Here is a 71,536-nt window from a genome sequence, read left to right as displayed (position 1 = left end):
TCTTAAGTTAGGTAGCGGGTTCAAACTAGAAGGTGTTTCCTTTTGTTCGGACCCGAACTTGAACTTGAAGCCCGAACTTTTAATGCTAATTGATTAGGATTTTTCTTTATTCTTAGAGACCAATAAATAGAAAATCATAGTCGCTTTAGGATATCATTGAATAAAAATGAGATGAGCCTCGCCGAATAAAAAAAAAATACAAAATTGCGGGGCCCTCAATATATATATTTTCTTTTAAAAAAATACTTAGACTTAGGGACGGGCCATTTAGCGAATTTCACGGCCTTCCCCAAAAGATAATAACACGTAAGTCACTTCCGGCGCGCTTTAAATAATTTACTCTCTTAAACTCGGGTGCACATTTATGTGATCCAAATCGAAATCTCAACGAAGTCGAAATGTGTCGCTAATCACGGGTACATTGATTGTGACGTGGTTCGAGATGCATTTCCATGACGTTGCAAATTCCTTTTAAAAATAATGAATGAGACGAGCCTCGACAAACAAAAATACACAAGCTGCGGGGCCCTCTATACCTGTTGGTAAAATTACTTAGACTTCGGGATGGACCGTTCAGCAAAATTTCACGGCCCTACCCAAAATAATGACACGCTAGTCGTTTTAGGCGCGTATTTAATAATGTTATCTTCTTAAACTCGGGTGCACATTTATGTGACCCAAATCCAAATCTCAACAGAGTTGAAATGTGTCAATAACCACGGGTGCATTGATGTGACGTGGTTCGAGATGTATTTTCACGATGTTGCAATTCTCGGTAAAAATAACAATAATAAAAGGGGTACACAGTTAAAATTTGCACATAGGTTTAACATGTATTAAAATCAGATAAATAAGCCGAATATGACAGTTGAGCGACCGTGCTAGAACCACGGAACTCGGGAATGCCTAACACCTTCTCCCGGGTTAACAGAATTCCTTACTTGGATTTCTGGTTCGCGGACTGTAATACATAGTCAATCTTTTCCTCGATTCGGGATTCAACCGGTGACTTGGGACACCATAAATATCCTAAGTGGCGACTCTGAATTAAATAATAAATCCCGTTTTCGATTGTCCCTTAATTGAAAAAACTCCCTTTACGCCCCTGCGGGTGTAGGTAAAAAGGAGGTGTGACAAGGATACTTACGACCCTAACCGAGGAATTCCTGAGATATGATGTGTCACGCCCCAAACCTGGGGAGGCGTGACTGGCACTCGGTGTCGCACTGGCCCAAGCGAACCACTCTGAAACATTTTTTTTTCTTTGTAACTATCATGGGCCAACATGTCCACGACTCGTAATGTACAACTATAAGTGAGAAAACACCGTATTATTGAACCATTTTTCTTAAAACATGAATATATATGGACCGTTAAGGCCTATGACATACTATACATAATAAACATGTGTCTACAAAGGCTCTAAGTTATTTGACATAAAATGGGACAGGGTACCGGCCTACCCATAAGTTTGTAGCAAAACTCTGACACGATGACTCATAGACTCGGTTGCACTTTGAATGAGGTGAATTTTTCCCGATCCTTCGATGAATGCTAACCTCGTTTACTATGAGAGCTCGTCAAACTGATTGTCTATACCTGCAGGCATGAATGCAGCGTCCCCAAAAAAAGGATGTCAGTACGAATAATGTACCGAGTATGTAAGGTGGAATTGGAACATAACAGTAAGTCAATATTAATTAAGGACATGGAAGAAACATGGAGTAAAGAACTCAACCTGTAAGTCTAGATAGCTCTATGAATCATGAAATACTTATAATGTCATGCATATGTGTATGATTGTCATTTCTTGCATAGGTACATGTGTTCATAACATCATCAAGCTTCTGAGGGCATCCCATAATATCATCTTGGCCACTGTGGGCAAAATCATCAACGTATACCAGCTGATCAGGTGGTGGTGCGTATATAATGCGGTAACCTTTTCCCATATCCCATATACATATACATATATATATATATATATATATATATATATATATATATATATATATATATATATATATATATATATATATATATATATATATATATATATATATATATATATATATATATATATATATATATATATATATATATATATATATATATATATATATATATATATATATATATATATATATATATATATATATGGTCATGGGTCAATGTACATGTATAAATAAATGCAATGCATGAGAAGTACGTCAATAAAATCTCTCGGAATGTCATAAGACCAGTATACCTCTGATTGATATCATGAAATAAATTTTATCGACTTACTAATTTCCTAAGACCCATGAACAGACGATAGAATAATAAGACATGAGAATTCAAGAACATAGACATCTCTAATATTTCTATAAATAGAGTCATTTATGCAATTTGTGTGTTTGCTTGTTTCTTCTATATAATTTGGATCATGCCAAAAAAAAAAGATGATAGCCTTAGCATACTTGTAGTAGGAAAAAATACGTGTGATATTCTTGCGAAGTAGATGAATTTGAAACACTTTTTGAACTAAATCCTGAATGCACTTGAGGGTCACTTCAAATTTCCTGCGATGTAGATGCTTGGCTGTGACTGGGGGAGGGGCCAGCACTGCCACTTAGCAACAACTGACCCATATTTTCTTCAGTCAATGTTCTCAATCGATTAAGCTCGGGCAAGACGACTTTGCCAAGGTCTGGCCTTCCGCCTCAGTTCTGCACATTGGAGTGCTAGGTTTGCAAAATTGAGGGCATCTTCGATTGACCAATCTGGAACAGAAGGATCTAGTGCCTCTTTAAACTCTCCCGTCTCAATGCATTGTGAAACATAATGAGTTATGCCCATAGCTGGCTTGGCTGTTACCAATTGTAGAAGAAGAATTCCTAAGGAATAAACATCAGATTTAACCCCAAGCACGCCTGTTTGTTGATACTCTGGATCGCAGCACTAGACACATATTCTGTCACTACTTTTGTTACATCTGACTCTTCAAGTATAACATCTAAGCAACGAATGTCTTTACGTGTACAAAAACAATGGAAGGTAAGAAATAATTCTCTGTGAAAAACGACTTGCATCTACAAAAAGATCCCAAAATGTGACTCCACCGTATCACTCAAATGTATTAGTCACACTTTACTTAAATTGTCATTGTCCCACGTGGACAAGACACTTCTTACAATTATCAACTTAAATTAATAATTAATTAATTATCCACGTAATTAAGAATTATCTCAAATTACTTAAAATACTATTTACTTTTAACACACTTTATAAATATTACTATAATATACTTTATTGTCATGGTCATGTGGTACCATATAAAATTAATACATATACTATTTTATTAAAATATCCATGTAAAAATACATATATTTTCTTAACTGCTAATTTTCCTAATCGCATATAAAGAGTACAAATTTTCGTACGCTTAATTCCTAAAAATATAAAGAGATAGTCTTCTTTCCTTGTGCGAAAATAATTTCTATCTTTACAATAAAGAAAATCTCATAAACTTTCTTATATTATGAGTATAATTTAAAATATATATGAAATTAGTAATATTAATAACTATATAAATTATATATTCCAAATAATTTATTTCCCTGAACCAACATTGTTTCCATGTCTTCGAGTTATATAATAGATTGATCTAAAGTAAATTTCTCTATTACTTAATTTGTTTTATCATTAATTTTTGTAATGTAAAGATGAAAACATGCTAAAACATATGACAAAAGAAGTTGTTTGCAATTTTCCATAGGATGGTCCAATAATTTAGGGTGCCTGTAGTAAGTAGAAATTTATATTCAACTGTAATGGCTAATATTTTTGTGTGCCCCAAAAGGAGTTTCCTATGAAGATCTATGGAGTCATCAAAGTAATTAAGGTAGCAGTAATATTTAGAAAATGTGGTACTTGATAATTCCAATTGACAAAAAATTTGGTGCATCCCGAGATTATTAGGTATTAAAAGCCCACTTTATATAATAGAGCGTGGAACAAATTAAAGTTGTTATATAGTGCTAGGGTCGTTATTGATGAGGTGGTTGAGGCGAAAACGTTGATAAGGTGTAGAGAATGCAAAGAGTGGAACATTTTTTTGAGAAGGGATACGAAAAAGAATCTGTGGAACTTTAGAATGCCAAATTTCTAATATAAATATGCTTGTTGCTATTTCTTTTGCAGAATCTATCCTAACTGGAATTCCTTTTCAGGTCAGTTCACATTACGGGAAAAAGAGACGACATCACCCCAACATGTGGCATTAAACTCTGAAATTGGCCACCCCAACATTTGACCAAACTGGATCCAAGTTGACACTGCTCTTTTTGCTATTATGTATTATCTGGTTCTTCTGATCCTCCACATTCCCTTACATACACTTCAAGAATGAAATATTATATATAATGTGCCTCGAGAAACAAAGTTGTAAGTCGTAGGTGTAAGATTGGATATGTCATACAATGCCTATAAGCATTCTCTTAATCATTGATCAGAGATTTCTATATGAAAAATATGAATCTGAGTTTTAAGAAGGGGAGGGAGAAGGAGCCCTTTGTTACAGCCCATATTCATGTACGTTAGTTCATGCCGTAAGGTAGTCGACATAAATCCATAAAAAGATTATCTTTAAGATGATAAGAAGTTAATCCTATTGGTCTTAAATGATACGAGGGTGTATAAGGGTGGTTAGCAATTATTAGAAGCTAAACGAATCAAGGATGTTGTAACCCGTACTTTTGGGTAAACCTAGAGGTGCTTAATATACTCAAAAAGTCGTATTTTAAGGTATTGGAATCATATAATATCCGTATCATAAGTCTTGAAGTCAAACGAGTTATGAAACAAAAGTTGTCGCAACTTAGGTTCATAGTTTTATTTAAACTTTAAGTCAAATGTTACTAAGCTTTTCTCCGAATTACTTGGAATTACGGGGTGATCTACCCACAAAATTGAATATCTATGAGTCTAGTTTTCAACGCATTAAACCGTTTGTCGATACGATCTCGAAGTAGAGAGATATTTGTGTTTTCGAGAGACTGCGCCAAATAGCTTTCTATGGGGCCCACATAGGCGGTTTAAGACATATGGATATATATAAGATGCCTCAAACCCGTTTTAAGTCATTAACTTTCAGTTTATTCAAATCTTAGAACCCTAAAAACATTCTCTCAAGTTTCTCTCATGCTCCAAGACCCAAAGAAAGGTCAAACAACACAAATCAAGTGTCGGGGATCTCGTGGCGCTAGTAAGTTTCTTGTTCTTCTTGTTGTTGCTCATTTTTGTGTTGTTCCAGCTCGTGTGGGAGCTTATTTTAAGTGTTTTATGTTCTGTAAATACCCCCCTCAAGTTTTTAATATCAACCCTAGGTGTAATTGATTGCTAGTCTCGCTTCCTTGTTCTTGTGGCAGCATTTGAGGGATATTTCAGGGACAATTAAGGTCAAATTGGAGTTGTTCTTTCTAAGTCTAAAGGTAAGGAACCTCTTACTCTACATGTATTTAAGATTATCCAAGTTGCGGCTTAGTCATTGAAGCTAGAACTTGTGAAATATATATTGAAAGGCTTAGTAGTAATGTTGTTAGTTGGTGGACTGTTTTGAGAGGCTCAATATGATTATTATTGATGTTGTTTGGGCTGTTTGGTGATTGTTTTGACTTATGGGAAGTCATATAAATAAGGGAGGTGTTGTCCGTTTCATTGTAAAATAGGTTGTGGTTGATACATAATAGTTACGACGCTTAAATGGTAACGATGGTGTCATTTCTCCTATTGTAGACTAAGAAAGCGTGACATTTGCATAGCTTGAGGTTGAGCATTATATACAAGGTATGTGAGTCTATCCCTTTACTTCTTTTGCAGGACTCCGATTGTGCATAATGTAGTGAATGAGCTTCCAAAGATACTCTACTCTTAGAAGCTAGCAGTACTTACATTGTTTCCCTTCTTATGGAGCGATTGATATTGATGTTGCTTCTCTTATTCTTATGTTATCTATGTTGTCGGTACTCCTGATTCTTATAAGATTCATGATGAAGAGTTATTCCTAATAACGTGTACAGAGGATACTGACCTTACGTCATTCCGAAAGGTTTAGAATATTATTCCAACGAGTCCAGCATGCATTATATATATGTATCTATTTTACTCTACCAAGCCGCGTTATAGACGGCCGAGTACGGAATCTATTGTGAAACCATTGATCAGTTGGGTCTTACCAAACTCCATGTGACTGGGTACGATTCTACCGAGCCTTATGATGGCCGGGTATATTTTTACCGAGCCTATTATGGCCGGGTACGATATGATGATGATGATGCCCACAGAGGCGAATGTTTTAAAGGTTTATGTATTTATACATATGTATCATGCATTTCATGTCAGTAGCCCTCAGAGGTACTAAGATGTTACAGGTTGTATATTCTCTATCCTTGCTTACATTACTGATCGTATTTATGGTTCCCTACCTTACATACTCAGTACTTTATTCGTACTGACGTCCTTTTATTTGTGGACGCTGCATGTCGTGCTGCAGGTCCTGATAGACAGGCAGGTGCAGCTCCCCCACCACAGTAGGCTGTCCAGTTCAGCGGTGATTGGCGAGATCCCTTCTCCGGACTTGCCTTGGTCTTGGTATGCATTTTTGTTATAGACATTATGGGTATGTCGGGGCCCTGTTCCGGCTATGTTGCAGCACTTATGTTCCTTTAGAGGCTCATAGACAGGTGTCGACTCATGTATAGTTTGGTATGCCTTGTCGGCTAGTTTTTGTTGTATAGTCTTTCATGGTAGCGTGGTAGCTCATACCTTATATATAGTTTCTTGATTGTCTGGTCATCCCATATTATATATGTTCATGCCATCAGTTTTTATTGTTGGTTGTCCATGATCCATGTCTACCATTTATATTGATCTCGTCAGCCGTAAAAGATAATAAAGAAGGTTAGATAAAATGTACCTAGGTGCTCGGCAAGTATGGTCCGGGTGCTAGTCATGAACCTCTAGTTTGGGTCGTGAAAAACTTGGTATCATAGCGAGTGTGAGTAAATGATTTTTTCCCTTTTCGATTACTTTGCTAGGTATTTGGATTATAGTTCCTTTGTTTGGAAAGTTGATGGAATCAGTAGATAATCCTCCCAAACATATAAAAATATAGAGAATTCCTTGTTGTTTTGTATAATACTGATATGAGGTGAACCTGACTGGAGCAACTTAGCTAATGAAGGTTCAGATAGCCAACCTCAAGTTGCTTGGGTTTGAGTTGTTTTGGTTTTATTTTTCGTTTTGATGTACATAAATATTTTTATTTTTCCCAGAGGGCTTGGACCTGGGGCCTACGCTGCGTGAAATATGTGCTGCAAATAGACCAGGAAAGCAGGTAATGGATGTATTCTGTGAGGACACATGCAGTGTTGTCGAAGGCAAAAACCGTTGAAAAGCGCTTCAGGTCAATCGGGCACAATCCAACTGTGGGGCTTTGTTAAAATGCGTGAAAAAGGAAATTGAAATTATATTATTAATGCAAGAAAAAAGTTACAACTTCACCTTAACGGTTTCCCTAACAATAGAACATCTTTTTGCCGATCATATTCATTGTCTAGTATCACTCTATTCAATATAGAACTTACGGCTTATGACAATGAGGTGAATGCCTTAGTGCCTTGCCTACACTGAAGCGCAACCTAAGCGAGCTTTAGGGCTTAAGCGTGCCAAATGAGCCTTTGACAACACCTGTCACATGATGTACCAGTTCAGCAGCTAATGAGTAGTTTCTTGTAACCATAGTACTAAACTCTGTGTATGCAGCTAATAAAGGCACTTCTTCAGAGTGCTGGCACAGCTTTCTGCCCAAATTATTTGGACTGGTTTGGAGATGAAGTTTATGGTTTGCATTCAAGAAATGCTGATGGATCTGTAGTCTCAAATTTCTTAGAAGCACATCCTGCTGATCTTTCTACCAGAAAATTACAGGTCTGGACATATCTTAAGTGAATCAATTGAATATATCTCCTAATGAATTTCTTGCTCTTTTGTTAGTTATTTAATTCTTGATAGTCTCTTCTTACATATGTTATCACAATCAGACTATAGCATTACCGGTTTTCAGAACAAGAGATTGCTTGTAGTATTTGTATATGAGCTCTAGTTGGTCTTCCTTAACAATCAGCTTATCAGATTCTTTTCTTTATCAAGTAAAGAAATTTTCATAATGAAAAGGCCAAAAATATAAGCGGCCATGTACAAGTGGTTATACATAAACAAAAAGGACTGAGATCGAGCACAGATATAAATCAAAAGTCGCCCAGTCTTCAATACAACATGGTATTTCATGGGTACACCAAAAATAAATAAGAGACCTAATACCACATCTTAACTAGGCAATACTCATCTCTAACCCTTCAAACGCTCTTCTATTTCTTTTCTTTTTTTCAAATAACCCACTTAATAGCAAATGGAGCAGCACTCCAAGCCCTGCACCTTCTCCCCTACTCCCAGTCCTCCAGCTAACCATCAGTTCTTTCACAGTTCTTGGAATCACCCATGGAGTAGCAAACCAACTACATATGTCCCCCGAGTCTCATGGCTAAGCTGCAATGTAGAAGGAGATGATCCACATCTTCGCCTACCTCGTTACACATGAAACACCAACTTATACTGTGGATTACTCCTCTGGTTGCTAACCAAGTGAAGAAACACACCTTCCTCAGCACCTCTGATATGTAGATCGAGTTGTATGGAAAAACATCCTTTTCTCTAATCAACAACTTCTCGTAGGACTTAACTAAGAACACTGATATTCCCAACCCCCACCTCAACACGGCTTGACTATCCACTGACTACCTAGCTTATGAAGCAAAGTTAGCAATCTCTAATACTCATCCCCACCTCCCAATCATAGAAATCCCTTCTGAACCTAAGTCCTGCAAAATCTCTCCACCTTGTACCACCCAAATTTGTTGTATTCTCATCTTCTTTTGGTATGATACCGGGGTACATGCTCGGAAATTCATCTTTTAACAAATAATTTCCACACCACTTGTGCTTTCAAAAGCTCATCGCCATCCCATTTCCTACCCTATATGATATGTTTCCATTGAATTGATCGACAGCTCTGCTACAGAGAACCTAAGCAATGACGAGAGAGCTAACAAAGTCCAAAAGCTTGACGTGTGAGTCAACAGGGGATAAAGTATCCCAACTGCATAAAGTTAAAAGACAACTAGTCTTAAGGGAGAGGATTGGAGTTGATATTCCAACAAAACATTTTCTGTTCATTCATTCCAAACACAACAAAAATACAAGCAGGAATCATTCTCCAGACTTGTCTGATGGATTTATCAACTTTCCATAAAGTCCAACTGTTGTAGGCATCCTTTATACTAACTGGCATAACCGAGTTCAGAACGAATATTGTAATAGAAAGATATCAGCAGCTACTGAGCAATGTATGTGAAGGTGTCTGTTAGACTCCAAATTCTGTTGACACATATAGCACCTGTTGACAGTGGGAATGTTCCTTTTGCTAAGGTTGTCCTGAGTCAAGCAAGCCTCATGCAAAGATATCCAACTGAAGCTTTTTTTTTTTTTTTTTTTTTGGGGGGGGGGGGGGTTCGTTTGGTTTATAATTAAGTTTCCACCATGGCCAGCTCTCTACCAATTCATTCTAATCACATAAAGTCTAGTATCTTGCCTTCACTGTGTACTGTCCATCTACCTTCCATCATCTGATTCAATCTAAGGTTTGCTCTTTAATTAAATAGCCCCACAACCTGGTAAGCATGTGCATTAGCTCTTCCATTTTCCAATCCTGAAAGTTTCTTATGGATAGTGGTGCCCAAGGATTGTTGTCCCGGTTCTGAGATATGGTGGAGTTAGGATAGCTGGATATTGAAAGAGTGCAGGGTAATCGTTCTTGAATGTGGTGTTCCCTTACCACCCGTCTTCCCAGAATTTGATAAGAATACCACAGCCAGCCTGGTATTTGAACTGCTGATTAAACTCATCCCATAGTTTAGCAATGTTTTTCCATGGCCCTACTCCAAAAGAAGCTCTTGAGATTTTAGTGCACCAACGAGACTGGAGCCCATGTTTTTGTTGAGACCACATTTTTCCGTATAGTCTTTTCCTCCATGTTGAACCTCCATAGCCTTTTCATAAGCAAACAATTATTATGAACAACAAGTTTCTTATGCCTAAACCACCAAGATACATGGGTAGAATGAGCTTTGGCCGTTTAACTAGATGAAATTTTTGTGCCTCACTCTTCCTTTCCTACAAGAAGTATTTTCTAACTGTCTAAGCTTGTGAAGCTGTTGCTCCACCTTGTTTGGAATGGGGAAAAGGGACATGTAGTATGTAGGAATACTGTTAAGAACACTATGAATGAGAGTAAGCCTGCCCGAGAAAGATATTGCACCTGCCATGATGTCAGCTGCTTCTCAAATTTCTCTATGATACCATCCATACCTTTACTGATCTGTACTTGGCACCAAGGGAAAAGCCCAAATGTGGTGTTGGTAATGTACCACTGGAACAACAAAGGATGTCAGCCAAAGAATCCTGGTTTTGGGCATCATTAACTGGGTAAGTGATGGTCTTGGACATGTTGATGTGTAGCCCTGATAAGATTCAAACATAAGCAATGTTAGATTTTAAAATAGTACTTGAGACTCCTCAGCTCCACAGAAGATGAGTGTATCATTTGCATGTAGCAGATGTTTACAGTATTCCCAAGATCATTCCCCACATCAAACCTTTTAATCCACTGCATGCTCTTTGCTTTGGTAAGCATTCTGCTGAACCCTTCCATTGCGAGGATAAAAAGAAGGGGGAGAGGGGGTCCCGTTGTCTTATGCCTTTTTGGGGAGAAAAGAAGCCAACTGGACTCGAGTTGATTAGAATAGAATACTTGACTGTATAGATACTAACCTTATCCATTTGATCCACCTTTCCCCGAACCCCATTTGTCTTAACATTGAGATAAGATAGCACTGATTAATTTGATCTCAAAAGTCTTTTCAATGACAAGTTTGCATAAAGTTCCTGCTCCTCCCTCTTTAATCCTCCAGTAAAGAACTTTGTTTGCAATTTAGGAGGCATCTATAATCTGTCCGCTTTTAATAAATGCATTTTGGTGTCCAAATGCCAACTCCCCCACCACTTTCTTCGCCCTCTCGGCCAACATCTTTGCGACTATTTTATAAACACTGCCAATCTGAAATCCTTTAGTTTAGTGACTCCTTCCTTCTTTAGGTACCAGGCAATGAATGAAGCATTGCTAGATCTTACCATCAAAGTGAGTTGTAGGTCTCCATTGCTCATTCGCTGTGTAAAGTTTCTAATAGAAGTCTAGGATTTCCCCCCTTATCTGGTTTTTGTCTTCCACAATAGTATTACCAATCTGAAGTTTATCTATAGTGTTATATCTTCTATTAGATTTGCCATTTTCTAAAAGAATTTGGTATTCCTTTCTCCTCCCTTGAGCCATAAACATCTAGATTTCTGTCTCCAGATTATTTCTTCAGGCTTTGTTCCATTTTGTGATGTCTTTCTTAAGACACCTCAACTTTTGCAACAATATAAAATCATGGTTGCCATATATAGAGTAACTCTGCCACCAACACTCTTTAGCCTTAATCTAGAAACTCTTCATTTTGAAGCCACATATTCTCAAACTTGATATATGAAGAGTTAGCTTCCTATTCTCCATTTTCAAGAATAATTGGCTTGTGGTCTGAGATAACTCTAGGCAGAGCTGATTGTTTAATCGCCCTAAAATTGTCATTTCATTCCGGCGAGATCAAGAATCTGTCTATTCTTGAAGCTTGTGTTATTTGCTCACCTCTGGACTATGCGTAGAATGCCCCATGGAGTGGTAGATCAATAAATCCCAAGTCTTGGATAATGTCTGTGAAACCCCTTATTACTCTTGACCTCCAGATACAATTTAGTCTGTCACTTTCGAATATGCAAACATTAAATACTTATCACCCATTGTTCAGCCCATAACCTCTTCACTGCAGCTAGTTCAAGCCATAAATCTTCTCTGAATTAGAGTGTGAACCGTATATCACCGAGAAAACCCACCTAAAATCTTCTTGTAAGCTTTCAAATATGCATGAAAGTGAGTAGTACCCATTGTTCAGCCCATAACCCCCTCTTGTGTCACAAGCTTTTAGTTCTGCGCGATCACACCATCTATTCCACCAAATTTGTCGTACTAACCTTGGTGCCCGGTCCTCCATTTTCATTTCCCGTAGACATGCTATATTTATTTTCCACCTCTGAATTAGAGATTTCAGGGTGTTCCTTTTCTCCCTTTCATTCAGCCTCCTCACATTCCAGCTATAGTATTTTTAACTTCATTCGGAGAAGGCTTTTTGGTGCCTACCCCTCAAACGTTTCTTCCTCCCTTCGTAGTTAACCAGACAATTCTGATTTTCCATCTCTTTCTCCATTTTTGACCTTCCTTTTTCCAGGTAAGTGTGATGCTTTCTTCTGTCGTAATAGAAGTTGGTGATTTTGCTTCATTCTTAAAACAAAGTCCAGAAGTTTGTGATGAAAACCTTCGACATTGATACCAAATGCCTTGCATGCCTTACCCGTGGTCATCCCCGTCCAATTTGATGTCTCATCCCGGTTTTGTGCACTTCCTGAGATTTATTTCAAATCTTGACGCCACTACGAGCTTTTGGGTTTAGGGTGGAAATTTTTCACGGGGCCTCACAAATAACAGACCATGTTCTAAGAATGGACTGGTACTGGAAGAAACTCAGAATAAAGCTCCAATGGTGGTGTCCAACAGTGGGGACAATCCCAACAACTGAAAACGTAATACATGCATGGATCAGGATCGTAGGGCTTCCTCTCCACCTTTGGTCTCCAAAAGTGTTCGGAGAAATTGGAGAATTTTGCGGTGGTTGGGTGGAAACTGAAGAGGAAACGGAACTAAAAAACCACCTGAAATGGGCTAGGATAAAGGTTAAAGGAGATGGATCTACAATTCCTAGGACAGTGAAAATGGAATCGGATGGAGTGATCTTCGAAATGCAGATCTGGTGTGAATCACCGGCGAGATCCACTGTCGGTGAGAATGGAGAAGATAAAGTCTTGGACCAGCGGGTAATAAAGGGCTCTCTATATACAGAGGGAGGGGCTCGAGGCGATAAAACACGGAAGGGACACGTGGTTAATTCAACTCAGGCTAAACCTAGTACCTCACATGACTTGTCACGTGGCCACTTAAATTCCTATAACTCACAAAGGAAATGGGCCCTGATTCTTTGGCCCAAACCATCTCTGAAGAGAAGGCTTTTAATAAGCCCACTTTAAGGACCAGAACTGACCCCTTTAATGAAGAGTTAAAAGCCCTTCAATTCAAGTCTTTAAGGGGAGTCCATACAACAGCCTTGGGTGAGAATCATAGAGACTACATAAACAATAACAGAACAGAAGAAGAAGAGCAAGAAAAGAGGAATGAAGGCGATGAAGAAGGAAGGAAACAATTGATACTGATCGAAGACAACGCAATAGTAACTAAGACAGTTAACGAAAGAACAGGAGAAGATTTAGAGGTGGTCAATAGCATGCACATGCAAGCAGCAGTAACAGACAGGAGTGTTGATTGGGCAATTGAAGAAGCAGTTCCACTAAACCAACAAAACTTAGAATCAGAAGAAGACCTGGAGTTTGAAGCATCAATTTGGGTGCATCAGAACATCATCAAACTCAGCAAGGAATTTGGGTTGGCCTTTAATGGCTGCGAGAGAGAAGCTTAGGAATTGTTCATGAAGATTGACAATAGAAGACAAGCAAACAAAGGGAAAGAAGTGACACAAGTGAACCAGACTCCGAAGAAAAAGGGATTCAAAGAACTGAAAGGCCTGGAAATTGGAAGCAATTTCAAGAGCAATGGTACTAGAAGTAGTGGGGTTACATCGTTGTCAAAAGTTTGTTACTAAGGTGGAAAATAGATATAATCTGTTTTCAAGAATCTAAAATAGAGGGGGATATTAGGGAGATAGTTAGAAAGCTATGGGGTCACAGAGGGGTAAAATATACTTAACTGGAGGCTAGCGGGACTAGAGGGGGAATTGTAGTAATGTGGGATGGTAGAGCATGGAAGGAGGAAGTATGTGGTGTGGGTGCTCACACACTTGTAAATTTTCAGGTAAGACTCAGGATTATGTATGGCATTTATCAGTTGTGTATGCTCCGCATGACAGAAGAAGAAGGGAAGAAGTGTGGTGGGAGTTGGCAGGGGTAAGAGGTCTATTTACAGGACCATGGGTGGTGTGTGGGGACTTTAATACTGTGAGATTCCCATCTGAGAAGAAGAACTGCTCTAGAATCACAAGAGCAATGATGGACTTTTCAAATTTTATTGAAGATATGGAACTAGTAGATATCCAGTTAGCAGGGGGTGATTACACATGGAGAAAAGGGGATAGACATGTAACAACAGCTAGATTGAATAGATTTTTGATCTCAGCTGACCGGAATGAAGACTTTAGGAACATAAAGCAGTAAGTGATTCTGAAGGTAAAGTAATACCATTCCCCATTGATGCTCAAATGTGGGAGCTGGGAACCAGTTAAATCATACTTCAAGTTTGAAAACTGGTGGCTTCAGGCTGAGGGATTTAAACTGGAATCTCACATTCAGAAGGATGTTAAATGACGGGGAGATTGACAGAGTTGTGGAGTTCTACAGTTCTTTGTAGCAGTTCGGTGGTGTCAACTCAAACCAAGATCAATACCTAATCAAGTGGCAAGGCAATAGTCAAGGGAAGTTTTCTGTTAAGGATGCCTACAAGGAGTTTAATGCATCCAATAATCAGGTGGATTGCTGGTCATGGAAGATGATTTGGAAAGTTAAAATTCCATACAAAGGTGGTCTGCCACATGGTTACTGGCAAGAGAAGCAGTTCTAACACAGGACAATTTAACTAGAAGAGGATTCCAATTTATGTTCCAAATGCTACTTATGTGGAGAGAAGGCAAAGACAATTAACCATCTTTTTCTGCATTGCAAGTTCACCATCCAGATATGGAGAATTTTCATCAGTTTGAGGGGAATTCAATAGTCCTTAATATTCTAGCCAGCTGGAGTAAAGAGGGCACACTATCTAGAGAAGGAGAGATGGAAAATTGTCCCAACCTGCATATGGTGGACAGTTTGGGAAGAGAGGAATCGAAAATGTTTTGAAGATAAGTCTAGCAATATTCAGAAGATAAAGATGAAATGTTTAGCTCTTTTCTATTTTTGGTGTAAAGGTAAATTTTTGGAGGATCATGAATCCATTTTAGATATACAAGAGTCCTTATAGGATGACCAAGGACTAGAAGTGTCTTCCCCTTGTTTTTTGCTAGGGCACTTTCATTGTAATTATGGGTGACTTCACAATTTTAGTGAAGTTTTTATATTAATATACAATATGTTACCTTCTCAAAAAAAAAGATTCTAGTTATCTGTTTAGTCTCCTCCAGGAAATGGTTAACCATTATTTGGGATATAATGACTTCCTCCAGGAAATGGTTAGTTTGATGATGAAGAAGAAGGCCTTTCCTGCTGCTTTCAAGTGTTACTATAACTTCCATAAAATTAATGATTTATCAAGTGGCAACCTGCCTTTCAAAATGGTGATCCATGTACAAGAAGATTCAGGCTTCCAGCGTTACCAGAAAGAGATGAGGTCTATTTTTTACTATTTCAACTTAAATTTGTCACCACGCCCCTCTTTTCCTCATATTCCAGCAAAATAATGTATACCTTTTGTTGCTTATATCTCGTGTGATTTTCTTGATTAAAGAAATTCTTGTCATGTCAGGAAGGATCCAGCATTGTGGCCTTTATATCGAGGTAATGTTTGTTCTTTTGTTCTTCTCAGCCAAAACTATAACTGATCTGCTAGTTGCTATAGTTGCCAACATGTAAAGCCTTTAACTTTGGTAACCTGTAAAGCCTTAACCATTTGAAATGAGACACTGTTTTCTGTCTTAGTTTACTATAAGAGGACTTGTTAGGAATATGGCCAAAACTATTCATTCTTCAGAGCTACGAGGATGCTTCTTTCTCTTCTGGGAGTAAACGAGCAGTTTCATTGCCGGAGCTTGAGATGATGTGAAACTTTCTGTTAGTCCTATTTAAGAACAGAGTTGTGGTATTAGAAAGGCATATGGAATTTTGATGTTAAGGACAATTTTAAGGCTCTCCTCTAGGGGAACAAATAGTCATGTCATGTCTGAATGATCTATAGGACATCAACCAATTCACCAGTGTATCTGCATTTGGTTTTTGTGTTTCATTTCAAAACTAAATATATTTTATGACATGTTCTGCGAATTGGCGGTATCAAAAGTAGAAAAGCTAGCTGAATATTTGCTCTCAGAAAGTTCATGATTATTTCTGTGGAGATATAAAGATGTAGAAAGTTAAATTGCCAATGCTCATTCCTTTCTTGTCTTCTAGGTCATGAACCTCGTGATTTTCAGTTTGCAGAAAATTATCTGCTTTAGAGCTTTATTTTATCCCTCCTGCTCTCTTTGTTTCCTGCTTCATTCATTTTTTTCCCAATTCTTCACCACCTATCTTCTTTTATGTTCATTAGAAGGGTAGGGTAGGTTTTGTTGTTACTGTAGAAGGGTTGGGTAGTCTCCACTCTCCTCTTACTCATAACATCATCTTTCGCACTGTGAGTTGCTGATGTAGCTTTTCACAGGCTTTTTCATTGACCTGGATTTATTCAAGGCCAATGAGGAGGAAGCTTCTGAAATGGTACAATGTAGCAATATGGGAAAAAATGAAGAGGACAGTAGTTTAGCTGATGAAGATGCAAATCTGATGGTCAAGTTGAAATTTCTTCCTTACAAGGTAATGCAGTTAATTAACAGTGAGTTGATGTCACTGTTGCTGTTTGTGAGTTGAAACTGATCATTCTGCTGCTACTAAGGGCATATTTTTTCAAGTTGTGCTTATCTTTTAATTCACTTGTTATATCATAATGCATGGGAATAGAGCAGTGCATGGGTTTCCAATATTTTGTGATTACCAACTATAACCAAAACAATAAGCTTATATGATACTGGACCAAAGTTGGCCACTCTGAAAGATTTGCTGTTAGGTCAGGGTGGTGGTATTACAAAAGTCTCTGAAAAGAAAATGGAACAGCTTGCCAGCTTGTGTCTTTGGTCATGTGGGGAGAGGAATATCAGCTGTTTTGAAGGGAAATACAACCCGGTATAGTTGCAAAAGTTACAGATGTTTGTGGTTTAGGGCTTTGTAGTGCAGCATTCGAGATGTAAGTGATGAAGACAGCTGTTAGAGTTCATCAGCTCACTACGGGATTAGAGTTTCTTTTTGTGTACAGATGTGATCCCTTCTTTTCGTTCTTGTGGAAGGAATCCCAGAACTGGTAACTCACAAGCATTATCTTAGTGCTTGGCTGTTGTCATTTAAGAATTACTACATAACAGTTTCCAAAAAAAAGAAGAGGTGAAGTAAGAACGATGGAGAAGTAATGCCATATACTCGCGCATGCTTGTTTGACTTTCCAAAAGAGCAGCTGCTTGTGTACTGGGGTTCTGGTACCACGTATGCATTGTTGGACCTTCTGATCTAATTTCTGAACATAATGGGTTAGGCATGCTATGTTGCATTGAAAGTTTTCACATGTTGAGCAAAGAAATCTTGTTTTATCTTTGTTTCTTTACTGTGCAGTTGAGAACTTTTCTGATCCGTAATGGCTTGTCGACTCTGCGCAAAGGCCCCTCTGCTTACAGCACTTATTACCTGAGGTGAGGATCATCTTGTTGGTCCTTTGTTCTTCAATGGTCAACATCTGGTTTGGATTCCTTGGTGGCTTCATATGTGTTCTGTTTGCATTTCAATTTGTTTGATAAAGAGCTGTTGCTACATTGTAGTGACATAATTCAATAATTGTAAGTTGTTGGATAAAGAGCTGGTGCTGCTATATTGTAGCCGGCATACGTCAATAATTATGAGTTGTTCCATCCACATCTTAATTGGTCTCCTAAGGAGTGTTTATCATCACATAATTAAGTGCTACAGTTCTAATGATTTATCTATATTGTCTGAGATCACTTTATGATGTTCTACAGCCATATCTTTATTGAATCTACCAGGCTATTAAACTATTGTTGAATTTCTAGTTTTCAGATCTTATATGTAATCTGGCTAGTATAACTACTGTGAATCTAGGCTTCATAATTTTTGTAATAGTTGTGTTTGACCAAGTTTTGAGGGTTTCTAACAAATTATTCCATTTGTTCGTGTGTTGGGACAATCGGTCTGTATTTTTATGTTATCAAGCTTGTTTTTTTATGGCCGACTTGATTCAGTGCTGCAATGATGTGTTTCGAGTGCATTTCGTCTCAATGATAAATGATAATGTATAACTATATGGTCAATCTAGGCAAATGAAAATTTGGAATACTTCAGCAGCCAAGCAACAGGAACTCAGCAAGATGCTTGATGAATGGTAATACTGTATAAAGTTATGATTTTCTACGATGAGTCACTTTTTATTTTCCCAGTATAGCATCTTACAGGAACTACATTCTCCAGGGCAGTATATATATGCACACACTATCGGAAGAAGTCATTATCATCATGGACATACCTAAGTGAAGCTGAGCCCTTCCTTGAACAATATGCAAAACGTAGTCCACAAAATCAGGCTTTGATTGGATCTGCTGGAAATTTTGTCGAAGTTGAAGATATCATGGCCACTGTTGAAGGACAAGATGTAGATGGTGGTCTCAAGTCGGAGAAAGATATTGCACCTTCAAGCCCTAATATTTCCACCAAAGACATGGTTGCGGAGAATGATGGTCTCATTGTTTTCTTTCCAGGTATGATAGTACTTGTTTTGAATTTCCTACACAATTTCTGAATCTTTATGGTGGTTTTGTGTTGTCATGTTCTCTAGCAGTTGGCTAGTAGTTGCTGATATAACCCTGGAGTTTTTTATGTGTTTTGTACGTGATGCACCTCTTCTGTTTTTAGAATCTCCTGCTACCATTGAATAATGGATTTTTTTTGATATACAATGCTAATTGCAGGAATACCAGGTTGTGCTAAATCTGCTCTTTGTATGGAAATACTGAATGCTTCAGGAGGGCTTGGAGATGGACGACCAGTTCATAGTTTAATGGGTGATCGTGTTAAATGTATGAGCTGATTTTCAACATCTTTTGGGATGTTCCTTATTTAATTATAAATGAATATGATTTTGCATGTCCATGTATCTTGTGCTGTTAGGTTGTTTTTGGACAAGGCTATCTTAATGGATCATTATGTGGGAAACATAACTGACACGACTAGGTTTGAATATCCTTACATATTGAAGCCGTAATGGTGGAAGAATATCTTTAAAGTAATGGTTGAAGGTTAGTTGATAGAAAAAACCACATCAAATTTTAAAAAGTTTGAAAAGTTTAAGGTATTTGAATTCTTAAAAGCTGTATAAAGTAGAAGTGTGTTAAAATATTTTGGGAAATCCCATAATGGAATGGGTTTTGCATAAATTGGGACAGAGGGAATATCTGTTAGTCATTCTGGCAAGCATTTATTTTAATACAGGTGGGAACTAATTGGAAAAAGTTGTACTTAGAACTGAATGCATAGTGATCTGGCTCTTTCTTGCCACAAACATCTGATCCTTAAATCTTCCATTTATAATTTCCCTCTTTTTCTTAATCTCTGTCCGTCCATCATATTAATAGGCAAATATTGGCAAAATGTTGTTGGTGAACGCCGAAGAAAACCTCACTCAGTTATGCTTGCTGACAAGAATGCACCAAATGAGGAAGCATGGAGACAGGTAAATTATTGTATTTGCTAAACTGTTCCCGGGTAGTACAAATCCTCTGACACGATTTTTAATCTAAGGCACATCTTGAGGTTATTTTCAGTTACAAATTAACATAAAATGCAGTGGACTGGTAGTGCTTCAAGTCATGATATCACACGAGATTACAAAGTCTAGTTTTATCAGATCTCTTGTACTTTGCGGACAGCTTTTTATAATGCCACGGAATGCATATAAAGAATTTGAGTTTTAAGGTCATTTCAGTTCCGAAATAACACTAAGGGTTCGTTTGGTAGGATTCATTCGATAAAATAATGCATGATTAGCGTTGTGTATTAACAATACCTTGTTTGGTACATTTTTTGAACCTAGTGCATTAGTTATGCAAGCATTAGTTATACACCTTATTTGATGTACTCTATTGATATTATCCTATGCATAACTAATGCATAGGAAACCATAGTATTAACAATGCAATGAGTTTTAATGCATGCATTAGCTTAGTTAAAGACAAAATTGCGCTTCATATGCTTGATTAAAATATGCTATTATATTAATGCAAGTTCGATGTAAAGTTTGATACTGAAATTGCTCCCGCTATTTATATCTATACTCCGCCAATTTCTTTATTGTAAATTTATAAAGCTGTACTCTATTACTACGCACTGGAATGCACTTGTAATCAACTCATTTTCCTTTTAATTTTATAATTCAAACTTTTTTTGCCTAATAATCCAAGAAAGTGGGAAATAAAATTATATCCCTAGTAGATAAATAAATACTTACCATATTTCCTTTTTTATAAAGAAATATTCAGTTCTATACTGCAATATAGGTGGACAAATCAACTAAGTTTTTAAAACCTTTTTCATATAAAAGCATTCCTCAACATATGTTCCTTTTAAAAGGATAGAGTGATGGACTGGTTATGAAGGTATTTTTGTAAACAAACAATTCTTTTAGAAATTGTGCAACCAAACAATGGATGAGAAATATGCAGCATAACTAATACCAGCATTACTAATACACCCTATTCAACATTATTCTTATGCACCCTACCACGACCCCTAGATGTAGTGGTAGTTCTTCAAATCTTGATATCCAGCTTTGTCTCACAGGATTTTGTTCTCATCTTTGCAGATTGAGAACGTGTGCCTAAGCACCAATGCATCTGCTATTCCAGTTATACCTGATTCAGAAGGTCTTGAGAGATGGTTCTTTTGTAGTTTCTGTTGCATAAATTTTCGATAACCTGTTATGCTGCTTCTCATGCAAGTTTGCTTTAATTTATGAAAAGCTGGGTCAATTGATTTGGTAATTCACCCAGTTGAGTGGCTTGATTTGCATTTCTTACTATGTTGCTTCAGATTTGTGTTATTGACAATTCTTGTTTGTTGGTGACTGAAAAATTATGTCTGATTCAGGTGGAAGCATGGCAAATGCTTCCCAACGTCTTAACTTTGCCGTTCTCTTTTCTGTTTAACTTAGATTGATGAACTCTGTATCATCTTGTTATATGCTTTTGTTTCTTGGAGATGAGGCAGATACTTCCCACCTACACTCCTGGCCTTGCAGTTGTGTTATCTTTAACTTAGACTGGTGAAGCTCTGTATCGTCATGCTATATGCTTTTGTTTCTTGGGAACAATTATTTGGTAAATGCTTCATGATGCTTGCACAAAATGATGTTTTACATTACCTTTCTTCACAGTTAGGGATATTGCTAGTGGTAGTAAGAGAATTGCATGTGGGAAGTTCATTTGTTTTTTCTTGGGTCATACTAATCTATGTGTATTCAGTATGGATTCTTAGTTACTGCCTGGATATCATGCAGGAACTGAAATCAATCCATTCTCTGTTGATGCACTTGCGGTTTTTATATTCCGAGTACTTCACCGAGCTAATCACCCGGTACTTAACTCTTCATTACTCCGTACTTGTAAACTGCTCTCACCCATTTATTCCATTCAACTTGGATATTGATGCCTTATATCTCTCTTTTCTGCTTGATCCTGAAGGGGAATCTTGGCAAGTCATCTCCAAATGCTGGATATGTGCTGCTAATGTTTTATCACTTTTATGAGGGAAAGGTACAGATTCTTGTTCAGCTGACAAGATTATCTGAGATCTTTCTATGATATGAACTGTTAGTTAATAAAGCAAATAAATAAATAAACAAGGCATCTGTATCTGATTCTGTTGGTACACTTTTCACTCAGAGTCGTCAGGAGTTCGAGAGTGAGCTTATTGAACGTTTTGGCTCTCTTGTCAGAATGCCTCTATTGAAACCTGAAAGGTTAGTAAGATTTCTTTCTTTTGAACCTCCTTAATGATGTTGGCCTCTTCATCTTGATTAGATGGAAAAGGGAAGCTTGAAAAATTGATTAAGCTATAACATTGGATTTGAAATTATAAGTGAATCCTCTTCATAAGCGTTTTTGGTTGCGCTCAAGCACGTGTGGTATTTGTAATGCAATTTAGAACAGGAGAGTTTGTGTTATTTCTAATGCTAGGGGAAGCGTGCATAATGCTGCTGAACTTGAGAGGAAGTACATGTAATTTACTTCGAATTTTTCTCTCCATAGTTTATCTTAGTAGTATGATACCTATCAAATAAAAGACTTGAAAGGTTAATTCCTCATATTCCTTGACAAACAACAAACTAAAGTCATTCAACACAATGATGAACATTTGTAAAGTATCTAAAGTGGTTCTAAGTTCTAACGGGTAATTAATATAACCCCAAACGTTGAATGTCTACATCTATTGGTGAAGTCCTTTCCAAGTCAGGGCTAGGTTGTTCGATACCCATTTTTGAAGAAAATGGAATTTGTTATTTAAAAACTATTTTCCAGCCAGATGGAAAGGGCAACCATTGTTGTTGTCTAAGGCATGGTGACTCAAAGGTCCTGCATAGTATCATCATATATTGGTGTTTGACATGCGTCTGAGTTCTGACTGGCATTCAATGATCAAGTATGATTTTGGTATGTAACCAAACTGGTTGTCTGTGCTTTCACCTAGTTACTAACTTTCATTTAACTATAGTGAATATAGCTCCAACTTAGTTAAGCTTAAATTCTGACTTGTACCGTAAGTCAAACAACCTTCCAAAATTTTGAAGGAGACTGCTAGCTTTGAAGACAAACTCCAATGTTGTCGCCGTATTTTCTTCACGACCAAAAAGAAAAAAGTAAAAAAAAAAAAGATGGAAGTAGGTGTTGTTTATGGGTCCAGTTGTTTTATACAAAGCTGGGGTTTTGATTACGTATATGCCGATTACATCGAGTTGTGTGCTCCACAATGTTCAACCCTAAAGGATATTATACAAACTAGAAGTCTCAGTGATATAGCTTATTGATAAAGTTGTGTGACCAACTGACCATCTCATTGAATAGCTTAAGCTGTTAGAGGGAGCATAGTTTTATTTTAATTATGTCTTTGCTCCTTCACGTGCGGCCTTTTTCACGGGCCAAGCACGTGGAAATTCTTGTTGATAATGGGTGGCAGTTACATTAGAGCAGGACCTGTGGCTCTTATACCATGTTTGAATTTTTAACCATCTCATCTAAAAGGTTATACTATTAAAGAGAAAACTTTTATTTTCTTAATTATGTCTTCAACACCTATTTATAGCAATTCAACCAACAAGATGCCACAGGTAATGGAGTTTGATAATATTCTACTATCACGTCAGATGACTTCCTTAATGTCGTTAATCTGTGTTGACAGCAAATGCATTGCTGTCAGCGGTATTTGGTATTTGTCCTGTATAGTGTGAAACTGTCTCAATTCTAGGACATGTTGGTCTTCCCTTGCTCATTTTCTGTACTTGCTGTTGATATTGTTTTATGATCATATGAAGGCCCCCTCTTCCGGATTCTGTGAGGTCTATTATTGAGGAGGGAATCTATCTGTACAAGCTTCACACGAACAAACATAGAAGGTAAGTGTTACATTGAATGTGTAGTTAATGAGTTCCTCCACACCCTCTCCCCTTTGTTGCATTGAGTTATAGTGTTCTTGATGAGACATAGTCGTATGTTGTCACGTCCCAAACCGTTCCCTAGACGTGGTTGGCACCCCGCTACCATTATCTACCCAACGAACCAGTTTCACATACATTTAACCACTTACATAAGCACTGAGAGAATAAGAGCAGGTCCAAATGCAATAACAATAATAATAAATATGAAATAATTATCCAACTAAAACCATTAGCTTATGAAATCCAACGATTGCTCAAATAATAAATGTCTAGCCCAAATCCTATGCTGAGCCATCAAATAGAGTAACATGAGTTTAATTGTTGGACATGCAAACCCCGAAAACAAATAAAATAGTTGACATATACAAGATAAAGCTGAAATGAAGGCCTTGACAAACGATGTTGTGGCTCAACTCAGCGATAAGATCCACTCGAATGAACTCGTCAGCTACTAGTCTCGTTCTCCAAGATTCTCAACCTACCGCTTTAAATGCCCCTGAAACAAGTATTAGAAAATACAACTCACAACGAGCAGAAAAATAATATGTACAGGAATTATATCATAATATGATATCCAATAAGGTCCAAACAAATGTTCAACTAGAATACTAATATATCTCAACACAATTTACACTAGACACTTGTCATAAATGACAATTAAAGAAATTAATCTACACCTCTACGAGTCCATGGTTGCGTCCACAATGTCCCATGAAGCATACACAATGCCCCAATGATGTCAAGAAGTATGCACAATACCCGAGTGAAATAAAGAAGCATACAAAATGTCTCAACCTCATGGCGACATCCGTATCACACCACGAAACAATATATAAAGAGAGTTTTTTGTGTATTTGAAAATAAAATACGTTCAGAAGGTCTCAAACACTACCGATTCTGTGAAGCACACGCTTTTCCCAACACATGGACAAAGCAGACAAAACCAACTTTTAAAACAGATTTGAAAAGCAACCACCGAAGCTTATAGTCTCACTTACCTTGCTAACGGGAAGTTCCCCAACATTGCGACGTCTAGAACACCAACCAAACAGCCTCCAATGGCCTCAATCTATCCAAGATATTGAATAATATATCCTAATTAGTGTAGGTGAACAATTTCAATAATTTTAGGATAAGTCAAAATCAAAGTCAACCTTCAGTCCAATTAATAGAACTCTATACACAAATAAATGCAAACGAGGCAATTTAGCGGTGAAAAAAAATGCCGAAACAGTGGCTTTACACATACCACCAGGCCGTTGTTACTTTAATCATGGCATCATGATGATTCCTATATTTTATTCTAATGTACTTGGTAATAGAAATTCATAAATGTAGCAGTGTAAAATAAGAGAGATTTCGTTTTCAAATTCTCAATCTAGTATCTTATCATTACAAGCTATAAATCATCACCTCATCATTAGAATCCAATCATTAGTTAATCGTTACTCCCCGCATTGTTACCCATATCAGTGGGTAATCATTATTTCTCCTCAATTAAAAGAACAAAAATGAAACTGCAGTTTTCCTATAGCAGATTAGCTTTAATATTTTATGTCAAATTCCGCTAACTCATTATCATTGCTGATATATTTCCCCACAAGCATTGGCCTAATCATTATGTTTCCTGCTCATCATCATATCATTGATTCATTATTGGCATCATTGGACGTCGATAATTAATATATATATATATATATATATATATATATATATATAGAAATTTCAGTACCTGAAGCTATGAAATCTTCACTGCCCTAGCTCCCTAACGTCACCAACGAACTCCCCAAAACTCCTATATGAGTTGGCTTCTTTTCTTCCAAAATACAAAGAAATCAATTAACCTAATTTTCTGCTCCCTAACCCACTATAACGTGGCAGCAACTAGAACAAGAGAATGGGCATGGCCCACGATTTTTCGTATAATGGCTCTAACAAACAACAACAACATACCCAGTAAAATCCTACTAGTGGGGTCTGGGGAGAGTAGATTGTACGCAGACCTTACCCCTACCTCGAAAAAGGTAGAGAGACTGTTTCCGGGAGACTCTCGGCTCAATCAAGAGAGACAATAATATCAGAATAGAAACAAAAGAAGTGGCTCTAACCAAAGTCAACCATATAAGTAAAGTTGATAAATTAGCTACTAGATATATAATATTTCAATTCACATCCTTTATATCTCTTAATTCCTAAATATTATTTCCAAAGTAATATATACATTTATGCACCCACATGACAATTAAATTATTATTATTATTATTATCCCTACAAGATATTTTAATAAGAAATTATAATAAAAAAGTAACTTAAAAGTTCACTCTTAAAATTTTGGGGTATTACGTTCCTTCCTATATGTTGCACCACATGAAGCTCTCTCTCTTACATCCTCAACTTAAATATTTTCAAAGTAGAAGTTTATGTTGAAGCAAATTTGAATGCTCCACTTATTTCTCAAGATTGCTTATTAAAAGTAGGGATATTATGTGTGATAACTTTCTTCCAACTTCATATGGGAGGCGTCGACTCTGACTTTGTGATGACTGAGTTCTGTTATGATGCATAGAGGTCTTGATAGTTAATGGTAAGCTGAATAATTCTGGTCGGTGGAGAAGATTAAAAAACATTACACCTTAAAACAGTTATTCTGCCAGTCCAAATATTTGACCTTAATCCCTCTTTCTCTGAGGGCAATTCTTTTCTTATTCCTTTATTCTATTGAATATAGTGAGCCCTTCCATTTGTTGTTTGTATGTTGCATAATGCTTTGCTATAAACTTTGGGATGGGTTGTATGATTCAAATTAGCACAGATTTGGGGTCGATCAGGGTAACAGAATTTTAGGGCTTAAGGATTCTATGATTCTTAATGGCATTGGGAAGTTTCCAGTGTCATTTGGCGAGGAAAAAGATGGATATCACTGGGCTTATAGGCTGGAAAAGCATTAATGAAAATCTGATATGCTCGATTTCCGGTGTCCTGACTCTATTGAGTAATCTGAGCATCATCCGGAGCTATGAAACTCCTTTTTACAATTCTGCTTTTGTTGTATTGCTTTTTTCTAGTGATAACGTTATATATCAACATTTATGTGTATATACACTCACCACGCACACATGTATATACATATATAGTGCATTAAATTAACTGCAACGCGAATATAACTAAAATATGTCGATGGTTAACTAATTGACGGGATGCGGGAAGTGTTGAAGCCATACCCAATCGAAAAAGGATGTTATCCAAACACATGTCAAGTAATTGTAGTAAAATTTGACCTATTGACCCCTTGGCCTCTCTGGCAACACGAACGTATTTAAGTAATTGTCGTTATGTAATACCATAATGAAAATGCAATTTTCGTTTTTCTTCTAGATGAATATAATATTTGCATGTTTCAGTAGGTTTAAGACCACTTATATGCCTTTTCTTTTGGGTTTATAAGATGTCTTTTCTCAACCATGTAGAATCCTTGAACCCCCCCCCCCCCCCCCCGAAAAACCAAAATAAAATAAAGTTGTGTTAAATAACTTGTTAGGTTTATGATATTAATTGTTGGAGACCAAGAAAGTTGTGTTTGGTTATACATTGATATAGTTCAATTTTGTGTATTGGAGTGATGTGTAAGGGGTATTCAAAACTGAACCGGAAAAGTGGCTTAATGGCTCACTAGTATCGGTTATCGGATTAATGGTTGGTGAATTGATTGTAATTTTATAATTAACGGTTTATTGGCTTGGGGGTGGATTACTCAAATTCCTTATTTGATAAATCGTTAACCAGTTAAAAATTATTATATTTATATTTTTACCCATTATGAAGCAACTTCTTAGCAGCTTGAGCTTCAACGTCATCATAACTTGTTTTTGGGGTAGGACTAGGCAAATCTAGATAGTTCTAACTTGTTTTTGGGGTAGGACTAGGCAAATCTAGATAGTTCTTGATATCTTTCTGCCCAGATGAATCATTTAACTTGGTAACTGAAGCAAAACTATATTTAGAATTTATGATAAATGAACTTCGAGTATTAGTTAAGCATCCTCAATTTGTATTTTATCTTGCTTATTGTAAAAGAATTAAAGAAGAAGAAGAAACTGCCATTAACGATGAGAGCTTCATTAGTATAATGGAGTGTGATTGTGGTTTGATCATCTATCTATCGTTTACTGTCTTGCGAACTTATGTAATTTTTATTGTCTATTTAATTTAGCCGGTAAACTGCCTGGTAATCGCTATACGGATCCGCTCAATATCTTATCGGGTGACTAGCGAATTAGTACATTTACAAGTCGATAATGGCTAAGTGCAAATATCCGCCCGATAAGCAGCCCTAGTGATGGGTTCATGACAAAAATAAGTTCACACACCATCCTATGTATACAAGTTTTCACTCTATTAAAAATGTTACTGATTGATTGTTACTTGTGAGTTTTTCTCGTTGTGTAATTTTGTACATACAATCTTGTAGATTGGGGTCTAGAAAAGGGACATATGCTAAAGATTGGGTTAAATGGGAGAAGCAATTGAGGGATATTCTACTTGGAAATGCCGACTACCTCAATTCAATACAGGTAAGTTTCTGCAAGCTTAGTTTAGTGCTGTTAGATCTCTCAAGGCAGGTAATTCTCTGATCTTATCTTCCACTACAAATAAATTGATAGCTATAACATTATTCAAGCCCTTCACTTCAGGTGTTACTTATGGCATGTAGTTGTACTACATACATACTTTATTTGAATTGATGTACCTGCATAGGATTTGTGTGGTAAATATTGAAGTACTTATGTGGGCTCTTCCAATACGCCAATCAACAACAAATTTGGCGTGCCCATACCAGATACTTGGACTCAGCTGTATAGGATATATATACCCGTAAATGAGTCCATATAACATGGGGAATGACGAAGCTCAAAATATTCTTTACGTACATTGTTTGCACGGATGTGTTTTTCCTCTACGTAACTCTTCTTTGATACAGGGAGGGTGCAAAGATTTGGGGGAAAGAGTGTCTTAGGTAGGAAGCCACGTCTGTGGTAAAAAAAAAAAAGAATAAAAAATGAATTTCTTGCCTTTACATACTGCATGAGCAATGTCTTTGTAGTTGGAGGGGTTAGTTGGACAATTCAATATTCCATGGTCAGCAACCCTCCTCCCTTCAGAGTAGTGACTTGTTTAGAAGAAACTCACCACCAGTGTTTTCGGGACTCTCTAAAACAATTGTCGCACCTGTGTAGGATCCTCCTAAACAATCCACTGCTTTTGGAGGATCCGACACGTACCCCTCGATATTTTTGGGGAGTCTGAGCAACATAGCTCACCACCACATTTGGTAGGAGAATTTTTGGCTAGTGATTCTGCAACTTGCTATTTCAGGTTCCATTTGAATTTGTTGTTAAAGAAGTCTTGGAACAACTGAGAGCTATTGTAAGGGGTGAGTATGCAGCGCCTACTTCTAAGAAGGGGAAGCTTGAATCTATTGTGTTTGCTGCTGTCAACCTGCCAGTGCCAGAAATTCTAGGTCTTCTGAATGACGTAAGTGAATTCGCAATTTTATAAGTTGCACTTCGGAGTTTGATGACTAAAACTTTATATCTTGCTAGTTGTAGTTAGTATCCTATGCTCTTATCGTACTTGATGGTTTGTACGCAAAACAATTTATTGTTCCCTGTATCTAGATTGTTTTCTTGGCAAGTTGAAGAGAGTGATTGTGTTTCTTGTTTATCTGTTTGCTGCATTTTGTTTCGTTCAATTAATAATCTCTTTATCCCAGAAGAGCAAATATTTTGCTTTTGCCCTATTCTCCTTTCAGTCTTAGTGATTTCTATCTCATCTGAAATTTCTGCATTTCGTTTTGAAAGTCGTTCAGGTGAATAAGGCATTTGCATAAAGGGACCCAATTATGTTATCTCATGTTTCTCATTATTTTGTGGACAGCTAGCCCAAAAAAATCCGAAAGTTGGTGATTTCTTGAAGGACAAAAGCATAGACAACTACATTCAGAATGCCCATTTGACCTTGGCTCACAAGAGAAGTCACGGTGTCAATGTATTTGCCGATTACAGTTCCTTTCTTCACCAAAAGGTGTCAGTAGAGGTGACTGCGTTGTTGTTCTCCGAAAAATTGGCTGCACTAGAAGCGGAGCCTGGCTTTGTTGAAGGTGAAAAGGTCAATTCCAAAAATCATTGGCCTCATGTCACAGTATGGACCGGCGAAAGAGTTGCAGCCAGAGAAGCTAATACAATGCCACAATTACTTTCACAAGGAAAGGCTACTCGAATTGATATAAATCCACCGGTCACTATAACGGGTACTTTTGAATTCTACATATAACAACTTTGTAAGAGTGTCTTGGATTGGAAATAGTTTTGCAGGATAGAATTAGATCAAGAGAAATGTATAATATGTAAGTATTATAGAGTTACGGGTACTGTTGAAACACCGGGTAGCAACTTATTGAATTGAATAAAAGAAATCATTGTTTTAATGTACTAGTTCTCTCTTTCTTGTCGTATTAGTGTTGGATCTTGCTTTTGCTTAATATAGAAAGGTTTCTTTTATTTTAGGCGTAATACATACGGAGACACCTAAAGTTGGCACGATCTTTCACTTAGACACTTAAACTAGACCTCTTTCTGATTAGACACGTTTCTTAGGCAATTCTCATACCAATTAGACACGTTTTTTGCTGGTGGCATATAGCGTGACTTCAAACCTATTTAGGCGCGTGAAGGATTCCAAAAAGTGACTTTTCCTTTCCCAATTAGACACATAACGATAACATGGATTGTCAATTATTATTTAAACCCTAATCCCTTTTCTAATTCTTAAAAGACCTATTTGTTCTCTTCTCTTCTTCTCAGATTTCTCCAGCAAATCTTTTTTTCTCTTCTCTTCTTTCTCTCGTTTCTGTTCTCTTCTTGGTATCAATTAATTTCTTCTCTTCTCTTCTTCCTCTCATTTCTGTTGTTGCCGTGTTTATTAATGGCGAACTTCTCGGAATCGACGAACTCGTCAATGTCACCTTGCGTTGCTGCTCAAATCTGTAAGTGTGGTGTTTCTCCAAAGTTGAATACTTCTTGGACCCAATTAAACCCAGGTCGTAGGTTTTTTCTTGCAAAATCGGAAAGGTAAATTGTTTGTTCATAATTTATAAATTCTGTTTATGAATTATTTCCTTTGATAAAAATTGATTAAAAGTGTTTTGTGATATTTGTAGAAAAAGGGTGGATGTGATTATTTCTGTTGGTATGACGATGAGATGCCTACTCAAGCGAAGAATATAATTTGGGGTTTATTAAAGAGAGTCAAAGCTTTTGAAGAAGAGAAAGTTCGAGCAAAAAGAAGACGGATCCTTTTGACGATTGTTGTTGTATTGTTGGTCGTTTTATGGAAACTGTATGACCGATGAATTTTGGTTGACTGATGAGCAAAAAGAAGACGGATTTCTGTTGTTGCTTTAAATTTCTGTTTTGAAACTGTTGTTGTAATATTCAGATGTTGTATAAATACAACTGAATTTTGTTATAAACTTCTGTTTATATTCAGATGTTGAAACCGTTGTTTTAATTTATAGTTACTGAATTTTGAAAGTGCTGTAATATACAACTTCTGTACAAGGTATAGAACCATAAGATGCAGTTTCAAAATGCAGAACATATAGACTGAAGTTGCTGCATTATAGAGTAATTATTCAGAACATAGAGTAACTATTCTGCCAAAACAAACAAAATAAGGCTGAAGTTGCAGCTGCATAACATATATCCAAAACAGAACAGTAAGATTACACGACTGAATACAACTTAAAGTTTAGTTCCTTCAAAAACTAGATCCCAAAATATAATAGGTTGCTGCTACATAACATATAGACAAAATAAGTTCCTAAGATACTACTTCTTGCTAAAGTTTGCCTTCATCTGCTGCAACTAGGAAGTTGTGATAGCATCTTGACCCTTCCACCTCAAGCCTCTAGCCTTAAAACCAAGGTCAATTCCTGTTGGAGCTGCACTCTTATAAGTTGAACCACTTACCATAACTCGTTGGCTTGATGTTCCGGGCTGCAGTTTGCCAAATAATGAACCACAATCAGTAAGTTATTTGTAAGTCATATTATAGATGAAATATGTATGATTATATACCTTTAATATTTGAGTTCCACTTGCAGCTGTGTAGATGCCAAATCCAATATTTTTGGACCTTTTTTGTGCTCCTTTTTCAGCATCTTCTTTACTTGCACCCCTTTCTCTCTTTTGGCTGGTAGTTGCTTTACCCTTTGGAGGAAGTTGACTACTTAATCCTCTTCTAGCAGGCCTGCTCGAATCTGTTGAACTTGGTGTTGGTTGGCTTGAGCTTCTAGCTTCATTAACCCTTCTAACCCTTGTTGTATCAAAGCACACAGAGTTTGTAGGTTGGCTTGAGCTTCCAGCTGCATCAGGTTGGCTAGCACCTTGTGAGCTTTGGCTACCTTGTTGTGAATGCATCCAATTTTCAGCCTACATAACATTGAGCAACATCAGTGAATAACAGTGATGGAAACAGATTACTACATTCATATGAACAATAGGAAACATGTGGTGGCAACAGGAAACATGTGATGGCAACAGGAAATATTTGACAAGAAACATTTACCTTACAGTATCTTTTGTTATGTCCTTGTTGATGGCACTTGGAACATGTCATTTTCACTCCACACTTGGCAACTTTCCATATTTCTTTTTTGGTTCATCTTTGCCTTTTCTTCTGTTCCTCTGAGGTCTACCAGGCATGAGTTTAGGTTTGGGAGGCTCTATCTTAGGATTGTTGGTTTCAGGCCACATCTTCATATTTGTCATAGGCTGGATGAAATACTTGTATGCTTTTAAGAAGGTATCCCTCTTATACCAATGCTCTACTGCCTGTTCAGGTTCTTCGTTTATGTGATAGTATGCAAGAACAACATGTTGACATGGAATACCCCTCAACTGCCAAGCTCTACAAGTGCAAACCTTATCAGTCAGATTAACTACATGCTTATGCAGCCCTTCTCCAATCTCAAATCCAACATCAGCATTCCAAAGGACAGTACATTTTCTAGCAAGGTCTTTGTTATCCTCTAACAATAGCCTTGCCATAGGTGATATATCAGATATCCAAGTATCAGCAAATTTCAACATATCCACTTGCCTAGTCATTATTTTCCTTCTAATCTCCTCCAACATAATTATAATTGATTTATGCCTAGAAGTTAAAATCCATGAATTAAAGGTCTCACACATATTATTTTCAACAACATCACACTTGGAATGCACTTCAAAATAAGCTCTAACATGACTTTTTTGGATAATATAACAAATCCCTACAAATATTCTTACCAAGTTTGTCCATTTTCTCAAGCTCCTCTTTAAACTTAACTTCATAACTAGATTTAGAGCACCTCCAAAACTGTTTTCTCCTTTCCTCTCCTTTTCATTTCTTATGCCAATTAGACCATATATGCCTGGCACACATCCTACTCTCAACATCTGATTGCACTCCATCTTCATTAACATTATGGTCTGGTGGTTCATCTCCATCAACAACATTTACAGTTGGTTCAGAAGAATTGTGAGTTGGTTCAACATCATTCAAAGTTGGTTCAATAGGAGGCTCAATAGGTGGTTCAGCAGCATTGTGAGTTGGTTCAGTAGGCGGCTCAATAGGTTCTTCAGTATTTGTATTACTCCCAGGTGTTGCCCTAGCTTTAAATTGGTCATTACCACCCCCACCTACTTCTGCCCCACATAAAAGACCAACATTTTCTTCGACTACTTCAGGCTGACTCACACCATGATGCAAATAAACATCCAAAATATCACCATGTTTTAAATCTTTTACAAATTCATATAACTGAAAATCAGAAAAGACTTTGATAAAATCACCATCTTTTTCCTTTTGACAATAAAACCCTTCGACAACTGCATACCCAAGGTCTTTAGCATAAGCAGACAACTCGACAACACTAAAATGGTCTTTATCGATAGCAACAACAAAAGCATCTAATTCCCCTTTGTATAGTGGGACAGATTGCTCGATAAATGTACCCCCGTGGTGAAAGCGAGTTAAAATATAGTCATCCTCCATAATATTCCCTTACATAAGACGACAAGGGACCAGCACAAAGGAAAACCCCAAAAAAACCCTAGCTTGAGAAATAACTTACAGATTACTTAGCCCTAGCTGTAGCAATAGAAAATAAGGAGAGATTGGACTTTCAAGCGTTGTAAATACGGTGAAAAATCAGCGGAAATACTAGATTCCAACACCATTGACCAAAAGAAGAAGAAAATTAACAGTGGTAGGACCTTTCTTCGTTTTCATCGAAGGTAAAAGAAACAATGGTAATATGTTTAGATGTTTGTTTAGGGCTATTTATCTGTATTTTAGTGGAAATAACACTATATAGCTGAGGTGGACAGTGAGGTGGACAAATAAAATGATGTGGCACGATTTATAATGGTTACTTTTGCCACGTAGACGGAGATTGCAGAACACGCGCTTGGTTAATTAATAAGCCAGCAAAAAACGTGTCTAATTGGTATGAGAATTGCCTAAGAAACGTGTCTAATCGGAAAGAGGTCTAGTTTAAGTGTCTAAGTGAAAGATCGTGCCAACTTTAGGTGTCTCCGTATGTATTACGCCTTTATTTTATCTACATGTGGTTTTGTGCTTTACATAAAAAATTTGATTATTTGAATTAACCAGAGCATGGGAATCAATGTTGGATTAGATTAAATATCTTATTTACTAGGAATGGGGGAATCAATGTTGGATTAGATTAAATATCTTATTTACTAGGAAAGTTATCCGGATAAAAAGTTTGGATTAGGTTAAGTGTCTGGCTTATAAGTAGTTACTAAAATATTTTTGTATGATGTTGATTATTTCTTACTATTATTAAATATTATTATATCATTCTAAAATTTCTATCTTCGAAGCTTTGAAGACAATTTTCAAAGTACTAGCATACGTCACAAATACATACAGAAATACTAAATACTTCATGGAGCTAAGGTTGGTTGTGATAATCAAACTCCAATTCTAACTCCATTTTCATCACCATGAAAGATATTTTATATGTAAATATAATTATATCTATCTAATCTCCCATGACACACACCAAATATACATACCTGCTAGAGGTCTTCTTATAAGGACACGTGTAATAGAGGCTAATTATGCCACAAGGATAGAACTCGATAAAATATCCATCAGAATATAATTTCTTTAATATCAAGCAACATATATCAAAGTATTAGCCTCTAATGGAGAGGCAGTGGCACATTACCGAGTTTGTAACTTGAATACACCATCACTCATTAGTGGCACATTATCGAGTCTGTAACTTGAATACACCATCACTCATTTGTACCCGGAACATTTTGCAACTCAACACGTAAGTTGTCATGATTTTTTTATATATATATATACCCTTCCATAGCTTAGAAACAAATTAAAAACATGTAGACTTGTAAGGATACATAATAGAATATATAGCATACGGAAGAAAGAACATACTATGGCCTATGTTCAAGTTATGTTGTTTGCATTCTAATTGATTTTAAATGTCCTAAATTATTTTAAAGTCCTAAATATGATAGAAATATTAATGGACTATTTTTTCTAGTTTGAAATTTATTTTTATGGTTATTTTGGTTACTTGACATTGTAATCATACTTTTCTAATGACTATTCTCTATGTACGTGTGTTGCACATATATCTCTCGCTATTGGTTAAAAGATAATGCAAAAAATAATTTCTTCTTATAACTTTATATAAAAGATATTTTTAGCATTATTATATCACGACGGTGTCACGTTGCCCATTCAATTATTAAGTTATTATCTTATGTCAAGTTTCTTAGTGATATTTTCTGTCTATCAGGAATGAAATAAGCTTTATGTCCGTAAAAAATCTATATTATATAATTGCATATTGTGTTTCTCTTGTATTGTACATACACATTTAGAGTGGATGAATATTTGACTGTTTTACTCGGCCTATGAGTTCAGTCTCGGAAATAAACACAATAAATATTTTTAGCCAGTTTATAGTAGATTTAAAATACTAATGGTGATTATATTAGAATTCTACCCCACATGAAATATATCTGCTAGGTTTGTTAGCGGCGAACTACATTAATAATGCATGTGATGTGGTTCTTGTTATCATACCATAAAGAGTGTTAAAATAGAATATATGATCTTCTTCTAACACCGTCTGCTTGTATAATCGACACTTAGCTTAAAGCTTTGGATATTAGGGGTGGACATAGTTTGGGCAAACCCGAAATTCAAACAGAAATTCGATTTATTTTCAATTTTTAGTTTGGATTTTCGGATTACGGATTGGATTTTTTAATATTTAAAATTTTTAGATTTCGGATTGGATATTGGATTTGATGCTTCGGATTTTTGAATATCCGAAAATCCGAAATTTTTATACTTTACAATTAGTCCACTATCCATATATATATCCAAAAATTCGAAATTTTTATACTTTACAATTAGTCCACTATCCACATATCAATAGTAATAATTTCAATATAATACCCTACCCATTAGATATTATTTCGTATATTCAATATTAATTACTAAGTTACTATCAGAACACTTTCTATTTGGACATGATTTTACTATTGCTACTTCTTATCGGCCGTATTAATGTCTCTATTGCATTTTCTTGATAATAATTTCATTACTTGAATACTTTATTTGGATGATTGCGGTAAGAATTAAGAACTTTTCAGGCAATTTAATATGAGTACTTCATTTGAATATTTATTTTTGTAAAAAGAAAAAATATCTCAATTTATAAGCTCAAAACCAAAAATTCAAAATATTCAAGCCGATTAATCCGAAATCGAACATAAAAACTCCAATCTAATTTGAGCTTATTTTATTTGGATTTGGATTGTCATTTCTTTAATCCGAAAATCGAAAATTCAAACCAAAATTTTCATATCCAATCCGAACTGCACCAACGCCCACCCCTATTTAATATCTAATGCTTAAAGTACATAGTCGTAATTACTCTCAGACTTTCATTAGATGATGCTTGTGCACTTGTAATATCTCTTTCATTACTATCAAGTGATGTGGTGTCGTAGATGTGGCTGCCCCTTCCTTAACCAGAGTTCTTGAGTTCGAGCCCTAGGTCTGGAAAAATCATTGGTAGGGAGCACTACCCCCCGAATGGGGCCTTCCCCGGCGCGAATCCGGATATAGTCGGGCTCCAATACAGGTACCGGACACTGGGTGGAAACCAAAAAAAATCTCTTTCATTAAGAGTGGCTCCTTGAACCATTCAATCGTCCAAACATAAAAGAAAAAGGAGCAGGTAAATAGGTAATGCATTTAAAGTAGATATCAACCTAGTAACTAACCTGGACAAATTCCCAGCTAGGCTGAGTCCATCTACGTCTCTATTTTAACACGTATAATCAATCGTGCTCTTCTTAGATGTGCTTCCCTTATAGTTATAGAGTGATTGTAACAAAGTGAAGGGAAAAAACAAAAGAAGGATAACTGTATAAATGCTAAACTTATCAAAAATTAAAAAAGAAAGAAAAAAGTGCGAATACAATATAGAATTTGACTTTACATATCAAGCGAGAAGATATCCATAAGCATAAGAAAAAGAAGAATGAAAAGAGAAATATCAAACGAAAAATAGCTCGGCAATATGATACAATTAAGGTAGATACCGTACGATTAAGTTGCAAAACTTCCGTACACGGTCGATCAACAACACGAACGCTTCTAACCTTAACAATATTGATCATGTGCTCCAAGCATGCAAAAATATTTTTCAAAATCATGATATACTGTTGAAAGTATAGAGCAAATTTTACAAACTCATAAGTGAACTAAGAGTAATAATCGCGATTATGTTGATTAACCGAGACCAAAATGGTGGGTCGGGGATTGCCCCATGTTATATCAGACCGAGACATGAAGGTGTGGTACCAAGCTTGGGATTTGAAGTACCGATCGAGATCGGGACCAGTAAGGATCGAGACCAAACAAGATAGACATCGAGCGAGACCGAAGATAGCCCACTAACAGAAAGCCGAGATATCCATGACCGGTCAAGGATCATGGTGGAAATCTCGGCACGACTCAAATCAAGAACGGTTATTTATCCAATCATGATATTCCCTTTTGTATTTAAATTGTACCATAAGTAGAATTCTTCTACTATATAAAGGGGAGCTCTAATCATTTGTAATCATCTAATTCTCGCATATCTTTTCTCTTTTAAGCTCTTTTGCCCTTCAGTTCAGTTATTAACTATATTCGCAGCCGGTTCGAGGGCGATCTAGCTCGAGGGTAAAGTTGCATTTTATACTGGTTTGCTTTATTTTACTGTCAATTTCTAGCATTAACAATCATATTTATCAATTTGTGCTAGGTGAAATCACATATCCTTAAAACCACTTATAAGTATAATTGTTACTCGATTTTAAGGGTAAACAGTTTGGCGCCCACCGTGGGGTTAAGGATAGTAGTGATTACCTAGTACTAATTCTTATAACACAAACTGCTTTAGCTTGTTCTCGTAATTGTTTTTAATTTCAGGATCATCATGTTGAACTCTCAAACAATATCCACATACGCCGACAATGGCTTGGATTTCATGGGGAAAACGACAATATAGCCGCCCCAAGGATTGAAGTACCTTAGGCTGGCCTTGAGGGAGTGCCGGTTGCAAATCCCATCGATGCCAGTTCCCATGTCGCCCTAAATGCAAATCTGGGCGTCGACCTCGAGAGTAGCGTCCGCAGAGACGTTCGACCAGCCGATCAAGGTGCCATCGATGCCAGTTCCCATGTCGCCCTAATGATTATTTAATTTTTATCTAATATTTTAAGGTTATTTGCAGATGATTCAAACAATCTACATCACGATTTGACATAATTTATGTCTGTGTATCGCGCGAGTACTAATACTAGTTTCTGAAATAAAGTGACCGTTTCAATAATAGTATTATTAATTTTCATATTCATGTATCTTAGGGGTCAAATGAAAGGAACATATCATTAATTCAACGGAAAAAGGCTAAACGGAAAAAGGTCCGTTTTAATATTTCTGCCCCAACATCTAACGGACCCTTTTTGGTAGACACGTGGCACGATCTTAAATACCCAAATCATTTTTCCTCTAATGTCTGAAACCACCAGATCCATACCCGAACCCACTGTGAATTGTTCATACATGAAAATTACTTTAGTACACTGAAATCTTGATCTGATGCAAACGAAAATATGTTTCTGCTTCTAATTTCTTTAGGGAAGTTGAATTACAATCAGTAGTTACATATATACAACTTGAACATCCTTCTCCTCTTGTAATAATTGAGAACTATAAGAACCACATATCAAGAAAAGTATACTGGTATTGCAACAAAACTATTAACACAATCAAAGCATCCACCCCCAATGGTGAGCTTCATTCCGACGGCAACTGGTACATCCTCCGGTGCCGATCCCATTGTGAACCTCCGAGAAACTCTTTTCAGTGCCCTCCATCACTTCTTCACATAAAACAAACCATTGAATACAAGAAAAATGCAAATTAAAGCTAGAAATAATAGTGAAGTTGTAGCAATTTTCAGACTTATTTGAAGTTCCTGAAGATGAACAATTGATGCATTTTAAGCTCACATATGTCGACCAAATCTAGTCAAAGTTGTCACGCCCCGAACCATGGTCTGGACGTAACACGACACTCGGTGCCTGACTGCATGTGACCGAGCGAACCAACTACATGGCTGGATCAACATGTGGTATAACTATGAGCTAGAGGTAAATGTAAAACATGATAATCTACTAAAGAGTCTGACTGAAATATCATCGATGCGGAAAATACTGAAAGGTCTGCAAGCATAAACAAGTAGCCGACAAGGCTAATACATGAAAACCTGCTAATATCTGACTGACTGGGTTATAGTCTGTGAAGCCTCTAAGAATACTGAAAATGCTAACTGTTTACCGGAACAAGGTCCCCAGTATACCTAATTAACTAAAATACTATAATGACTAAAACAAAAGAGAGACAAGGCCCCGAAAGACTGGGGCTCACCAATAGCTGATACGAGATGTCCTAGCAAGCAGTATCGTCAACCTGAAAATCGTTACTTGTATCGCGAGATGCAGGCCCCGGAAAAAAAGGGACGTCAGTACATTTGAATTGTACTGGTATGTAAAATAGCTGAACAAAAAAACTGTCAACACCGAAACTGAACTGATAGCTGATAAACTGATAACTGAACAAGGAAGTAAGGATGTGAATACTCCCTATTCTGAATGATGAACAACCTGTTTAACTGAATATTAAAACTGCGGCCTCAGACCCAATATGTATATATATATATGTGCACATATGTGCACAACTGCGGCCTCGGGCCTAAGTATACGTATACATAACTGCGACCTCAGGTCCAAAATGCATAAAGCATAAACTGCGGCCTCAGACCCAAATGCAGGTGTTCAACATTCAGGAATTTAAATCAGGAACTGAGAATCATACTGTAATATGTGATACTGAAATAATGAGCCATACCGACTTACATGATACTGGTATAGTGAATAGGATTAAACTGAGATGAGTATTCATAATAAGTTGATTTGTCATAACTGAAACTCATAGAATATCGAATGATTATGAAACTACGTCATCTAGAGAATATAAGTTCTACTTCTATTCATGGAACCAAGGCATAATTACTTTCTGAGGAAACTAGTAATGTTCATGATGAATGGGACGTAGGGAGAATCATAGATATTCCCAAACGTAAAGAGTTAGCCTTACATACCTCAATTTGCCCCTTAGTGATACTACAATGATCCACACTACTAAGAACCTTCAATCTACAACAACAACATCTAATGGAACCCAATATTAGTAATAAATTCCATAACTTATGCCATTTAGGCATATTATCAAACACCTTGTAGGCATAGATATTTACACCTCATAACTATAGTGTTGGTTCATCCAACTATCACCATTAACTAACAATTCATTCCACCATCATTCCTAACAAATTTATAACTTCCAACAACATATGTATGACCATCCATTCACACCCAACCAACAAATCCTATCAAATAATCACCTTTAAATCCCTACCATGGTCATACATTTAAATTGGGGATTTTGGACTTCCAATCACCATACCATAAGTTGTAATATTTGATTCATACTCATAATTCCATAATAACACCATATATGTAAGTTTAAGGGTGTAGGATTGCCTCTTGTAGACCAAATCTTGAAAGACAACTTTTGGGGTGTTCTTCAGATTTTGAAGAAATCCTATGAAACTCAATCAAAATCATGTTGTAACTAGTGATTGAGAAGTGAAATCACCATGACAACACACTTAAAAACTCACCTTAGGTGTGCAATTGGATGTCTTGGTCGAGTTGGGGGTGTAGAGGAAGCCCTAAGCTTGAGAAATGACTGAATTTCTCTTATTTCCAGTCTTTAGATATTTAAAACCTTCCAGACGCGCGAGCTCGCACGCGGGAGGCAAAATACTCAATAAAAATGCGCGACTTCGCGCTCATGTTCGCGCTAGTGACACCTTCCCAGTAAAATGGTCATAACTTTATGTATATACCTCCAAATGATAAACGGTTTGTTGAGTTAGAAACTAGACTCAAAGGGCTTTAATTTTATAGGTTGTGAATCACACTACTCATTGTATCCAGGTGGATATGCTCGCCCAAAGTGAGGTCTTATGCATACTCATTTGCAAATTTTCAGCTATAATGAAAATTTTCAACTTGACTTGGACTTAAGCCTCTCCTTAGACCCCAAATCACCTATAATATGCCTCGTACACTTATTATCATAACCACTCAATTACCATCACGCTAATACTCGTTTAATGTATCCACAACCGATTCAAATTACGGGGTGTTACATTATCTCCCCCTTGGGATCATTCGTCCTCGAATGATGGTCCTGGCTGCAACTACGTCTATCTATGGTCATTAAATGGGTGTTATGGAGATATGAGAATACTAAAATATTATGAATACATGTATATCAAATTGAACGAGCACGTGATCACTAAATACTAAGCTAAGTAAATATTGTAGGACATAGAGATTATAATATAAGACCTGAATGGAAAGGTTAATTACCTTCCACATTTTCCTTTTGCTCTTCAAAGAGATGGGGATATCTGGACTTCATGTCTTCCTCGGCTTCCCATGTAGCCTCTTCAACCTTTTGATTTCTCCAAAGCACTTTTACTGAAGCAATTTCCTTAGTTCTGAGCTTGCGGATTTGTCGATCAAGAATAGCCACTGGAATTTCCTCATAAGACAGGTTGTCTTTAACCCCTATAATCTCCGTAGGAACCACAAGTGACGGGTCTCCCATGACTTTCTTCAACATGGACACATGAAACACTGGGTGTACAGCAGCTAGTTCTTGTGGCAATTCTAACTCATAAGCCACATGTCCGATCCTTCGCAGGATTCTATATGGACCAATATAGCGGGGGCTAAGTTTCCCCTTCTTCCCAAATCTCATAACGCCTTTCATGGGCGATACCTTTAGAAACACCCAATCATCAACTTGGAACTCTAAGTCTCTACGTCGTACGTCCGAATAGGACTTTTGGCGACTTTGAGCCATTTTCAAATGCCTTTGTATCAAATTGACTTTCTCCATGGCCTGATAGACCAAATCGGGTCCTAACAACTCCGCTTCTCCGACTTCGAACCAACCAATTGGTGATCTACACCTTCGCCCATACAGAGCTCTGTACGGTGCCATCTTAATACTAGAGTGATAACTGTTATTATAAGCAAACTCAATAAGAGGTAGATGATTGTCCCAATTACCTTTAAAATCAATAACACATGCCCTCAACATATCCTCAAGAGTCTGAATGGTGTGTTCCGCCTGGCCATCTGTCTGAGGATGAAAAGCGGTGCTGAGGTTCACCCTTGTGCCCAATCCCTTCTGAAAGGATTTCCAAAAGTTTGTTGTGAACTGAGCACCACGATCTGAGATAATGGACAAAGGAGTCCCATGCAATCGGACAATTTCTTTGATATATAACTTGGCATAATCCTCAGCCGAATCTGTAGTCTTCACCGGCAAGAAGTGAGCTGACTTGGTAAGTCGGTCTACAATCACCCAAATCGAATCATGCTTCGGGAACGAGCGAGGTAGACCTGTTATGAAGTTCATGTTTATCATCTCCCATTTCCAAATGGGAATTTCTATATTCTGAGTTAAACTGCCAGGTCTCTGGTGTTCGACTTTCACCTGCTGGCAATTTGGACACTTAGCCACGAAATCTGCTATATTCTTTTTCATATCATTCCACCAATAAACCTCCTTAAGATCATGATACATCTTTGTGGAACCTGGGTGAATAGAATACTTGGAATTGTGGGCTTCTGACATAATCCGCTCTCTGAGCCCATTTACGTCTGGAACGCATAGTCTGCCTCTGTATCTCAAGGTGCCATCATCTCCCCCTTGTTCAAAAACCATAGTCTTGTGTTTGTGAATTCCTTCCTTCAGCTGCAATAAATAGGGATCACTGAACTGTTTTTCTTTTACTTCGGCTACTAAAGAGGATTCAGCCCTGTTCTGGAGAACAACGCTACCATCTTCGGAGTCCAAAAGTCGAACTCCTAAATTTGCTAAGCGGTGGACTTCCTTCATCATAGTTCGCTGGTCTGCCTCAATGTGAGCTACACTACCCATAGAACGCCGACTGAGAGCATCGACTACAACATTTGCTTTCCCAGGATGATAGAGGATATCAACATCGTAATCCTTAAGTAATTCGAGCCACCTTCTCTGACGTAGATTTAACTCTCTTTGCTTGAAGATGTATTGGAGAATCTTGTGATCTGTAAAAATGTGAACATGTACCCCATACAAATAATGGCGTCAGATCTTAAGCGTGGACACCACAGCTGCTAATTCAAGGTCATGAGTCGGATAATTCTTCTCGTGAGCCTTGAGCTGTCTCGACGCGTAGGCTATGACTTTACCGTGCTGCATTAATACACACCCAAGACCAACCCCTGAAGCATCACAATAAACAACGAACCCTTCGGTTCCTTCTGGTAGTGTCAGGACTGGAGCTGAAGTCAATCTCTTCTTTAACTCCTCAAAACTTTTCTCGCACGTGTACGACCATTGAAACTTGACTTTCTTCTGAGTTAATCTAGTCAAAGGGGACGAGATAGAAGAAAATCCCTCTACGAAATGCCTATAATATCCTGCTAGGCCCAAGAAACTTCTTATATCGGATACTAAGGTGGGTCTAGGCCAATTCTTCACTACCTCTATTTTCTGAGAGTCCACCCTCACGCCTTCCCCTGAGATGATATGGCCCAAAAACGCTACTGATTTTTACCAGAATTCACACTTAGAAAATTTGCCATATAGCTTGTGATCCCGCAGTGTCTGCAACACAATTCTGAGATGTTCGACATGGTCAGTCTCGCTACGGGAATAAATCAAGATGTCATCAATAAACACGATAACAAACAAATCAAGATAAGGCTTGAAGACCCTATTCATAAGGTCCATGAAAGCTGCTGGTGCATTCGTTAAACCGAATGACATTACTAAAAATTCAAAATGCCCATATCGAGTCCTAAAAGCTGTTTTTGGAATATCAACTTCCTTAACCTTCAACTGATGGTATCCCGATCTGAGGTCAATCTTAGAATAACACTGGGCACCCTGAAGTTGATCAAATAAATCATCTATTCTGGGAAGAGGGTACTTGTTCTTGATGGTGAATTTATTCAATTGACAATAGTCAATGCACATGCGCAATGACCCATCCTTCTTTCGGACAAACAAGACCGGTGCGCCCCAAGGTGAGACACTTGGCCTTATAAATCCCTTATCTAGAAGGTCTTTCAACTGGACTTTTAACTCTTTCAACTCTGCTGGAGCCATTCTGTAAGGCGGAATAGATATTGGCTTAGTGCCTGGAAGTAGATCAATTCCAAAGTCAATCTCTCTATCGGGAGGAATTCTAGGGAGATCTTCGGGAAACACTTCTGGAAACTCATTTACAATGGGTACCTACTGGAGAGTGGGGATCTGAGCATCTGAATCCTTAACTCGAACCAGGTGATAGATATATCCCTTGGAGATCATCTTTCTGGCTTTAAGATAGGAAATAAACCTACCCCTAGGTGCTACTGCATCACCCTTCCATTCTAAGACTGGTTCACCGGAAAATTCAAAACTTACTATTTTGGTTCTACAACCCACTTTGGCATAACATGACTCTAACCAATCCATTCTCATGATCACATCGAAATCTAACGTCTCCAATTCTACTAAGTCTGCTACAATAAGACGATGATGCACTTTAACTGGACATCCCTTATAGATATACCTTGCTATAACTGATTCTCCAACTGGAGTGGACACTTCAAAGGGTTCACACAACTTTTCTGGTTCTATCCCAAATTTCTTTGCAATATATGGGGTTACATAAGATAGGGTGGATCCCGGATCTATAAGAGCATAGGCATCAAAAGTGAATATTGTTAGCATACCTGTGACAACATCTCACGAGCCTCTGTATCCTGACGGTCTGCCAGTGCATACAAGCGGTTTCGACCACCGCCTGCATTATTAGACTTTGTTGCACCGCGCCCTTACTGGGCCTGAGAGTTATGATGGGCTGCTGAATTAGTGGACTGAGCTGCGTTGCCTCCATTGTTCTGTTTTGCCGATGGACAATCCCTCAAGAAGTGGCCCTGCTGACCGCACCCAAAGCAACCATTTGTGCCCAAACGACACAACCCCGGGTGCCTCTTACCACACGTATTGCAAATAGGGTAACCAGGGACTTTGTAGCCCACACTAGCCTGTGACTGCAAGTCTGCTGTTCTAAAATTCTGATTTTTCTTGTTAAACTTCGACCTCGAAACCGGTGCACTAGCTGAAGATGGAGCATGTCCTGATTTTGATTTCTTGAAAAACTGGCGATTGCCTCTTGCTTGAGATCCCCCATGGTTGAAATTTCCTGCAGACTTAGCTCTCTTACTGAATTCCCTCTCCTTCTCTCTCATAGCCGCTCTTCTTCCTCCAACCTGTCTTCGTTCCCTTGAACAAAGGCAACCATCTTAGTGATGGTCATGTCATTATTCTGAGCAGCTATATTAGCATCAGCAAACAAATCATCTGAAAGCCCCAACACAAACCGCCTAACTTTGGCCCTCATATCACGTACCATTTCCGGAGCATACTTGGCCAGAGAGACGAACTTGAGGTAGTACTCATTCATACTCATATCATTCTGTCTAAGTCTTTCAAACTCCAAATCCTTAGCTTCCAAGACCTCAATGGGTAGAAAGTGCTCGAGGAACGCATCTGCAAAATCTTTCCAAGTCACAGGATTTGCATCCTCCCCCCGGGACTCTTCCCATGTTTCATACCACGTGTTGGCAACATCCTTCAGCTGGTACGCAGCCAGCTCTGCTGCCTCAGTGTCTATAACATGCATCACTCGAAATATTTTCTAAACCTCATCAATGAAGTTTTGCGGATCCTCATCCTTTTTAGACTTGTACATATCAAATACCGTAACAAATTATTTCGATACGATTCAGTATTTATTATTTTGGTTCGGTACAGTTTTGATTTAATATTTTCTAAATAAGCAACACAAAGTTGGATAGTATATTCCCTAATCCATTTTGTGGTTCAACAATAATAGATGAGGATGAAGACCAGATGTTATATTCAGATGAGTTCAAATTGAAAGGCCTCAAGCTTTTAGAATAATTGGCATATTCACATTCTCGGATTAAATTGTATAAGGCTCTGTTGGATAAGGGAAGTCCCATTTTAAGTCTTTAACTAAAAGGGTACTATAAATGATACTATTTCATCTTCATTTTATTGGATCAAGCGTGCTTAACAATTTTTGTGTATCTCTCCTAGACAAAGAAATTGTGAAATTCAAATATCTTAATATGTCTTTCCTAAGCAAATTGCAGGGGGAAAAAGGAAAGAGAGATTTGATTTGTTGAATGTAAGAGTATAATAATCGGGCACTTCTCTATAACCAAAAAAAAACTCATTTCTCTTTCACGCTTTCACTTTTGGAGTTACTTCCTCGTTTAGGTTTAAAGAAGTGTGGGCTTGGGCAGTTGGGCTTGGGGTAGGGGTGGGGCGATGAGAAATTGGGAACTAAATTATAAAATTGGGCTTGGGGCTGGGTAGAGTCCAAAAAAAAAAGGCTTTAAAATTTTGGTATACCGAAATTTCAAAATTCTAATACCGAGAACCGTACTGAAATACCGAAAATGCAATACCGAATTAGACTGAAATACCGAAAAAAAACGAAACCAAAATATCGAATTAATTCGGTTCAGAATTCGGTTTTTCGGATTTTATGGTCACCCCTACATAGAACCCTTGGCGGCATATTAACTAGAAATACTGGTCTGGCACTAACATCAATAGGGGCATGCTCAACAATGCTTGAAGTGTAACCTCAACATAACTAAGTCTAGGAGTAGATGAAGGGGCGATGTAGCTGGGTCTATCAGAGGCGGGAGGTCGTGGAATAACAACACCATCTTTAGTTGGTGTTGTCCTGAAGCAGTGACCCTCGAAGAGGGGCGCAGGTCACTAGAGCTCGGTGAAGAAATGCCACAGTGTGAACCACTATTGGCAGAAGGAGGAACGACTGTTCCCATATGCTTAGGAGCCTTATCAGACGCAGTTTGAAATAATCTGGGCCCTTAGGATCAATTCTAATAGAATTGGGAAAAGTTGTTGGGTCCATGTGAGGAGGCCCATGCCTATACTTTCTGAAAATTTGCCAGGCCCTATGATAATTAGAAGAGAACCGGCTCATTATACCTTTCCAAGCCCGCATCACTAACCCATTCATGTCTTTTCCTCCTGTTGAAATTTTGTATTCTCCCAAAATCAAGCCTCCCGTCACTTCTCGATCTAACGTCTGATTCCGGCTTAGTCCACTGATCCGGTGAGCCCTCCCCTCCCCTCCCTTCCATTTGACATTCCCTTTTCTTCCGCCACTATCTCAGGCATAAAGATAGGGCGAAATTCAGGGCTCAACCAAAAACCATATAACTCAAGTAGCCATTTTCCATCACAGTGGAGACAAGGATTCTGCCTCCTTTCCTCACCATAATCCTCACTCGCGAGAGATCGTGTAAGCTGCAATTGACATCAATAAAACCCTCACAGATTTCCCCAATCTTCTTGAATAGGTCAAGACACCAAAGATGCAACGGGGGACCCACCATGTTGACCACCCATGATTCGCCGGTGAAACGAGGGTCGAGACACGTTTAGCTTTAAGAAGTTCCCATCGAACAATTTATTTCATCGGACAAGAATTTCTGAAGCTTGACACTCGCCGACAAAACGAAAGAGATATTGTGTGCCCCCCATTTGTGATATTTTCAACCCGTCCTTGACGTTCCATGCCTCTGCTGCCCAGTTCCTAACAGCCTCTGGAGAACCAACCCATTTGGAGAAAGACCCAATCAGACAAGATTTCAAGAAGCCCTTGCGCCTGAGAGTGTGCTCCTCAGACAACGAGAAGTGCGGCTCCTACCCTACCTCAAGCTTTCGATGGCATCTTCCCTCAAGTTCTAGGGCTGGCCAAGAGGCAGCTTTGATGAAAGACATGTTTTCCAGAGTTTCTCTATGTAGAATCCATCTTATTCTAGATGCAGCTGTCCCAAAAAAGAAGTGAGGTCTGGCCGGTAAAACCTCAAAGGTTAGAAAAATCAGTAGTCACAGAGGGTGAAAAATAAAATATAGGAAGGGAAGAAAGTTTTGGGTTTAATGGTTAGGGAATAGTAGGGAAGAGTTTCAGAAATCTGCCAATAGGCATATAATATCATTAAATTGAGTTGCAGAGATTAATGTGAGAAAAAGGTGTAGATGGAGAGTGTTCTGTTGAGATGGAATGTATGCACCAAATTCCATTTCCATATATTGGCGGATTTTTGAAAGTTTTCTGGTAAAGTCGCCGGAATCTGGGGTTTAATGACCGGTAAAGAAAAAAGTCATCGGATTTAGGTGAAACTGAGACGGGAAGGCTCGGAAAAGCCTCGAGAAAAGGCTGTCTAAAGAAAAAAGTTTGAAAAAGTCACCGGAAAAATGAGATCTCATCGGAAAATCAGGCGCATTGGCCGTGCGTGAGGGCGCGTGAGAGCTCGGTTGCCGGAGGACTTGTCTGGGGTTTGGTCGCGGGAAGCTTGGCTCTTGATGGGGGTGGTGGAGTCTTAGGAAGAAGAAGAGAGAGAAGAATCTCGGAGAGCGTAATTGGGAGCACTTTTGCTCCTACATGATTTACTGGATTATAGAAAATCCTTGTAAAATCTCCCAATGGTTTTGTCATTTGCAAACAGATTGCAAGTTTATGTGCAGAATTTAAAATTTTTGGGGAATGGAAGAAAGATCAAGTTATGGACTGAATTTTGGCTTGAAGAGGGGATGGTCTATGAAAACTACCCAAACCTTTATAGACTGGTTCTGGTAGCCTGATGTTACTGTGCTGACATCTTTAAGGAAGATGGATGATGGCTAGAACTTCCATTTAGAAGGAGTTTATGTGATTGGGAGTTGGTAGAGTTGCAAAATTTTTCAGAAAATGCAGTATGTTGTGTTGGATAGTAAGGGGGAAGATACTATACTTTGGACAACAGTGTTGTCAAAGGCAAAAAGCGTCCAGGTCTTTCGGGGCTTAAGTGCAAAGAGCAACTAAAGTGTGGACTTTAGTTAAAGAAGGCGCAACAGAGAAAAAAATTAAATATCTATGTTTACTGCGAGGAAAAATACCAACTTCATAATTAATATTTTTACTCAACAATTAATGTATCTTCTTGCCAATCAAATTTATTGTTTAGTACCACTTTTTTCTAGATAGAATTAATGGCAATGAGGCGTACGCCTTATTGCCTTGCCTACTTGAAGCGCAACCTAAGTGAGGTGAACTGGCGAAGTGCCTACCCCAAGCTTCTTTGAGCTTCAGGGCTTAAGCGCGCCTCAAATGAGTCTTTGACAACCGACAACCTGCAATGATTTGGTTTACTCCGTTAAATCCGGTTATAATGTGTTGCAAGAACAAGGGAAGAACTATGGTGCTCTATGGCCTTGGGAGATGATATGGAAAACTATGATCCTACCAAAGTAGCTTGTTTTGGATGTTTGGTTTCATAGGAGCTTGTTTAACTCATGAAAATTTACAAAGAGGGGTTTCATGCTTTGTAGCAGATGTTTTCTGTCTGAGGAGGCAGCTGAATCAATGGAGCCATATCTTCCTATGTTGCAACTTCACATGGCTGATTTGGTCCTTGTTTCTAAACTTATTTGGAGTGTGGTGGGCGGTACCTCAGAACTTCATGTTTTTGTTGAGCTACTGAAGATCACTGAATGCTGACTAGAAAGAGAGATGGGCAGCTATTCCTTTATGGATTGCTTGGAATGTTTGGTTGGAGAGGAGGTTGCTTTGAAGACAAGAAAATTCATCTTTCCTTAGTCAAGTACAGATGTATCCAAAACTTGTACTGTTGGTCAAAAGGAAGCGTGTAGTAAATTACTAAATTTGGCTGATCTTATGGACTTGTTAACTACTATGAATCTGTGAATTTTTTTTTGTTTGTAATTTTCTGCAGTATTTCCTTAGTGTTGCACTTCAATAAAACTTTGCCGTACCCAAAAAAAAAAGAGGCTGAAGACAATACATAATGGAATGACCGGTTCTTTCCAAAATGTTTTGGTATATATCTGCTAAAACTTATGGTTTTGAAAGCATTACAGTTACTTGTAGATGCTTAGCTATTTCTACTCAAGGTCAAGGATTCCTTAGACCAGCTAGGAGTTGGATACTCACTACATTTTCTGAACAAATTCAAATTTCTAAGCTCTGTCTAGACCAGGAACAAACTGCCTTCTCTGGGGGTTTACCTAACTGTTACTCTGTAAAATTATTGAAAATGCTCTTGAATTTGAAATGTGAGGAAGTATTGGTTATTTAAAAATAAAAAATAAAGGAGTTTGAAATGAGACACTTGAAAAATTTACGGGCTTCGATTGAACTTTACGTGTTAGCAGTTGCCGAGAGTAGATCTTGCACAATGACCAGTTGCCTAGGGTAGGGCTTGCACTAGAGTTCTGTGGGGATAGTTTAGTTCCCTATATTAAATTGAACAGTGGCAATCGTTTTATGGGTATCATGTCTTTCATATGATTCATCAGGTCGCGCACTTTCACTGTTAACGGGATATCAACTTGTATTTGGAACTAGCACTCTGAAAATATTACTCGACGGAATGCCAATTGTCAGAGCTCTATTCGTTTCCATTCTCACCTGGTGTTAATTTTGCTTGTTGTGTCATGTTTTTTTTAACTCTACATTTTGTTAATCTAGTTGCAAAACCTTTGTGAAGCAGCTCTGGTTCTCACTTTTATTTGTAATTCGAATGATTTAACCTTGGATGTTGCAGCGCAATCGCATGTGCATATCAATGGAGTTAGTCACAGCAGTATTGGGGGACCATGGACAACGCCCGCAAGATGATTATGGTAAGGTTTCAATGGGAGCCTGACATCTCCATGAATTATATCCTTGGGAGAGGTCATATGTCTTGGTTTCAAAAAAAAATCGGTCTTCTAACTGAGTTCTTTGACTATTTTTTGGGTGACATTGGCTCTTGACCATCTGTTGGTCTTAAGAGATGAACTCTATTAGTTGGGTTGAACTTTCACACTTAAGGATCTGATGGTACTTGCTATGCAGGAGAATCCTTCATAGTTTTGGAGGTTACATTAGAATATTGATCTATGTACAGTCGGAGACCACATTATCTGATAATCCATAATTTGCCTGTTTGTTGAACTAGGTTATTTATGGTTATGTGCTTGTAATTGACTGCAAACTTTTGCTGATACTTTTTCCAATCTTTCTTTGAACAGCGGTCGTGACTGCAGTCACGGAGTTGGGAAATGGAAAACCAAAGTTCTATTCAACTCCCGATGTAATTGCTTTTTGCAGGGAATGGAGACTACCAACAAATCATGTATGGCTGTTCTCAACAAGGTATGCATTTAAATATTTTCTGAGTTGATTCTTATTGTGGAAAACATTTACAAGCCACCATTGGGTTTATGACCTTTAGTTTGGCAGTGAAAGTACAACAATTTAGAAGTGACTTGTGGCTGAAAGGTTGTACAAAAGGACATTGAAAGCTATCTAACTGCAAAAAAAACAAACAAAGACTCTCTGGTTGGCTACCATGAAGAACTAGGTCGTGTGGTGACTGTATTCCTCATTTTAAATTGCTCTCTTACTAACTTAAAATGGATGCTTGTTCCATTATTGGAAGATTGTCTCTCGTGTATAGATGGTTCTTCATGTTTTTTATTTTCTCTCAGTGTCAATTTCACAGCCTTGTTGTTTTTGTCTCATTTTCTCATTAAAAGAAAAAAAAACTTTGGGTCTGTTTCTGTGTTATTGAATGTATGAGTAACCATCTATTTCTGAATGATCCTTTGGTTTCCACATGAAGGAAATCAGTGACTTCCTTCTTTCTTGCGTTTGATGCACTCTGCGAGGAAGGCACAGCAACACCCGTTTGCCAGGCTCTTGAAGAAGTTGCTGATATTTCTGTACCTGGTAAGTTCAACACTACAAAATTTCTTTAAATTGTTTAGCTGATTTCATTAGATTGGTAATCGTTTTTGCCATTTCGATGCTTTAGTTAATGCATTCTCATTCCAGTTTGGTGCGGCTTAATATTTTCTGGTAGGAGGTCATTGTATGAGTGTATTCTGTGCTAGTTCTAGCCTCTTCTGCTGAGATGATTTAGTTTGACTAAGAGTTGGCTGCAGAACTGCTTGGAACATTAGTCTGGACTTGAAACAAGTGGAGTAGGTAGTTAATCAGGATACAAAGTTGTAATTAAACTTATTATATGTTGCTGCACTTCCGGAGAAGGAAAAATATGTTAAAGCAGTGACTTGTAAGGTTGTCTGATGGAGGAAGATTTTGGTTAGATGCAGTGCCATGCATCAATATACCATAATATCGTGATGGTGTCATATAATCTACAAAGCAAATCACTGTTGTGATTAGCGTGGTCACATGACCTAATGAAGAATTGAGAAATGCTATGCAAAATTACTGCAAAGCTAAATTACCAATTTTGCCTTGACTATGAAAATTAAGCCAAATGACCTAAACTCTCAATCCCAAATTCCCTGGACTTTAAGAAATTCCAAAACTTAGTAAAGATTAAAAAATGTCAAGTGATTTCTTTCTATTTGTTGTTAGGTATTATCTTGTACTTGTGTTGGTGGGAGGTAGCAGATTTTTAATGGCGTAATAGTTGAGGTGTTGCTGTTCGGACACTATCACTATCGGAAAAAGAAAGTTTACTGAATAGATCAAGATTGTCCTACTTTCAATTTTAGGTTTTTTTTTTTTTATATATAAATTGTGCTCACTTGATGGCTTATTTTCTTTACAATTGTCAATGTTCTATTTTCCATTTTCTCATAAGAAAAATTATCTTTCTTGCATACTTCAATATTTTTTCTATGTACGTATTACTTCCAAAAAGGTGCATATGGATCTACTCATATTAACCTCGCCCTCGCGCTCTCGTATGTAATATTAATAGGTGGTAACAAAACTTTAGGTGGTAACAAAACTTCAGCTTTCCAGTTAACACAAACTTCAGCTCTTCAGGCCCGCGACTAAAATGCTAAAGTTTTACGTGATTGTCTTTGCTACTTCAGCCCCGTATGCTGAAGATTTGCTAAAAAGCGGGTACGCTTGCAATTTTTTTTGCAAAGCGAGCACAAATTAAAATGTGATACAAAAAACGGGTATAGATGCAAATGCCCCACGTTGGGACCGTGCATAGCAAAGACATCACTTCACCTAGTTTGTGAAAAAAAGAACTTGGCGTGGGAAAGTATAGGAAGAGGAAAGGCTTCAGATTGTTTTTTCCAAAGGATTAATTGAGCCTCACACTACATGTTCATTGATCTTGTGTAGGTTATGTTCAAAAACAAACAAACCATTCTATATCTCAACTCAATACATAGGAGGAGGTGATTTGTTATCTTGATTCCACCAAACTCTTCACTTCTCTGTCCCTTGGCCCAGGCAAGCAACAATAAAATTTACCATGATCATATGATAAATAATGGGAACCAATAACCACCCTACTAAAACACAAATCAAAATTGACAGATTAGCTAATATTTTCCCTATATAACTCAAAACCAATATTTAGAAACTACATTTACATTATGATTTGGGCAACGGCCCTTTTTGCGTGACATATTTCCCATATTTCTTCAACACCGCATCTTCTGAAGAAACATCCCATAGCTGCAAATGATAATTAAAGACATTCTCAGTCATTTACAGCCCAAAAACCACAGAAACTAGAGCTGCAACAAACTAATCCTTTCAAAGAGAACACAACTTACCTGCAACTTCCCTTTAGAACCACCAATAGCAAGAAAAAAGGGGGAATCATCTGAGAAGGAAACCGAGAAGACAGCTCCCTGATAACAAAATAAAACGAAGTGGTCATCATGATAGTACATCTATCAAAATGTATAACCCTCTAAAACCTTGTTCTTGAAAGGTTGACAGAAAAATATGTATCAAATAAATATTCGACCACAAAAATTTGCAAATCACATACGGCTTTTGGATTCCTTGATGCAATACAAGAAGGTTGATTGTTGCTCAAATCCCATAGTTTAACCTGCAGCACATAATTAAATTAATCAGTGGAATAACTCTCATCCCCCGGAATAAATCAAAACTAGGTAATAAGCAGCAAACAGAGACAACAAGAAAGTACCATCTTGTCCGTGGAACCAGTTGCAAGAAGCTGTCCAAAATACACGGGGAAAATGAGTAAGAAAAAACGAATTAAAGGGTAACGCAAAAAAGGAAAAAAAAAAGGTTTCACATACATTCGGGACTAGAGGATTAAAGGACATCGAGGACACTGCTTTATCATGAGCATGGATGGTGAAACTTGGCTTTGTCGCAGAACTCGAATCAGAACTAGCAGCACGGATATCAAAACTAGTAACTGTACCATTCTCCAAGCTGACCTGAAAGTTTTATGGAACTCTACTCTGGTCAGCAATTCCTAATGTCCAATACAAATCCAGATTAAAATCTCCAAGCAGATTTTAAAACGGATTTATTCAATCTAACCAAAAAACTTTTAGGTCTCATACAGTTATAGGGAACAGAAATTTAGTGATTGGCCAAGGGGAAAAGATCACATGGCAGATTGAATTTATCTAGTTTTTATTTTCATTTTAGTCCATAGGAACTAGGAGACAGATAAATACTTCTATTTTTCTGCATTAAATAAAATTAAGTGTCAAAACATTCAACAAGCAAATAGATAAACTAATATGCACATAATTTCAACCCCCCCCCCCCCCTCTTCTCCTTTTCCCCTATTCCATAGTATATTTACCTAACCAACAGACACAATCCCATCCTTAATTTAGTTACCATACTAATGGCCCCATGTTGAGAAAATTATTCACAATCTCCACACTAACGATTCCCATAACAGAATTAAAGGTACTATCTAATCATGTAGCATAACAAACAAACAAAGCCTTGAAAAATAGACTGGGTAAGTCACAAACACAGTGCAAGCACTGACCACAAATGAATGCTCAGAATGTGGATCCCAAGCCAAGCTTTCAACGTCAGCAGAAACTGGAAACTTATATCCACTGTGAGATGGATACCTCACATCCTTCTGCAAGACATATTGAAAGTTGAATTAGAATCTTAAACTAAGAAGCTAATCCACAGTCCTAGCTTTCCAAAACAAAAAGGGGCAAAAAGGAAGAAGGAGAAAAGCTTTATCACCATGCAAACTGTATGATCGAATGACCCGCTCAGGAGAATCTGTGATGCAAATGGATTCCATGCAACTGCTTGAACCTGACAAAGCGGAGCAAGATGATGAATCTGCCTCTTTCATAATTTTGTAAACAAGCTGCTGATTAATGTTTTATAAATTATTCAATTTTGATCAGATAGAATTTCAAAGAATAGTAAATGCATATTGTTTACTTTAGCATGCAGGAGAGGTCTCCTACATAAGAAAAAACTATAAGTGTATCGGGGGGGTTTCGGTCCTTGATACAAAACAATATGATGTTTTAACAACATGCTACAAAATTTCGGATTCTACCTTGTCAGTATGGTCGTTCATAGTGACAGTACAGCTTCTGGTATTCACATCCCAAACCTTGACTGATTGATCAGCACTAGCACTGGCAAGCATATTCCTGCGTAGAATGTTGGTCAAGACAACATATGAACTTTGACTATACCTGTCTAACGCAAACATCATACACTGATCAATCAGAGATCCATACCTGTATTCCTTGTTCCAAGCGAGACCAAGTACTGAATCGGAGTGGCTATCCTTTTTGTATTTGATGGTTTTCTACAAGTAAAAAAAAAAAATTAAAGAATTAGGTAAATGGGGCATAAGAAGTAAGTTTTGGGTTCACACAATTATCAAATCGTAAAAAGACCATCCACCATGCAAACTATCATTCCTTTTCTTTCATTTTCTAAAGAATGAGGTTTGAACACTGGTATTTGGTATGTGTTAAATAACTCTCACAAAATTGACCAGATTTGCTGCCATGACAGAAAAACAACAAAATGGCTATTTAAAGGTAGTTTCTCTTTTTTCTTTTGATGAGTGAAGGGGTAGTTTCTCTTCAAACCATATCATTGGTCAATTTAATTTTTAATATAGAAACTAATAATGCCAATAATCGACTCCTCGGCACATATACGCTTGCCCTGCATCGCATGCATAGTGTAGAGTAGAGGCACAGAGAGTGAGTTAACCAAGAACATGTCAGTTGAACTGAAGTCCAAGCCCTTCAAGACATCCAATAACAGAAATAGACAACTGATACACTGCAGTTCCAACTAGCTGCTTGAATACTCAGACAAGCCTCTTATACATTAGAGCCTAATAATATCAAGAACATCACCACCTCAAGTTGCTCACATGGCCATCAATTAGAGCCTCTTAGACTACTAATATGGATAGTTCCTATCTCATAATATCAAGCATGAAAATACAGTATTATTGTGAAGATAGGGCATGCCCAACAATCTATGCATTAATGAGTTACACTGCAGCATGGAGACACCAATCGTTGAATTATACGCAGTCAACTCTTTAACAGTTTAGTAGGGTTTCCCCCGGAAAAAAAAGGTCCACATCGGTGTTGAGGTATACGCAGCCCTTGTTTCCTTTGGACAGGAGAGAAGGAAATTTATTAACAGTATCATATATAAGTGGAAGATGACAGCCCTACATGTATGAGGTAAGAAGGAAACTGGGACTACTAGAGATAAAAGCCTAACAATGACCATCAGTGATGGCCAAGTGTTGAAATTAACCTACTACTTTATTCAACAGAGAAGCCAGGAAACTAGTCCACATGTTTTCCACCTTAACATATAAAAATAATTTCAGCTGAACAAGCTGACTTAGCATACAAGACCATTCCAATTGAAAATTGGATTAAAGATTACCTTCTTCCCCTTTTTCTTTATGTCAGCGATTCCACCTAATACAGCAGCTGGTTGCACCTCATCCAACTACAAAGAATGAAGATGTGCGATATGATTAGTGAGTCAGGAGTTCATCAAGATCAGTGTGCAGTCACTTACTATGTCTAGGTCCCAAATTTCAATTGCTAGTTCCATTGAGCCCACAGCTATGAAGTTCCCTATCAACATATAACTCATTTATTAACATGAGCAAAGGAAGTACAACATCAATTATACAAAGATCAACTATTATAAATCTAAGATCAAATTGCATCAAATAGATTCATTGTGCCTAATTTCGGTGGTAAAATGGGTAAAAGAAAAGAAAAAATACTGAGGAGAAAAGAGTGAAACAATGGAAGGGCATATAGCCCGATCGCAAATTAATGTTTGCGGATGGTTCTGAAAGGTTTGCCTTCTAAACAAGTGTGTGGTGCTGGTGGCTGCCATTCTACCAAACGCTACAGGCCAAGAGAAAGGTAAGCAGGGTGAGTGAAATGCAACTTATATAGACTTTATCATAGCATTTTTATTAAAAGGTCATATTATATGGCAAATGAATCTCTTGGCTTAATACTAATTATAAAACAGCAGTACTCCTATATCATAGTGAGCAGCATAATTTCTTTAGCCTCTGAAATTATTGAAATCTACCAAGGTAAAGAAGCACAGGGAAGTGCCGATGCCAAGGGCTTTAGAGCAAAATCAACTAAAGAGTGGGCTTTTAGTGAAGAACAAGTGCTAATGAACAATTGCCGAAAAAATGGTGTCAATGATTAAAGCATGTCCAAACAATTATTATCTGGACAGAAGAAATGAAAAACATATATAACAAAGTGAAATATAAGAAGTAAAAATGATGTCAAAGAATTGCTTCCGAAAGTTATATATGTTCAACAACCACTAAGAAAAAAAACTTCAGTAGCAAGCTCAACTTCAAGAAGAACCTTACCTTTCCCCTCGTCACTTTTAATAGGGCAATCGATCCATGCTGTGCAGAGAGGAAACGCAGGAATAATAATCTCATGATGAACATACATGTTTACAGTACCATCTGATAAAACTTCCAAAATCCAGATCTGCTGGCACAGATGAAGGTTACAAAATTAAAGGTGGCCAAATGAAATTACCAGGGGCATACAGATGAAAGTATAATTAAGTCTGAAGTAAGTTTTACTTGCCTCAAGATGACTGACATCGTCATCATTGCTTGCACAAACTATAATAGAATCATCAGGCTTTATTGTCATGTCCTCATCCTCCTCTGAGTCATTGTCCTGAGAGAAGAATTTCATCCGTAAGTAAAATGGAAAATACTTCAAAGGAGCCAGCGTGAGGGAAAACAAATGGTCATTCTGCAACCTTATCCTTGAGATATGGGTCCATGTCATTACTTGGGTAGTACAAGTCTTTGAGTCCCGAACCGAAAAGCTCAATGCCTGACAACGCCAAACACATGCAAAGAGAGAGAGAGAGAGAGAGATGCAAACTAAATCAAAATCCATTTAAAATTTGACAATTAGGAATAAAAGTAGCAATAGCTTTCCAAGTAAAAAGTGATATGTCATAGTGGAGACTACGCTAGTCCCTGGGTGCCAGTAGAGGCGATTTAGGATTTAGTTTCATGGGTTCAACCTTTAAGTTTTTTAGCATTGAGACCATTGTATTCTTAAAATTGTGGGTTCAGACCTGTTATTTGTTGCAATATTAATGAATTTTTATAAATAAATTTATGATCTGCATGGGTTCAGATGAACACGGTGCCCGAGTGCTTCATCAGCAACTTTAGATATAATAATGAAGGAAAGAATCAGTATTCAACCCAAATGAACATATCAGCTAACAGGTTTATTGAGTTACCATCCTCCTCATCATCGTAGTTTTCCATATTCAATTCCTTTAAACCATTTGTTATGTTATCGGTTCCTAGAGAGACATCTTTTGTGGCTTTTCCAAGTGCATTAGCAGCTGCTAATGCAACAGCAACTTCATCATCCTCGTTTTCCTTGGATTCATCAACATTCATATCTTCTTCAGCTTCCTCATTATCACTATCTTCACTGCAAGGGAAATAAAGCACCAGACTTTCAAGAGTAAGGCAAAGCAACGATTACACAAAAGGAAGTATCAAGTTCAGTTCCAATACAATACAATAACTAGTAACTACAAAGTTGGGATCGACAATATGAATTCTTACTTATTTCTTTAAGCTCAACTCAAAATAATAAAATAGTAATAATATTAAAAGTTCTCTAACAAATTTAAAGCTTTTTCTAACATTGTGCAGTCTCTTTAGCTAAGTCTGCATTGATTCCAACGATTTGATGTTCTTTTGAGACAACTTCTTTCCATGTGATTTTAGGTCTACCTCGTTCCATTTCTAACACCTTCACTGACCATAGTTTTAAACCTACGGACCAGTCCATCTTTAGGGCGATACGCAAGACATGATAACAGTATCAAGTTCAGTTCCAATTACCAAATATTCTAGGTCTTAAATAGGTCACTTCGGCATACCAAAAAAAAAACAGTACTAATACCTTTTATCAAGGAGGCCACACTTCAAAAGCTCCTCAATTTCTTCCTTTGAAGGGGGCTCAGCCGCAGCTGGAACTGGCTTTGCAACCCCTTTGGGAACCCACGAAATAGCTGCTATCATTTTTTACACTGCAAAGCAAGGGCGGCTCTACCGTAAGGCGGGCGAAACCTTGCCTTAACCCCCAAATATTTAAGGCCCCATAAATATATAATTAAATTATATATTAGTTAATAAAAAGTTTCATATATTTTTAAAAATTTACTCCTCCGATCCACATTATTTATTTAATTATTTGATATTTTTACACATATTAAAATTTTCATATTTTAACATTAATTAGGAGTGAAATTGACTATATTGATATTTATTACTATCTCTTTACATTTTTTTATTTTATTTTATATTTGATATAATGTTATTTTGGGATTTGGGATGTGATGATTAGCAACTCCATACCCAAAGCAACAATACATGCATAACTCATTGAAAACTTAGTGAGCATCAATGACTATTTTAAATTTTCAGCAACAAATCTTAATTTGTCGTGTAATTTTAATTTAAAAATATCAGCGAACTATAAAATGGAGCCAAAAAAATTTCAACATTTCCTCTCTAGTTTTATTTTACAAAAATAATTAACATGAATTGCAAGAGATGAAATGATCATTAAATTTTATAACAAGTAGTATGTGGACTACTAGAGAAGTGAAATGTCAATCTAACATGGATGAATCCAATTGCATTGGAAAATAAATATAACACGTACTCCAATATTATTTAATTCAAGGGCAAATTTGCAAAAAAATAATTAATTCACTCTTGAAATATGGAAAGATCAAATATTTTGGACCACAAAAAAGGGCCAAAAAATCAGATAAAGTAGACGGAGGGAGTAATATGATAAATCTTTTCTCTCATTAAATTAAACATTATATTTATCTTCTTATCAATTTTACTTTTCTTCTATGTATACTTTCTTTTTTCATGTTTCTCACGATTTTACTTTCTAATTTTAACTCGGATTCTCTAAATTAGCTATTTCTTTTGGCATATTCATGCGTCAAAAAGTAAGTTCTTTTGTGTCTTATTTTTTAACTAAGAAATTTTCGAGGCAAATGTCCAATGTTAATAAAAAAACTCGATGAGTAATGCGCTCACCCTTTTATCATTTTCACTTAATACTATATTTTTGTATATATGAGAATTTAATAGCATGGCGTGCGCCTATCCGACACATCATGTGTATGCGTTGCGCTCTCACATTAGGCATTTTTATAGTCTTATTATTCTATGAATTTTATGAAAAACGTTCAAGGGTCTTTTGATATATTTTAATTTTAGCCACCAATTTCATTGATACCATTAAAGCACAAACATATTGTTCAACCAACTTCATTCGCATTTGTTAACTGAATGGCACATTCATTGTCTTTAGTGTTCTTGTCATTATTGTCTTATCTTAATTGAAACTTTATAAAATTTAATTGAGAGTGTCAAGAATAGATGGCTGGCTCAAGAGGGAGGCCAGTAAAACCTTGATTTAGGCCGCCAATATTTTGAAGCCCAAAAAAATTTAATAGTGAATTTTATGATTTTATTTTAGCTTAGACAATATTAAACTTTGCAGAAAAATAAGAAGTATAAAAAATTTGTAAAAAGGAAAGAAAAAAAGATTTTGTTTATTATTTAATAGTAAAATAATTTAGAACCTTGAATTAAACTACTTATATTTTCATATTGGTAGATATAATTTTTCACAACAATATCAAAGGAATTAAATTGTAAATACATGCCTAATATTTTATTTATTCAAATTATCGTTTACTAATATAAATAATTATTACTATATAAAGTTAGAAGGCTTATATCATTTAAGAATATTACATTATGACAACAAGCAGGACAAAATTGTAATAATAGTTTTTTTGCATATGTATGTGTGCACACATATATGAATTCTAGCATAAATAAGCATAAAGTCTTTTGTTAAAATTTGGCTTTAGACTACTAATTTTACTGAATCGTCCTTGTCCACAAGCAAAGCAAAAAATTAAAAATCAAAATAATCTGAAATTTTATAATTTTTCTATAAATACAAAAAATGAACTTTTTAATGGAACTTTAGTAAAGAAAGTAATAAAGCTATTGAATATTCACAGGAGACTGTACTTCGTCGGTTAATGGCGTCGGCGTTGGAGTTGCAAAAAAAATTATACAGAATGTGAGAAACGATGCTTTAGTTATAGGAATTTATAAAGAGAAGGTATATTAGAAATAAAGATAAGTTTGTAAGGCTATATTTGCTACAATAATGAGCAGAATCTCACTGCTATGATTCGGGGCACGGGCGATAGAATTTGGGCCGGTATATTGTATGTGAAGGAACGCCTGGGCTTGCTTATACTTTGAGTTAGAATCTTTACAAATTAACCAGTCGGATATGTTATTTTTTTCTAAATGGGCTGCAAAGTGAACTAAAGTACTGAACTCCTCTGTTTTGTTTGTGCGTCAGTTTAACAATAGTCACTCTTGGAAAAAACTTATCCGCACCGGATATTTACACCAAATCAATAGATACATGACATGCGTTTTGCATATAGACTTCAATCATTTAACTATGGTAAATTATATGCATTCTCATCTAATTCAATTAATTAGCCATAGTGAATTAATATAGTTTGGTGTAAACATCCGATATGGGTAAGTATTTACCGTCACTCTTTGTACCAACGAACTATAACTTCAATTAAAAAAAACACAAGCCTCGCCGCGGACAGGTCCTCGACTGCAGCCTTCTTAACTCCTTTCGCCATTTTTACCGGCGATTTAGGTTCTAACCACCTAGTTTCTATATGGAATTTTCAGCCACTGATCCATTTGACTTCTTAGCTTTTACGTATACTATTGGTTTGAGATTAATTTAAATGAAAAATTAAGGTTGGTTCAGATTCGTATAACCGAATCCAATTTATTTTGCACTGAAGTGTAGTAATTGTTGTAACAAAAAATCTACTTTTTCTAACAACTTATGCTTTTAATTGAGATAGTGCACATTTTTAATGGTATGCAAGAGGTTCTTGGTTCAAAGCGTGAGCAGGATGCAATTTGCAAAACGTATTCCTTGAATATGCTAAATGCGATTTGTAAAACGCACTTAACGAATGTGATTTGTAAATTGAATGCGAATTGTAACGTGTTTTGAAAAATGCGATATGTAAAACGCATTCACGAGAGGATAAAATGTGCATTTCACGAACGCGATTTACAAACTCATTTCATGAACTATTTTATATCTCCTTAATAATGGCAAAAAATAACTTTTAAAAGTAAACTTGCTCTTATATACGAACCATACCACATAATTTTATTTTCCTTCCTGCTTAAGGCACTAGTTCGGATAGAAATCTTAATCAGACAGATGACCTATTTAACATAGCTATCCGTCAAAAATAGTTTTGACGCATCCAACTTAACGAAACAATATTCCATTCTTTTCGATTTCGCATTTGGCGACGAGTGATTTGTAAAACACATTTAACAAATGCGATGTATAACATGTTTGGCCAAGCTTATATAATCAACTTATTTTGAGAAGTACTTTTCAAAAACAGTACTTTTGGTTGTTGTTGTTATATTCTCGATTTTGTGAGCAAATTACCAACTGCGATGCCTTGTAAGGTTAAAAAGAGAAATGTATATTTTTAGTCGCTCCCAAAATAATAACCGATAATATATATATATATTAAATATTTTATATATTATTTTGGCTAGTGAATGCAATTAATTTTAGGCGACTAACCAATTTTAAAAATTAGATATTGTATAGGAGTGCTCAAAGCTACATGGTGTGATTTCTTCTTCGCAAAGAGAGCATGTTGGGCCCAAAAGTCGTGGGCTTATAAATGTGCCCGACTTACTGATCCATCTCCATTTTCTATTTTTCTTCTTCCTCCATATCAACCCCCCCCCCCCCCCCCCACCCCACCCCCGGCCAAAAAAAAGGAAAAAAAGAAAGAAAAAGAAATCAGTGTCAGCTACCAATTCGAGTCAAAAAAAGGAAAATCCAAGTCACAATGATGTTGATTCTCTTCGCAGGTTTCTTATTTTTTAAATTCTCAATTTCAAGCTACAGTAAATTATTTGTGCTTATTTAATGATATTTGTTTTTTTGTTTTGAATATTACGGTTATAATAGTAATATTCAAGAGCTTAGAGATATTCAAAGAAGCTGTATTGAAGATCCAGAGTCATGCGGTTTAGAGTTGAAGAAATTACTCGAAGATTCTACACTTCAGTTTGAGGTACCAAAAAAAAAAAAAAAAGAAGAAGAAGAGAATTTTGGAGATTCTCGAACTTTATAGCACTCTGTTTTTATTTTTCACTGCTTTATGGATAGTTTGTAAATATTCAAATTCTAGTTAAAAATGAATGTATTGTATTAACATTTGTGTGATTTAGCTCCAGAAGTTGGTCATGTTAAATTGACTAGTTGAGCATACTCGTTTATCATTTTGATATATTAGTATTTGCAGTTATTGTAGCTTCTAAGGGTGTGTTTGGTACGAAGAAAATGTTTAAAGCGGTTTCTTACTTATTTTCTTATTTTCTAGTGTTTGGTAAGTAAGAAGAAAATATTCTGCCAAGAGCATTTATATATAATTTAGGCAAACACTATAGGTCTAGTGTGGGGGTTTAGGGTGTGGTCGGGGGTGGGGGTGGGGGTGGGGGTGGGGGTGGGTCGGGGAAGGGGGGTGAGGGGTTTGGGGGCAAGGGCAGGGCAGGAGGAGGAGGGGTTGGGTGTTCAAGGGTGAAGTGTGATGCGTTGGGGTGGGGGGTGGGGAAGAGATAATCAATGTGGAATGCCACTTATATAACTTGTCTTCCCCGCTCTTCAGAGGCGAATCCACGATTTGAGGCTTATGCGTTCCTACCGTAATTTTAGATTAATATGTAATAATAACTGGGTTCACGGTTAGATATTTACAAATATTTAATGAATTTCTTAATATAAAAGCAGGGTCTATGCAAAAGTTACTAGGTTCCCGGAAACCCGCATTCTCTACTCTAGGTCCGCCCCTGCTGCTCTCACTAGGGAAGTTATTTTCCTGATTTTTAAGGAACTTGTTTTCCTATAGAAAATATTCTGACCAATCAAACACGAGAAAATTTGGAATATTTTTTGAAGAATATTTCCTCCATGCCAAGCACACCCAAAATAACTAAAGAATTTAAGCTTTGACAGTGATTACATGTCACTTAAAAGGACATTGCATGTAATTCTATTAACAAATATTGATTACTAAACTAGCATAAAAGGTGATTAACCTATTACAATAGGTTAAATATACAGGTGGTGTAAAAATTCCTTTACATTGTTAGTGTATATAACTTAAAGGAAAATAAGTTAACTGTTTTCCATTGTGCGTTTGGTTGAGGAAAATGTTTTGGATTATTTTCCAGTGTTAGTTGGATATATTTTTGAGTAGTAAAGGTTGAAAACAATGTCTAAGAGTTATTGAAACAAGTAACATGGAGTACGAGTTGGGTTATTTGGAAAGGAAAATGACTTTTGTCATAAGCTAAATAAGCCATTTTCCACTTTTATGTGGAAATTATTTTCATTGAAGAAATCATTTTCTATTTAAGATAACCAAACCCGGACCCTGCGTGAACGCGGGATGCCTTGTGCACCGGGCTGCCCCTAAGATAACCAAACTATGAAAAATGATTTCATCAAACAAGACATTTTTAACCATACCAAACACGTGAGCTCCGAAAATGATCAAATTGACTCGATAAGGGACAATGAATGAATAAATTGGGACCAAGAGAGGTTCTTTTTTAATTTGATTTTTTTTTCCTTTGATGGCCTGAAATGTTCACTATATTTTTCTGTCAATGTCGTGTTTGTTCTTTGTGTATGCTTTTGCAGAGTAAAGTAGAACAGATATTGTATGATGCCTTAGAAGTTAGCTTCTCGTTTGATCAGGATATAGGTAGAAGAAAAGCTTTTATATCTTTTTTTTCCTCCATGTGCGTGTGTGGGTGTCTATGTATGACACACCCACATATGTTTGGCAGGAGCTTTATTATACACACACATATATCTTTGGAGGGAGCTTTATCTTCCATTTAAACCTCGTTTTTGCAACTTCAGATGAATTTTGGGAATATTTGAAGAATGAGCTTAGCACAGAGGAGGCTAAAAATGCAAAAATAACAGATGAAATTGAGGGGCTTTCAAGGGAATATGTTGAAGGTGCTGAGGATTCCTGTTAGTTTTGGAAAGTTCAGATTTATGTGGGACTAAGACGTTGCTTGAGCTCTGATTTTGATATGTTTTCTTTTTCTGTAGATTATAGCAAATTGGTGAATGGGATTGAAGGCTTAAGTTGTTCTTTGGAGCTTATTGAATCACAGGTTTATTACTGTTTATCCCATGATGCTACTTGTATATAAACTGAGTTTGTTGATTTGGGGGGGTGCTTGAGGGGGATTGCTTGCAAGTTTAATAGACTCATTTACTTGTTAGTTCCTTAACAAACTGGACATGCTATAGTTTTATGGTATCTGGCTGTCTTGTTCGTGTAGCTGATTGAACTAAAGTTTTAAAGGTGAAATACCTGATAAACTCAAGGTGGGTGGAAGAATGTAAACTGTGACAATTTCTAACTCTTCCGTGTGATCTAATTCTCTATTGAAGTTGTTATTAATATGGTAGTGCATAAGATTTTGATAACTTTTCAGGCTTGTTTGGCAGTAATGGACTTCATTCTGTTACACGTTTGCCGTATGTCAGTATCTTCCATGTATAGCGAGCACATAAGCGCAAAGTTTTCATGATTTTTTTGTTGTTGAGAATGGTAACAATATATTCATCAGCCTTAAGGAAAAGCTGGGCACCATATCTACAAAGTAGATTAAGCAAAATAGAACTTTGTTCTTCTTACAAGGTTACTACAAGGCTTCTAGAAAATCCATTAAAGATTCAGTATCTTCTACGTATTTTCCTTTACACCAAAAATACAAAGACCGTATACAATTCATCTTAATTGTCTGTATAGAGTTGCTATTGTCTTCAAAACATCTGGCATTTCTCTCAAATAGTCCACCATACACAAGTTGGGATGGAGTTCCACCATTTCTTCTGCCTTCCCCCGCCTCCCCCCTTTTGCAGCATTTCAGAAGCTCTATTGTAGACTCTAGCATGACCCAATTTAGGCCAATCATGCTTAGAAAAATCTGCCAAAGCTGAAGCAATTGTACTAGCAATTGTTGAATCTACAAATGGCGAGACAACATTTTGTATGAGCTGATCTTGCTGAAACCAAGCAAGAAAATCAGGATTGGATACTTCTTGGTTATTTGCAGAGATAGTCTAAGAGAGGGCTGGTTTCGATCCATCAAGGTGACCAAAGAGATTGTGCCCACGCATAAGCATGGACACCTGAGTCTTCCATAGTGAAAAGTTATGGCTACCAGTAAGTTTGATGGGAAGTTGAGCAACGGGATTGAACTTGGGAAGTTGAGCAACGGGATTGAACTGGACAACAGTCTTTGAACCGGAGGTGTTATCAGCATTGACAACAGTTGGAGAACTTGGAGCCATTTGTGTGTGGGTGGGTTAGAAAAAAAAATTAGGATCAAGCTCATTGGAGCAGTAGGGCTCTTAATACCATAAAGAGTGATAAAGGCAGAAAAAAAACTTGTATTGTATTTGTAGATATGTAATTTTTGATCCTCCCCGAAATTTTATGTCTTTTAGTGTTTAGATATTAGTTTTAGGTCTAACAGTACTATTTTGAATATTTTAAACTTTTTTGCTTTATTTTGTCTTAAAAATAAAAACTACAAAAATATTTTCCTTTATTTTAGCTAATTGGTTTTGACTATCAACTTTTAATTTTTCTTACTTTTCATAAAATTGAAAAAAAAAACGATAGTAAGCAAGTTTTTAAAAAAAAAATAAAATTACATAGTTTTATTTATTTTGATTTTAAGTTGTACATATGCAGTAAACATTGAGTAATATTTTATATTTTCTTCAATATAGCAACGTTAATCTTTCTTTTAAAACTTTAGATAAGTAGTAGTATTTTACTTAGCTATTTTGTCTAAAAATAAAAAGAGAAGGAAATGATCAATTAACCAACTCACATGGCATACTACAATCAAATCCTTTTTACTTTTCAATCTACAATGACACACTCCACTTACTTTATTTTTCCATAAATTATTTTTATTTTAGACATACACAATACACACGGTGCACTTTTAATTGTTTTATCTTCATTTGCCTCACTTCATCAACACTCTACACATTTTTATTTTTATATAAGCATACGCCAGTTTTATAAAAGGGGACCACACATCTTTTTGGATTTCTTGCAACTTCCTCCAAGCAAGAAGAATAGATAATGGGGACAAGACTTTGAAAGGAAGGGAGGATTTTTGGGAAAAAAAGAGTGCGTGGAAGACAATAGAAAAGTTAAGCATTATTTGGGGAACAATAAAGAGAGGTCACGGACAAAGATGGGGGACGAAAAAGGAGGGTTTGGAAAATCATCAATCTCCTTCTCTGATTTTGGTCTTCTTGGAACAACCAGAAAAAGACAAACGAAAACAAATTCAGTTTAGCACTTTTCATCTTTGGATTTCATTTTGTTTCAGTTTTTTTTAGTTTAATTTAAATCTCAGAAAAACACAAAAAAATAAACATATGTTTCTTCTTCTTTCCAATTTCAATTTTCGTTTTAAAAGATAGAATTTGATTGAAGTACGAGTTTGGATTCGAAATTTCGGTGCCGATTTGAGTTTCCGTTCGAGGTTCGTGGCTTAGCTTGCGGTTTCTGCTCGATTGCGTTGCTGTTCTCGTTTCAAATTTTGGGAGTTGAAATCTCTTTATTTGTTGAATTTTCATATAGTGGAAGAACTTACTCAACAGGTTCAATTCTTTCCTTTTTCTCTTTATCTCGCTTACGAATTGAGCCTTAACTGAGCCATTAGAAGATGGATTAATTAGTGATGATTACGGATTTATTAATATGTTTCTCTTTGGTGATGATCGTGTCAATTGGTTTGTTCTTGCTTAAATCTTTTCTGCTATTTTTGTTTTTAGTCAAAATGAGCTTGAAAGTGTGTTCTGGTTCGCAAATTTATATAGTTATGATGTTGGATTCGTTTTGAACATTTGAAGCCAATTCACTAAGAAAATTACAGCATGTTGGTTTGAGATTCCTTTTTCAGTCTAAACTCTAAAACATAGATAGATTTTTTTTCAATAACCTTTATAGACTTTTAATGCAAGATAAAATCATTATATTTCCATGAATTTGCTTTACCACTGCTTGGATCCATCAATTTGTATCGAAAGTAACAAGCACGTTTCCTGAATGTTGTCTAAGCTAGTTGTGTCATTTGGTATTAGCTTAACTATTTCATAAGTATGTAGGTCTGTTTTCTTCGATCGGACATTTTGGGTTTATTTTTGTCCTTTTAGAGTAGTTTGCGTATTTGGAAGGAGTCTGGCTTGCCTTTGCATTGCAGTTCCACCCACATTCATTGTTAAGATAATATGGGTTAGCTTAAATGAGTTTTACCAATTTTATGTAGGAACGATATCTATAAAAATGGTACAGTAGACGCTTATGTCTTAAACGACTCGTGTATGCATTCTGCTCGTTTCCTCTTATGCGTGTTAGGATGATGCATTGATCTAGATATTTAATGTTATCTTTATATATGTTCCTTTATTTTGTCTTTGTCTATCTTGTTTCCCTTTCTTATGCGTTTGGTCATTGATAACGCAATATTTGCTAGACATTTGTTAGATGTGATATTTGTTTTTTTTGTGGTTTGGTGATTTAATCAAATTGGATGGCGAAATTAGCCGAAGGTTTGAGGCATTAAAAATAATGATAATTTGGATCGTAAATCTTCATTACTATACTTTATAGTTTTATTATTCGTTTACCCAGCTAGGAGCATTCTTAGACCGACCACATTTAGGTAGGCAAACCATTAGGACGTTTATATGTTAATTTTGTTAAGGTAAGAGGTTGTCCCTTTAGTCGATTGTATTATCCGGGGAATTCCCCGAAGTACTTTGTAAATATTTTGGAGGCCGTGACGAGCTTGTGAAGGAAGCATGGTGTAACATCTTATTTTGTTTCTATTTTCATTTGTTTGTCTTAGGCAGGGACAACCTCGAACCTTTTGTGTCTATTTTCTTTTTGTGTGTTTTTACCTTAATTTTGGATATTTTAAAAGCCAACTAGATCGGGTACGCAACCGTGACTTTCACGGGATTTGGGGAGTGCCACATCTTCTCCCCAAGTCAAATGAACCCCCTTACCCTGATTTTCTGGTGCAACTGGTTTAAGAGTCAAACACGTTTTGAAAATAAATTATTATTTTAAAAATGGTGACCTGACACACCGAAATCAAATGTCAGGTGGCGACTCTCAATAATCCTTCGAAACACAAATTACTTTGTCACTTTCAAAATTGAAAACCCTTTTGAGCTTTACAAGGGGTGTGACAGCCTGGCGACTCTGCTGGTGAACTTTGCAGGTTCGAGCTAATACTGTGATCTTGTTGGCTTTTTAAAATATTTGGTTGAGATTTTTATTTATTTTTAGTATTTGCTATATTTGATTTTTATTTTTGTGTTGTTTTATTATTTACTAGTTGTTTGTGTGTTTACAGTTTTTTTCTTTATGTGTTACTGCTTTATAACTGTCATCATTTATATAACCTCGAGTCAATTCTTTTTGCAACAAGTATCTTAGTACGCGTTGTGTACACAAACTCTTTGTTGAGTCACACTTATTTTAGGAGGGAAAGCCGTCAGACGTATGGAGTGGGTGGAAAACTTGAGCAGCCACCATCGACCATATGCTCCCCCGAATTGCCTTGTTAGTGAATCCCAAACGTAGGTCAACCTTTAGATCATGCTTATTTGCATCATGTCATTTACCTAGCAGGGCTTGGTCCCAGGCACCGTGTCCCTTTATAGGAGGCCTATCCAAATTATGTCAAAATTGACCCATGGCCCAAAAGGACATTCAATCATCCTTATGTGATACATGTTGTATCTTTGAGGGTAGAAAGGTCATTTGGCGGACTGATATTTGGGAAAGAGGGCGAGGTATAAAATGAAGCAAGTAAGACACAATTATTTTTCTTCTTATTCAACTTTTTCACAAAAAAAAGAAGCCAAAAATACGAAAAATGAAAAATCCAAAAAGATTTTGCACTTTCCCATCATTTTCCAAAAATCAAAAATGGAAAAAAAGAAAATCCAAAAAGATTTTACATTTTTCATCATTTTTTCAAAAAGACAAAAATATAGTTTTTCCAAATTAGTTGCATTTTTTAAAAGCTTTCTCCCATGTCCCATATTCTCGAACTACGCATACCTGATTCTCGTCTTTCGGGGCGCGATACGTAGTCAACCCACATAGGGTCCGGTCTTCCTAGTGAGTCTTAGGTTCTTGGCTTCGGGGGTCGTAGCCAAATC

At 36.9% G+C, this 71,536-nt stretch overlaps 5 protein-coding genes across 8 annotated transcripts; 3 read left to right on the top strand and 2 right to left on the bottom strand.

Annotated features, from left to right (window-relative positions):
- The first annotated feature begins 13,461 nt into the window (after positions 1-13,461).
- LOC107784404 (tRNA ligase 1-like) lies at positions 13,462-30,303 on the top strand. The gene is made up of 17 exons (XM_016605532.2): positions 13,462-15,272; positions 15,528-15,691; positions 15,827-15,858; positions 16,718-16,869; positions 17,716-17,792; positions 18,431-18,496; positions 18,583-18,869; positions 19,080-19,187; positions 19,743-19,840; positions 20,969-21,029; positions 21,662-21,738; positions 21,846-21,917; positions 22,047-22,123; positions 23,693-23,773; positions 28,284-28,386; positions 29,189-29,347; positions 29,750-30,303. The coding sequence occupies exons 2-17, from the start codon at positions 15,531-15,533 to the stop codon at positions 30,143-30,145; spliced, it is 2,007 nt and encodes a 668-aa protein (XP_016461018.1). The 5' UTR covers positions 13,462-15,272; positions 15,528-15,530; the 3' UTR covers positions 30,146-30,303.
- A 2,190-nt stretch (positions 30,304-32,493) lies between these two features.
- On the bottom strand, positions 32,494-32,982 carry LOC107784401 (uncharacterized). Its single transcript, XM_016605530.2, has one exon. It carries the CDS (start codon positions 32,980-32,982, stop codon positions 32,494-32,496), a length of 489 nt encoding a protein of 162 aa, XP_016461016.2.
- Positions 32,983-51,202: 18,220 nt separating this feature from the next.
- Positions 51,203-52,667, top strand: LOC107797015 (tRNA ligase 1-like). The gene is made up of 3 exons (XM_016619845.2): positions 51,203-51,415; positions 51,806-51,929; positions 52,399-52,667. Exons 1-3 carry the CDS (start codon positions 51,328-51,330, stop codon positions 52,532-52,534), a joined length of 348 nt encoding a protein of 115 aa, XP_016475331.2. The 5' UTR covers positions 51,203-51,327; the 3' UTR covers positions 52,535-52,667.
- A 1,147-nt stretch (positions 52,668-53,814) lies between these two features.
- Positions 53,815-60,200, bottom strand: LOC107797017 (uncharacterized). 3 transcript variants are annotated; one of them, XM_016619848.2, is made up of 17 exons: positions 60,017-60,194; positions 59,337-59,536; positions 58,839-58,915; positions 58,658-58,753; positions 58,429-58,555; positions 57,597-57,655; positions 57,459-57,524; positions 56,273-56,343; positions 56,086-56,182; positions 55,758-55,832; positions 55,546-55,644; positions 54,830-54,973; positions 54,715-54,744; positions 54,553-54,615; positions 54,332-54,409; positions 54,146-54,230; positions 53,815-54,064 (listed from the first exon to the last, which is right to left on the bottom strand). In XM_016619848.2, exons 1-16 carry the CDS (start codon positions 60,133-60,135, stop codon positions 54,147-54,149), a joined length of 1,485 nt encoding a protein of 494 aa, XP_016475334.1. In that variant the 5' UTR covers positions 60,136-60,194; the 3' UTR covers positions 53,815-54,064; position 54,146. The 3 variants fall into 3 exon arrangements, with proteins under 3 accessions (XP_016475334.1, XP_075106379.1, XP_016475335.1); XM_016619849.2 differs by having other exon boundaries at positions 53,941-54,061; XM_075250278.1 differs by having other exon boundaries at positions 53,815-54,230; positions 60,017-60,200.
- A 3,799-nt stretch (positions 60,201-63,999) lies between these two features.
- Positions 64,000-67,757, top strand: LOC107797016 (uncharacterized). Of its 2 annotated transcripts, none has more exons than XR_012704364.1 (4): positions 64,000-64,110; positions 64,211-64,316; positions 66,173-66,274; positions 66,371-67,757. XR_012704364.1 is itself a non-coding variant. In XM_016619847.2 (4 exons), the coding sequence occupies exons 1-4, from the start codon at positions 65,891-65,893 to the stop codon at positions 66,856-66,858; spliced, it is 384 nt and encodes a 127-aa protein (XP_016475333.2). In that variant the 5' UTR covers positions 65,600-65,890; the 3' UTR covers positions 66,859-67,757. The 2 variants fall into 2 exon arrangements, 1 of the variants encoding a protein (XP_016475333.2); XM_016619847.2 differs by lacking the exons at positions 64,000-64,110; positions 64,211-64,316 and adding an exon at positions 65,600-66,011 and having other exon boundaries at positions 66,371-66,435; positions 66,763-67,757.
- Positions 67,758-71,536: the final 3,779 nt, after the last annotated feature.

Source organism: Nicotiana tabacum, chromosome 3, assembly GCF_000715075.1.
Source record: "Nicotiana tabacum cultivar K326 chromosome 3, ASM71507v2, whole genome shotgun sequence".
In the NCBI taxonomy this organism is placed as follows: domain Eukaryota; kingdom Viridiplantae; phylum Streptophyta; class Magnoliopsida; order Solanales; family Solanaceae; genus Nicotiana; species Nicotiana tabacum.
The sequence above is the reverse complement of the archived record's forward strand: the minus strand, read 5'-3'. Positions and strand labels throughout refer to the sequence as shown.

What these genes read in the sequence shown, in the direction of transcription:
- LOC107784401 (XM_016605530.2), bottom strand. Translation starts at nt 32,982, where the DNA reads ATGACTAGGCAAGTGGATATGTTGAAATTTGCTGATACTTGGATATCT.
- LOC107797015 (XM_016619845.2), top strand. Translation starts at nt 51,328, where the DNA reads ATGTTGCAGCGCAATCGCATGTGCATATCAATGGAGTTAGTCACAGCA. An exon ending in ACGCCCGCAAGATGATTATG is followed by an intron (nt 51,416 to 51,805) that starts GTAAGGTTTCAA and finishes TTCTTTGAACAG; the next exon opens with CGGTCGTGACTGCAGTCACG. An exon ending in GTATGGCTGTTCTCAACAAG is followed by an intron (nt 51,930 to 52,398) that starts GTATGCATTTAA and finishes TTCCACATGAAG; the next exon opens with GAAATCAGTGACTTCCTTCT.
- LOC107797016 (XM_016619847.2), top strand. Translation starts at nt 65,891, where the DNA reads ATGTTCACTATATTTTTCTGTCAATGTCGTGTTTGTTCTTTGTGTATG. An exon ending in CTCGTTTGATCAGGATATAG is followed by an intron (nt 66,012 to 66,172) that starts GTAGAAGAAAAG and finishes TTGCAACTTCAG; the next exon opens with ATGAATTTTGGGAATATTTG. An exon ending in TTCAAGGGAATATGTTGAAG is followed by an intron (nt 66,275 to 66,370) that starts GTGCTGAGGATT and finishes CTTTTTCTGTAG; the next exon opens with ATTATAGCAAATTGGTGAAT.
- LOC107797017 (XM_075250278.1), bottom strand. Translation starts at nt 60,135, where the DNA reads ATGATAGCAGCTATTTCGTGGGTTCCCAAAGGGGTTGCAAAGCCAGTT. An exon ending in CTACGATGATGAGGAGGATG is followed by an intron (nt 58,916 to 59,336) that starts GTAACTCAATAA and finishes TGGCGTTGTCAG; the next exon opens with GCATTGAGCTTTTCGGTTCG. An exon ending in TCGATCATACAGTTTGCATG is followed by an intron (nt 55,645 to 55,757) that starts GTGATAAAGCTT and finishes TATGTCTTGCAG; the next exon opens with AAGGATGTGAGGTATCCATC.
- LOC107784404 (XM_016605532.2), top strand. Translation starts at nt 15,531, where the DNA reads ATGGTTAGTTTGATGATGAAGAAGAAGGCCTTTCCTGCTGCTTTCAAG. An exon ending in AGCAAGATGCTTGATGAATG is followed by an intron (nt 18,497 to 18,582) that starts GTAATACTGTAT and finishes TACATTCTCCAG; the next exon opens with GGCAGTATATATATGCACAC. An exon ending in TTCACCGAGCTAATCACCCG is followed by an intron (nt 21,739 to 21,845) that starts GTACTTAACTCT and finishes TTGATCCTGAAG; the next exon opens with GGGAATCTTGGCAAGTCATC.